General features: G+C 46.2%; 1 long non-coding RNA gene across 1 annotated transcript; it reads right to left on the bottom strand.

The window, feature by feature from the left end:
- Window positions 1-18368: 18368 nt before the first annotated feature.
- Window positions 18369-43696, bottom strand: LOC121005871. Its single transcript, XR_005779967.1, has 3 exons — window positions 43506-43696; window positions 20259-20268; window positions 18369-18379 (listed from the first exon to the last, which is right to left on the bottom strand). It is a non-coding gene; the product is annotated as an uncharacterized LOC121005871 (long non-coding RNA).
- Window positions 43697-72089: the final 28393 nt, after the last annotated feature.

The raw sequence follows: 72089 nt of genomic DNA, 5'->3' as shown, positions 1-72089 counted from the left end.
TTTTAAAAATTAAGTAAAAATATAATTAAATACAAATATGACCACATCTACTAAATGCCCATAGATATGCCCATGCCTACTAAAACTGTTGCCATAGTCGCCCCCCCCCCCCCCCTGTTCGCTCAAAACTAGAACTAATAAAGATAAAAAATCTTTTTTTTAAATTATTTTGGAATTCCAACAAATAAAAACGTTAGGGTCGTTAAACCACTAAGCGTGCTAAACCACTAAACATTGTCTGGCCATATAGGGCAGTTTTTAGGCATTTTCATTCAAGTGTTTATGCATTGTGCGAACGTCTACCTGCAGATGTTGGGGTTGCAATTTGCCTTTAAAGGGATTTATGACATGATTGATGTAAAAAATGAGAAATCATATAGTACATGACAAAACCTTCCTAACAAAGCTAGAACCAAGCCCTGTACCTCACATGGATCCAGAGATTTCCCCATTCATTGCTCCAATTGCTCTGCTAGATCATCTTTAGCCTGACAGCTCAGGGGTGTGTCCTTCCAGCTGCAGCTCTCTCTCCCTGTAAATGCCGCAACAGAACATAGGGTTGGTGATAGTTGAAGATTTAAACTGAGCACGTTCCACCAGCTGAGTGAGATGGACAAAAAAAAAAAAAAGAAGAAAAAGAACAAACAGCAGGTGGCGCTATACAGATACATTTTATTGAATAGCTCAGTGGCTATGCAAAATTTTTTATGATATGCAAATACAAAAGTATTGAGATCCAGGTGCTAGTCTGAAAATTGTAGAATATGTTTTGTGACACAACCCCTTTAAGGCCCCTCAGTGATCATATTAGATCACAATTCACTATAGTTTGCTATTGGCCCAAATCAGAGGAGCATGAAACAAGATGTAACCACACAATTTAATGTGACCCCCAAAGTGTGATAATAAAGCAACTGAGGTCTAGGTTCCTTAAAACAGAGCCATGGGCACTCTGTGTGACGTTACATGGTGCCACCACTTCTTTCGATGTCACCATGATAGTCTAAATTCATAATATGGCATGTGATGGAGCATGGCGCAATTTTTTTTTGGTCAGATACCTACAAACTTCAGAATGACTGGTATGAAGACTCATATGAAGGTACAGCGAGGTTAATAGACTACTATGGGTGCCATATTACAGGTGCCAACTGCGGTGTTATACCCATGTGTGCAGCAGGAGCCCTTAAAGAAACAAGAGTGATGTACAGTATGTACAAGTATCCATACAACCATTATATGCATATCTCAGTGCATTACATTTCACAGTCCCATCACTGATGCCCAAGCATCTCGTGACTTTCTACGGACAGACGCTTCCAAGGGAGAGGAAACGTGGCTTTGTGTCTAATGGCCGCTATCAGGGTAAGAAGGATGATCTGTAATTTTGAAGCAGGTGACGAGAGGCACCTAATTTATCATGTATACAGGGATGTTGGGTCACCTTTAAAGATTGGAAGCTGTCAGACAACATCAGGTTAATAATCTGTCGGATACACGCGACCAGATATTAACCATTTGTGGTTCAGAAAGATGTGTGTGCTCTCAGATATTATGAAGAAAAAATTGCTCAGGGAATTACCAGCCCCAAAGTGACATTGTTGTCTGGTGAAATTCATGAACGGTCTTTTATAGCGTGCCCCTTGTAATAACATTACCTGCCATGCTTAGATGCCTCCTTTGGCTACATCTGCCATGGGAACGAGCTTTTGGGATGTCAAGAAAACGCGCTTTTAATGATGACAGGTTTTAGCATATGATGTTTTTCTACATGACAATAAAATGCCTCCTTAGGGTGGGTTCACATCACGTTTTATGCCTCCGTTTGATGTATATGTTACAAAAAAAAAAAGATACAAAAACGCAGCACACCAGGTTCTTGTATCCTGCACAGTCCGTTAACAAAAACGTATACTTTTAAAAAAAATATATGGAACTCTTTGGTGAACAGATGCCACTGTATGGCATCAGTCTGAGGCATATGTTTAACGTATACATTTTCTGTAGCCTCACTACCGCAGCCAATAAACGTGCAGGTAAGTACTGCCATTCACTGTAATTCTGTAGCCATGTTGGTTACTGGCATTACAGTGATTGGCTGGCCGGAACGCGTCATCGGGTGCTATATAGCACCCAATGACACGTGTTCGCCTCAGTCTTAGGGCTGTTTCACACGAGCGAGTCCATTGCGGGAAGCACGCTCCGTGTGTGAGTATGATCCTCCGCTCTGGACTTGCAGGAGCGCACGGCATTATCGTGATTTATAATGCTATGTGCTTCTGCTTGACCTTATTTCTACAGAATCATACTGACAGCTTTATGTCACTATGATTCTGTGGAAAAAAGGCCATGCAGAGACACATAGCATTATAAATCATGATAATGCCGCGCGCTCCTGCAATCCAGAGCAGAGGATCACACTCACACACGGAGCGTGCTTCCCGCAATGGACTCGCTCATGTGAAACAGCCCTTAGTCTGGGAGAGCTAGAGAGCAGAAGGGAGAGATAGTGTAGGGAGTGAAATAGGAATATTTTAGTTTTTATACTTGTTATAGACCCAAAAGTCCTTTTAAGGACTATAGTTGTATCTGGCAGCAATATATATTTTTAGCGCAACCTGCGCTAAATAGCTTGCAATTGTTTGGCCGCTGCAGACAGCAACATTATCTGCGCTACATCTCCTGTCCAACGTGTGCGCAGCCTCAAAATATCTGTAACATCCAGTGTACTTTTTCCGTAGATGGTGTCCACTGCTGACAGTTACATTATCTGCGCTACATCTCCTGTATAACATTTGCGTATCCGAAATATCAGTGACATTCAGTCAGATTTTTTTGCTGCTGGTGGCAACGACATTACCTGCGCTACATCTCCTGTATAACGTTAGCGCATCCCAAATATCAGTGACATTCAGTGTAATTATTTTCACCGATGGTGACAACGACATTATCTGCGCTACATCTCCTGTCTAATGTGTGCGCAGCCTAAAGATATCTGTGACATCCAGCGTACTTTTTCTGTAGACGGTGTCCGCTGCGGACAGTTACATTACCTGCGCTACATCTCCTGTATAACGTTTGCGTATCTGAAATATTAGTGACATTCAGTCTAATTTTTTTGCTGCTGGTGACAGCGACATTACCAGCGTTACACCTCCTGTATAACGTTTGCCCAGCCGAAATATCAGTGACATTAATTCAGTGTAATTTTTTATTAGCCACTGGTGACAGTGACATTACTTAGGCTATGCCTCCTGTAAAATGTTTGTGCAACCTAAATATTAGTGAAATTCATTCAGTGTAATTTTTTATTAGGCGGTGGTGACAGCGACATTACTTGCGCTATACCTCCTGTTTAACGTGTGCGCATCGTAAATATAAGTGACATATATACTGTACGTGTGACATACTTGCAAGCATATATATCATTTAATATGTGCACGGCGAGCAGTAAGGGACGGGGAAAAGAAGCAGAGGCCGTGGCCCTGGGCGCTGTGAAACTGTGCCTGCTGCCAGAGCACAAGAAGCACACTCATCCACGATACCTAGCTTCATGTCCCAGTTTGCAGGGTGGCGCAGGACACCACTCTTGAAGTCAGACCAGTGCGACCAGGTGGTCGGTTGGATTGCAGCAGATAATGCTTCCACTCTGTCTTCCACAAAGTTCAGTCTCAGTAGCCAAGAGTCTAGTCAACAGAATCCTGATCCTGATACTCCTTCCACCCACCATGGAGAGTCTTGGCAAACAAGTGATCCCACACTCAGATATTCCGAGGAGCTGTTTTCATCGCCATTCCTTAATTTGGGCCTCTCGCCAAGCCCACTTGAAGAGGGACATGAGGAGATCTTGTGCCCTGATTCCCAAACTCTGGAGCATCCACAGTCAGAAGAAGAAGACAACGGTGGGGCACGGCAATTAGTGTTTCACGAGGTGGATGATGATGATGAGACACAGTTGCCAATAAGTCAACCGCAATTAGTGTCTCAAGAGGTTCATGATGAGTATGAGACACTGTTGTCAAAAACGGAGGTTCTTGTTAGGTCAACAAGTCAGGAGGATGACCCGAGTGAGAAAGTGGAAGAGGAGGTGGTGGACGACGAAGTCACTGAGCCAACCAGGGAAGGTGGCAAGCCGAGCGAGGACAGCAGTACAGAGGGGGAGGGATCCGCAGCACCGCAACAGGCTGGAAGAGGCAGTGGGGTGGCAAAAGGGATAAGGCGGGCCACACCAAACAGGCCCGCAACTGTTCCCCGGAGCACCCCCTTGCGGCAATCTCCCTTGCCAAGCGGTAGGTGTTCTGCTGTCTGGCGCTTTTTTGAGGAAAGTGCGGACGATAAAAGATTTGTCATTTGCAACCTGTGCCGTACCAAAATGAGCAGGGGCGTGAACACTAGCAACCTCACCACCACCAGCATGATCCGCCACATGGCATCAAAGCACCGTAATAGGTGGGCCGAACGCCTGAGTCCACAATCTGTGTCTGCGGGTCACACCACTGCCTCCTTTTCCCCTGTGTTACGTGCTGGCCAATCCCCTGTCCAAGACGCAAGCCTGGATGCCTCCCACCATGCACCTGGACCTTCGCAAGCACCATCAGCTAGCACATCCACTTCTGTGTCCCAGCGCAGCGTGCAGATGTCTATACCCCAGGCCTTTGAACGAAAGCACAAATACCCAGACACCCACCCACAGACCATAGCACTAAATGTGCACCTTTCCAAATTGCTGGCTCTGGAAATGTTGCCATTTAGGCTTATGGACACTGAGGCTTTCCGCAGCCTGATGATGGCGGCTGTCCCGCGTTACTCTGTCCCAAGCCGCCAATATCTTTCACGGTGTGCAGTCCCAGCCTTACACCAGCATGTGTCCTGTAACATCAACTGTGCACTGACCAACGCAGTAATTGGGAAGGTCCACTTAATGACTGACACATGGACAAGTGCTTTTGGCCAGGGACGCTACATTTCCCTGATGGCACACTGGGTGTACGTTGTGGAGGCCGGGAGCGAGTCGTACCCTGGGATGGCACAGGTGCTACCGACGACAAGAATTGCGGGCCCTACTCTGTGAGGTTTTAAGAAACTTTGAGGAATCAACACAGATGGTGAGCGGCGATAACGCTATTATCAGCATAACCATCCCACTTCTGTGTCTACTCAAATGCTCGCTGCTCACAATTAAGGACGACGCTTTGCATGTGGAAGAGGTGGAATGGGGAAGACATTACACAGGGTGATAGCCAGACCACCCTCAGTTCGTCTTCTCAGCGTGAATTGGACGATGAAGAGGAGGGGGAGAAGGAGAAGCAGGAGACGGTTGCCTCCACTACAGAGGGTAGTACCCATGGAAGTTTAATTCCATCTGTTCATCGTGGGTGGGCAAAAGAGGAAGAAGAGGATGAGGAGATTGAGAGTGATCCTCCAGATGACGACATCAAAGTCTTGCCTGTTTGTACTCTGGCACACATGGCTGACTTCATGTTAGGCTGCCTTTCCCGCAACCCGCTCGTTATACGCATTTTAGCTAACACAGATTACTGGTTGTTCACCCTTTTTGACCCTCGCTACAAAGAGAACTTCTCATCTCTCATTCCTCTGGTGGAGAGGACGAGCAAAACGGTGCAATACTAGAGATCCTTGTTGAATAATTGCTCCCAAAATTTCCATCTATCATTGCTGGCGGCAAAGTCCGTAGTTTCTTGGTCAACCGAGGAGGGGAGACAAGGGGAACACATATCAGTTGCAACAGAGGCAGGGCAACACTCTACAAAGCCTGGGACAGTTTTAATGACATCCCGCCAGCACCCTCGCCCTGATGCGCGGCCTAGTGTCACAAGGAGAAAAAAATTTTGGAAGATGGTGAAGGAGTACATAGCAGACCGTGTCAGCGTCCTCAATGATCCCTCAGTGCCTTACAACTACTGGGTGTTCAAGCTGGACACGTGGCACGAACTGGCACTCTACGCCTTGGAGGTGCTGGCCTGCCCTGCCACCAGCGTTTTGTCTGAGGGGGTATTTAGTGCTGCTGGTGGCATTATAACTGATAAGTGTATCTGCCTGTCAACTGAAAATGCTGACAGGTTGACTCTTATAAAAATGAACAAGGCCTGGTTTGACCATGATTTCTCTACTCCACCAGAGCAAAGAAGGTGAACATAAAGGCACTTTAAATGTGGCTTTTATGGTGTATTGAATACACTGTATTCCCATGCACCCCTTCCACCACAAACAAGGGTATATGGTTGAATCTTCTTTTTCTCATCCTCCTCCTGCTCTTTCATCATATCAACATGCATTGCTTATTCGTCGCATATATGCCCTTTTCATATAATGTTTTACAGGGTCAGCTCAGCTGCAGGCCCTCGCATATAATTTTTTAGAGGCTTAGCACACCAGCAGGCCTTCACCTACAATGTTTTACAGGGTTAGCTCAGCTGCAGGCCCTCACATATAATTTTTTAGAGGGTCAGCTCACCAGCAGGCCCTCACCTACAATCTTTTACAGGGTCAGCTCACTAGCAGGCCCTCGCATATAATTTATAGAGGGTCAGCTCACCAGCAGGCCCTCACCTACAATGTTTTACAGGGTCAGCTCAGCTGCAGACCCTCGCATATAATTTTTTAGAGGCTTAGCACACCAGCAGGCCCTCACCTACAATGTTTTACAGGGTTAGCTCAGCTGCAGGCCCTCACATATAATTTTTTAGAGGGTCAGCTCACCAGCAGGCCCTCACCTACAATCTTTTACAGGGTCAGCTCACTAGCAGGCCCTCGCATATAATTTATAGAGGGTCAGCTCACCAGCAGGCCCTCACCTACAATGTTTTACAGGGTCAGCTCAGCTGCAGACCCTCGCATATAATTTTTTAGAGGCTTAGCACACCAGCAGGCCCTCACCTACAATGTTTTACAGGGTTAGCTCAGCTGCAGGCCCTCACATATAATTTTTTAGAGGGTCAGCTCACCAGCAGGCCCTCACCTACAATCTTTTACAGGGTCAGCTCACTAGCAGGCCCTCGCATATAATTTATAGAGGGTCAGCTCACCAGCAGGCCCTCACCTACAATGTTTTACAGGGTCAGCTCAGCTGCAGACCCTCGCATATAATTTTTTAGAGGCTTAGCACACCAGCAGGCCCTAACCTACAATGTTTTACAGGGTTAGCTCAGCTGCAGGCCCTCACATATAATTTTTTAGAGGGTCAGCTCACCAGCAGGCCCTCACCTACAATCTTTTACAGGGTCAGCTCACTAGCAGGCCCTCGCATATAATTTATAGAGGGTCAGCTCACCAGCAGGCCCTCACCTACAATGTTTTACAGGGTCAGCTCAGCTGCAGGCCCTCGCATATAATTTTTTAGAGGCTTAGCACACCAGCAGGCCCTCACCTACAATGTTTTACAGGGTTAGCTCAGCTGCAGGCCCTCACATATAATTTTTTAGAGGGTCAGCTCACCAGCAGGCCCTCACCTACAATCTTTTACAGGGTCAGCTCACTAGCAGGCCCTCGCATATAATTTATAGAGGGTCAGCTCACCAGCAGGCCCTCACCTACAATGTTTTACAGGGTCAGCTCAGCTGCAGACCCTCGCATATAATTTTTTAGAGGGTCAGCTCACCAGCAGGCCATCACCTACAATGTTTTACAGGGTCAGCTCACCAGCAGGCTCTCGCATATAATGTTTTACAGGGTCGGGTCAGCTCACCAGCAGGCCCGCACCTAAAATCTTTTACAGGGGCAGCTCAACAGCAGGCCCTCGCATATAATTTTTTAGAGGGTCAGCTCACCAGCAGGCCTTCACCTACAATCTTTTACAGGGTCAGCTCACCTGCAGGCTCTCACCTAATTATACCTAATAGGTAATTTGTGCGCATACTGCCTTGGTTGGAGGTGGTAGCCGTTTCTCAGGCTCCCTCTCTGAATTCGAACCCTGATTCCCCGTTTCCCATGGTCACCGTGGTTCACGCTGAAAATAACATCGGAAGTTGATAGGGCAGACATCCTAATGGATCGTCACAGTCACGTGGACGTGCGATCGGGCCCAGGTTATCTAGAGTCACCAAAGCGTCAGTAGGCCCTCGCCCATAATGTTTTAGATGGTCAGATCAGCAGATACTTGCTCCAAATGTTTTTGAGGGTCACCAGCAGGCCATCAATCATAATTTTTCAAGGGTGTATGATGCCCTCTTTTATCTGTAACAGAGGGTGTATTGTAGTGCCGGTTCCTTGTAATTTTTGGCAGCCCTTTTACTTAGTGCATAGCCTTTATGAGTGTAGGAGTCCTAGTACCTGAACAATTGTACCACAATGTGAATGAGACCCTCCTTTATGTGATATACAGGTTGTATCGGAGTGCCTCTTCCTTGCAATTTTTGCCAGCACTTGCACTTTATATACAAGTCAATATACAGTAAAGAATGTTTCCCTGGTTTTATGCGTATTATTGTCAGTCTGTAAAAGTGGCGTACTACTCGGACAACATCATTCCCAGCAGCGACCTAGGAGTCCAAGATGCATCCAGACATCCTCCCCCATATTAATTATGAAAAAACTATTTTTTAAGAAAAATTATCCTATAAAACAATTGGAAGACTCATTAGATAAGATTAGAGAAATGAACAGAAAAGTCTTCTTCGAACCAAAAAGGAAAAGACACTAATCAAAATCAAAAACAAGAAGGTGAAAAAAAAATAAAATAATTCAAATTATATTACCATGTAACACACAATACTAAAAAATAGAGGGTATTATCAAAACACATCGGCACCACATATTGCAAGATAAGATAATAGGTCCATTAATGACAGATGTCCCTTGTATAACATACACAAAAGCACCAAATCTATCCAGTAAAATAGCGCCTAGAATAAAACCTATAAAAAAAATCAAAAGATTTAATTTCACATGGATGGTTTAATTTTAAATGATTCTACAGATGTGGCAGGTGCAAAAACTGTAAAATCACAACATTCCCCAGAAAAACTGTAAAAGTATGTTCCACTAATAACTCTTATGTATGGGAAATAAGAGAATTTCTATCTTGTAACTCTACAAATGTAATCTATATAATAGAATGCCCATGCAAGAAACAATATGTAGGAAGAACAAAAAGAACTTTGAAAAAAAGAGTATCAGAGCATATAACCAATATTAGAAAAGGATTTGAAAAACACGCATTATCCCTTCACTTCAAACAACATCACAATAAAGACCCAAGTGGATTGATATTTACAGCTTTTGAGAAAGTGGAAGTACAGTGGACAGGTGGAAACCATATTTCCAAAATGTCTAGACAGGAATCTAGACGAATCTATGACTTTGAAACTTTAATACCTGGAGGCCTCAACTCAAACTTTGAGATCTTCAGTTTTCTGTGAATGTGGGTTGTGGGCCTTTCACTGATGGGACATCGTGTGTCTGGCCGATTTCTTGGCACCACAATTTCCCCTCGGAGTAAGACCCACGACCCCTTTTTACTACACACGAATATCACATACGAATATTACATACGAACATATATGAACAGTACATACGAATATTACATAAGAAAAATATATATGAAAATCTCAAGAAAATGACTAATATAGTTATCAACTTTGTAATGCCTTTTACAGTAAAGAAATAAGGAAGATGAGATTAAACAAGGATGAGGACTAGAGTTGAGCGAACACCTGGATGTTCGGGTTCGAGAACTTCGGCCGAACTTCCCGGAAATGTTCGGGTTCGGGATCCGAACCCGAACCAAACTTTCTTCCCGAACCCGAACCCCATTGAAGTCAACGGGGACCCGAACTTTTCGGCACTAAAAAGGCTGTAAAACAGCCCAGGAAAGAGCTAGAGGGCTGCAAAAGGCAGCAACATGTTGGTAAATCCCCTGCAAACAAATGTGGATAGGGAAATGAATTAAAATAAAAATAAAAAAAATAAAAATGACCCAATATCAATTGGACAGAGGTCACATAGCAGAGAATCTGGCTTCACGTCAGCAGAGAATCAGTCTCTTCATGCCATAGCAAAGAATCTGGCTTCATGTCAGCAGAGAATCAGTCTCTTCATGCCATAGCAGAGAATCTGGCTTCATGTCACCCACCACTGGAAGAGGCCACTGTCACATATTAAGGCCCCGGCACCCAGACAGAGGAGAGCGGTCCCGTAACAGAGAATCTGGCCTTATGTCAGCGCAGAATCTGTCTTCATGTCATAGCAGAGAATCAGGCTTCACGTCACCCACCACTGGAACAGGCCACTGTCACACATTTAGGCCCAGGCACCCGGGCAGAGGAGAGAGGTCCCGTAACAGAGAATCTGGCCTTATGTCAGCGCAGAATCTGTCTTCATGTCATAGCAGAGAATCAGGCTTCACGTCACCCACCACTGGAACAGGCCACTGTCACACATTTAGGCCCAGGCACCCAGGCAGAGGAGAGAGGTCCCGTAACAGAGAATCTGGCCTTATGTCAGCGCAGAATCTGTCTTCATGTCATAGCAGAGAATCAGGCTTCACGTCACCCACCACTGGAACAGGCCACTGTCACACATTTAGGCCCAGGCACCCAGGCAGAGGAGAGAGGTCCTGTAACAGAGAATCTGGCCTTATGTCAGCGCAGAATCTGTCTTCATGTCATAGCAGAGAATCAGGCTTCACGTCACCCACCACTGGAACAGGCCACTGTCACATATTTAGGCCCAGGCACCCAGGCAGAGGAGAGAGGTCCCGTAACAGAGAATCTGGCCTTATGTCAGCGCAGAATCAGACTTCATGTCATAGCAGAGAATCAGGCTTCACGTCACCCACCACTGGAACAGGCCACTGTCACACATTTAGGCCCAGGCACCCAGGCATAGGAGAGAGGTCCCGTAACAGAGAATCTGGCCTTATGTCAGCGCAGAATCTGTCTTCATGTCATAGCAGAGAATCAGGCTTCACGTCACCCACCACTGGAACAGGCCACTGTCACACATTTAGGCCCAGGCACCCATGTAGAGGAAAGCGGTCCCGTAACAGAGAATCTGGCCTTATGTCAGCGCAGAATCAGTCTTCATGTCATAGCAGAGAATCAGGCTTCACGTCACCCACCACTGGAACAGGCCACTGTCACACATTTAGGCCCAGGCACCCAGGCAGAGGAGAGAGGTCCCGTAACAGAGAATCTGGCCTTATGTCAGCGCAGAATCTGTCTTCATGTCATAGCAGAGAATCAGGCTTCACGTCACCCACCACTGGAACAGGCCACTGTCACACATTTAGGCCCCGGCACCCAGGCAGAGGAGAGAGGTCCCGTAACAGAGAATCTGGCCTTATGTCAGCGCAGAATCTGTCTTCATGTCATAGCACAGAATCAGGCTTCACGTCACCCACCACTGGAACAGGCCACTGTCACATATTTAGGCCCAGGCACCCAGGCAGAGGAGAGAGGTCCCGTAACAGAGAATCTGGCCTTATGTCAGCGCAGAATCTGTCTTCATGTCATAGCAGAGAATCAGGCTTCACATCACCCACCACTGGAACAGGTCACTGTCACACATTTAGGCCCAGGCACCCAGGCAGAGGAGAGAGGTCCAGTAACAGAGAATCTGGCCTTATGTCAGCGCAGAATCAGTCTTCATGTCATAGCAGAGAATCAGGCTTCACGTCACCCACCACTGGAACAGGCCACTGTCACATATTTAGGCCCAGGCACCCAGGCAGAGGAGAGAGGTCCCGTAACAAAGAATCTGGCCTTATGTCAGCGCAGAATCAGTCTTCATGTCATAGCAGAGAATCAGGCTTCACGTCACCCACCACTGGAACAGGCCACTGTCATATATTTAGGCCCAGGCAGAGGAGAGAGGTCCCGTAACAGAGAATCTGGCCTTATGTCAGCGCAGAATCAGTCTTCATGTCATAGCAGAGAATCAGGCTTCACATCACCCACCACTGGAACAGGCCACTGTCACATATTTAGGCCCCGGCACCCAGACAAAGGAGAGAGGTCCCGTAACAGAGAATCTGGCCTTATGTCAGCACAGAATCTGTCTTCATGTCATAGCAGAGAATCAGGCTTCATGTCACCCACCACTGGAACAGGCCACTGTCACACATTTAGGCCCAGGCACCCAGGCAGAGGAAAGAGGTCCCGTAACAGAGAATCTGGCCTTATGTCAGCGCAGAATCTGTCTTCATGTCATAGCAGAGAATCAGGCTTCACGTCACCCACCACTGGAACAGGCCACTGTCACACATTTAGGCCCAGGCACCCAGGCAGAGGAGAGAGGTCCCGTAACAGAGAATCTGGCCTTATGTCAGCGCAGAATCAGTCTTCATGTCATAGCAGAGAATCAGGCTTCACGTCACCCACCACTGGAACAGGCCACTGTCACACATTTAGGCCCAGGCACCCAGGCAGAGGAGAGAGGTCCCGTAACAGAGAATTTGGCCTTATGTCAGCGCAGAATCAGTCTTCATGTCAAGGCAGAGAATCAGGCTTCACGTCACCCACCACTGGAACAGGCCACTGTCACACATTTAGGCCCAGGCACCCAGGCAGAGGAGAGAGGTCCCGTAACAGAGAATTTGGTCTTATGTCAGCGCAGAATCAGTCTTCATGTCATAGCAGAGAATCAGGCTTCACGTCACCCACCACTGGAACAGGCCACTGTCACACATTTAGGCCCCGGCACCCAGACAGAGGAGAGGTTCATTCAACTTTGGGTTGCCCCGCAATATAATGGTAAAATGAAATTAAAAATAGTATTGAGTGAGGAAGTGCCCTGGAGTAGAATAATATATTGTTAAGGGGAGGTAGTTAATATCTAATCTGCACAAGGGATGGACAGGTCCTGTGGGATCCATGCCTGGTTCATTTTTATGAACGTCAGCTTGTCCACATTGGCTGTAGACAGGCGGCTGCGTTTGTCTGTAATGACGCCCCCTGCCGTGCTGAATACACGTTCAGACAAAAGGCTGGCCGCCGGGCAGGCCAGCACCTCCAAGGCATAAAAGGCTAGCTCTGGCCACGTGGACAATTTGGAGACCCAGAAGTTGAATGGGGCCGAACCATCAGTCAGTACGTGGAGGGGTGTGCACAGGTACTGTTCCACCATGTTAGTGAAATGTTGCCTCCTGCTAACACGTTCCGTATCAGGTGGTGGTGCAGTTAGCTGTGGCGTGGTGACAAAACTTTTCCACATCTCTGCCATGCTAACCCTGCCCTCAGAGGAGCTGGCCGTGACACAGCTGCGTTGGCGACCTCTTGCTCCTCCTCTGCCTTCGCCTTGGGCTTCCACTGGTTCCCCTGTGACATTTGGGAATGCTCTCAGTAGCGCATCTACCAACGTGCGCTTGTACTCGCGCATCTTCCTATCACGCTCCAGTGTAGGAAGTAAGGTGGGCACATTGTCTTTGTGCCGGGGATCCAGCAGTGTGGCAACCCAGTAGTCCTCACACGTTAAAATGTGGGCAACTCTGCTGTCGTTGCGCAGGCACTGCAGCATGTAGTCGCTCATGTGTGCCAGGCTGCCCAGAGGTAAGGACAAGCTGTCCTCTGTGGGAGGCGTATCGTCATCGTCCTGTGTTTCCCCCCAGCCACGCACCAGTGATGGGCCCGAGCTGCTTTGGGTGCCACCCCGCTGTGAACATGCTTCATCCTCATCCTCCTCCACCTCCTCCTCATCCTCGTCCTCCTCGTCCTCCTGTAGTGGGCCCTGTCTGGCCACATTTGTACTTGGCCTCTGCTGTTGCAAAAAACCTCCCTCTGAGTCACTTCGAAGAGACTGGCCTGAAAGTGATAAAAATGACCCCTCTTCCTCCTCTTCCTCCTGGGCCACCTCCTCTTCCATTATCGCCCTAAGTGTTTTCTCAAGGAGACATAGAAGTGGTATTGTAACGCTGATAACGGCGTCATCGCCACTGGCCATGTTGGTGGAGTACTCGAAACAACGCAACAGGGCACACAGGTCTCGCATGGAGGCCCAGTCATTGGTGGTGAAGTGTGTCTGATCCGCAGTGCGACTGACCCGTGCGTGCTGCAGCTGAAACTCCACTATGGCCTGCTGCTGCTCGCACAGTCTGTCCAGCATATGCAAGGTGGAGTTCCACCTGGTGGGTACGTCGCATATGAGGCGGTGAGCGGGAAGGCCGAAGCTACGCTGTAGCGCAGACAGGCGAGCAGCGGCAGGGTGTGAACGCCGGAAGTGCGAACAGACGGCCCGCACTTTATGCAGCAGCTCTGACATGTCGGGGTAGTTGCGAATGAACTTCTGCACCACCAAATTCAGCACATGCGCCAGGCAAGGGATGTGCGTCAAACCGGCTAGTCCCAGAGCTGCAACGAGATTTCGCCCATTATCGCACACCACCAGGCCGGGCTTGAGGCTCACCGGCAGCAACCACTCGTCGGTCTGTTGTTCTATACCCCGCCACAACTCCTGTGCGGTGTGGGGCCTGTCCCCCAAACATATGAGTTTCAGAATGGCCTGCTGACGTTAACTCCGGGCTGTGCTGAAGTTGGTGGTGAAGGTGTGTGGCTGACTGGATGAGCAGGTGGAAGAAGAGGAGGAGGAAGCTGAGTAGGAGGAGGAGGAGACAGGAGGCAAAGAATGTTGCCCTGCGATCCTTGGCGGCGGAAGGACGTGCGCCAAACAGCTCTCCGCCTGGGGCCCAGCCGCCACTACATTTACCCAGTGTGCAGTTAGGGAGATATAGCGTCCCTGGCCGTGCTTACTGGTCCACGTATCTTTGGTTAGGTGGACCTTGCCACAGATGGCGTTGCGCAGTGCACACTTGATTTTATCGGACACTTGTTTGTGCAGGGAAGGCACGGCTCTCTTGGAGAAGTAGTGGCGACTGGGAACAACATACTGTGGGACAGCAAGTGACATGAGCTGTTTGAAGCTGTGTGTGTCCACCAGCCTAAATGACAGCATTTCATAGGCCAGTAGTTTAGAAATGCTGGCATTCAGGGCCAGGGATCGAGGGTGGCTAGGTGGGAATTTACGCTATCTCTCAAATTTTTGTGAGATGGAGAGCTGAACGCTGCCGTGTGACATGGTTGAGATGCTTGGTGACGCAGGTGGTGGTGTTGGTGGTACATCCCATGTTTGCTGGGCGGCAGGTGCCAATGTTCCTCCAGAGGCAGAGGAAGAGGCCGAGGCGGCGGCAGCAGCAGCAGAAGAGGCCGAGGCGGCGGCAGCAGCAGAAGAGGCCGAGGCGGCAGCAGCAGAAGAGGCAGCAGGGGGAGCCTGAGTGACTTCCTTGTTTTTAAGGTGTTTACTCCACTGCAGTTCATGCTTTGCATGCAGGTGCCTGGTCATGCAGGTTGTGCTAAGGTTCAGAACGTTAATGCCTCGCTTCAGGCTCTGATGGCACAGCGTGCAAACCACTCGGGTCTTGTCGTCAGCACATTGTTTGAAAAAGTGCCATGCCAGGGAACTCCTTGAAGCTGCCTTTGGGGTGCTCGGTCCCAGATGGCGGCGGTCAGTAGCAGGCGGAGTCTCTTGGCGGCGGGTGTTCTGATTTTGCCCACTGCTCCCTCTTTTGCTACGCTGTTGGCTCGGTCTCACCACTGCCTCTTCCTCCGAACTGTGAAAGTCATTGGCATGACCTTCATTCCATGTGGGGTCTAGGACCTCATCGTCCCCTGCATCGTCTTCCACCCAGTCTTGATCCCTGACCTCCTGTTCAGTCTGCACACTGCAGAAAGACGCAGCAGTTGGCACCTGTGTTTCGTCATCATCAGAGACGTGCTGAGGTGGTATACCCATGTCCTCATCATCAGGAAAAATAAGTGGTTGTGCGTTAGTGCATTCTATCTCTTCCACCCCTGGGGAAGGGCTAGGTGGATGCCCTTGGGAAACCCTGGCAGCAGAGTCTTCAAACAGCATAAGAGACTGCTGTATAACTTGAGGCTCAGACAGTTTCCCTGATATGCATGGGGGTGATGTGACAGACCGATGGGCTTGGTTTGCAAGCGCCATCTGTGCGCTTTCTGCAGAAGACTGGGTGGGAGATAATGTGAACGTGCTGGATCCACTGTCGGCCACCCAATTGACTAATGCCTGTACCTGGTCAGGCCTTACCATCCTTAGAACGGCATTGGGCCCCACCAAATATCGCTGTAAATTCTGCTGGCTACTGGGACCTGAGGTAGTTGGTTCACTAGGACGTGTGGCTGTGGCAGAACGGCCACGTCCTCTCCCAGCACCAGAGGGTCCACTAACACCACCACGACCATGTCCACGTCCGCGTCCGCGTCCCTTATTAGATGTTTTCCTCATTGTTCCCGTTCACCACAATTTTGAGAATGGCAAATTTGGGAATAGTTTTTCAACCCAGAAAAAAAAATTTGCTTTTACGGTCACTACAAATAACTTGACCAGCTAAAACAGTACAGATTTGGTTGAATAGAGATGTGAGGCCTGTTTTTTTTTGCGCTGTGTGACAGGTATAGGTTTAATCACAGAATCAGACTTCTATCTGCACGGTAGCGTGTGTCTTAGGTTTTTATGAATGGCACTATCAGCACCTTCAATGTAAGATATCCTTTTTGGGATAGATTTCAAGTAGGCCTCAAATACCAGAAACTAGTTATTTTGAGAATGGCAAATTTGGGAATAGTTTTTCAACCCAGAAAAGAAAAAATGTGCTTTTACGGTCACTACAAATAACTTGACCAGCTAAAACAGTACAGATTTGGTTGAATAGAAATGTGAGGCCTGGTTTTTTTTGCGCTGTGTGACAGGTATAGGTTTAATCACAGAATCAGACTTCTATCTGCACGGTAGCGTGTGTCTTAGGTTTTTCTGAATGACACTATCAGCACCTTCAATGTTAGATATCCTTTTTGGGATAGATTTCAAGTAGGCCTGAAATACCAGAAACTAGTTATTTTGAGAATGGCAAATTTGGGAATAGTTTTTCAACACAGAAAAAAAAATGTGCTTTTACGGTCACTACAAATAACTTGACCAGCTAAAACAGTACAGATTTGGTTGAATAGAGATGTGAGGCCTGTTTTTTTTTGCGCTGTGTGACAGGTATAGGTTTAATCACAGAATCAGACTTCTATCAGCACGGTAGCGTGTGTCTTAGGTTTTTCTGAATGACACTATTCAGCACCTTCAATGTAAGATATCCTTTTTGGGATAGATTTCAAGTAGGCCTCAAATACCAGAAACTAGTTATTTTGAGAATGGCAAATTTGGGAATAGTTTTTCAACCCAGAAAAAAAAAAGTGCTTTTACGGTCACTACAAATAACTTGACCAGCTAAAACAGTACAGATTTGGTTGAATAGAGATGTGAGGCCTGTTTTTTTTTTTGCACTGTGTGACAGGTATAGGTTTAATCACAGAATCAGACTTCTATCTGCACGGTAGTGTGTGTCTTAGGTTTTTCTGAATGACACTATCAGCTCCTTCAATGTAAGATATCCTTTTTGGGATAGATTTCAAGTAGGCCTCATATACCAGAAACTAGTTATTTTGAGAATGGCAAATTTGGGAATAGTTTTTCAACCCAAAACAAAAAGTGTGCTTTTACGGTCACTACAAATAACTTGACCAGCTAAAAAAGTACAGATTTGGTTGAATAGAAATGTCAGGTCTATTTTTTAGGCGCTGGGTGACAGGCTCAACTTGCCCCTGATGAAGTATATGGCCAAAAAATAACCACACTGTTGATGGTTAAATGCACTTCGGTGACACAGGCTCAGCCTGCAGCTGATGTAGTATATGGCCAAAAAATAACCAGACTGTTGATGGTTAAATGCACTTCGGTGACACAGGCTCAGCCTGCAGCTGATGTAGGATATAGCACAAAATAACCACACTATTGATGGTTAAATACACTTGGTGATAGCTTGTGCTGGCGCACCACAAGTCACAAAATGGCCGCCGATCACCCCAGAAAAAAAGTGATCTAAAAACGCTCTGGGCAGCCTCAAAAAAGTGAGCAAGTCAATATTAGCACTTCAATGATCCACAGCTGCAGATCGATCACAGAATGAAGTCTTTTGGAGGAGTTAATCTGCCTAATCTCGCCCTAACGTCGCAGCTGCAACCTCTCCCTATGCTTCAATCAGCAGAGTGACGTCCAGCGCAACGTGACCCAAGCTTATATAGAGGCTGGGTCACATGCTGCACTGGCCAATCACAGCCATGCCAATAGTAGGCAAGGCTGTGATGGCCTCTTGGGGCAAGTAGTATGACGCTTGTTGATTGGCTGCTTTGCAGCCTTTCAAAAAGCGCCAAGAAAGCGCCGAACACCGAACCCGAACCCAGACTTTTACGAAAATGTTCGGGTTCGGGTCCGTGTCACAGACACCCCAAAATTCGGTACGAACCCGAACTATACAGTTCAGGTTCGCTCATCCCTAATGAGGACCTCAATTACTAATTCTTCTCTATCCAGAATTCTTTTCTGAATGTGTAGCAAACAAAACTGAAAAAAAAGCATCACCTTAAAAAAAAATTGCATCAAAAACGCAACATAAACGCATGCGACATTTTATAATAATTTAAAGTGTCTTTTATGGTTTTCTATTTTTAAATCTATTTTTAAATGTTTTTATTACTTCTTCAATGGGAATATAAGATATTAACTACTACTCTGTAAACAATTATCTTATTTATCCATTCCACTATCCATCCCATATTTTATGGCAAATCCAGAACATGGGCATATAAAAGCAGGAAGGATTCGAGTCCTATTCAAGGCCACTGAGGAAGAGGTAGTACACCTCGAAACGCGTCTGGCGGTATTGGATGGGACCCTCTTTTGGATAATACTACATGCCCAGTTTAATTTATTTATCTTTAAAAACCGAAGACTGTGGAATCCGTATACAATTCGAATCTTCACTCTGTTGCAACCAAAATCAATATTCCGCGATTAATATGAGCTCATCTTCATCTATCTGTAAAGTCGGGGACTCTGAAACAGAAAACAATTAGAATACTCCATTGCAAATAATCGGAATCTCACAAATAAGCAAAACAAAAATTGTAATTTTACGAATAAAGAGCAACACGTGACACCTGAAATCACGTGAGACGCCGTCAGTGTAGCGAGGTCAGCTACACAAAAACCTTCAGACGGAGAAACACAGAGCCGACGCAGATACATTAGGACGGGTGAGTGGCTATGTAGCTGGTGGGACGCCCCCAACTCCAGCCGTAACCATACAAGTCTCCTGTGAGTAGAGACATTTGATATCTACTATCTTTATTATTTTACCCTCCAAGTGTGATTTCCACAGAAGTCTCCTGTGAGCAGAGACGGTCGATACTTACTATCCTTACTACCATTTTACCCTCCAAGTGTGACTTTCACAAAAAGTCTCCTGCGAGTACAAACATTTGATACTTACTATTCTAACTATTGTTACCATTTTACCCTCTAAGTGTGATTTCCATCAGGTGGATACCTTTTATTTTTTTTACCAACATTGAGTGACTACATGGTGCTACACAACCTGCACTGGAAGCCTATAGTTGTGATATTGGTTCCTAATAAACCTTTTCATTGCACAATTGCACAATTATCAATGAAATTGAGAGACATTTTTTCAATTTTTTATCATTTTTTACCATCTCAAAATTGTAATTACATAGAAACATAGAATGTGTCGGCAGATAAGAACCATTTTGCCCATCTAGTCGGACCAATATACTGAATACTATGAATAGCCCCTGGCCCTATCTTACATGAAGGATGGCCTTATGCCTATCCCATGCATGCTTAAACTCCTTCACTGTATTTGCAGCTACCACTTCTGCAGGAAGGCTATTCCATACATCCACTACTCTCTCAGTAAAGTAATACTTCCTGATATTACTTTTAAACCTTTGCCCCTCTAATTTAAAACTATGTCCTCTTGTAGCAGTTTTTCTTCTTTTAAATATTCTCTCCTCTTTTACCTTGTTGATTCCCTTTATATATTTAAAAGTTTCTATCATATCACCTCTGTCTCGTCTTTCTTCTAAGCTATACATGTTAAGGTCCTTTAATCTTTCCTGGTAAGTTTTATCCTGCAATCCATGTACTAGTTTAGTAGCTCTTCCCCGAACTCTCTCCAAAGTATCAATATCCTTCTGGAGATATGGTCTCCAGTACTGCGTACAATACTCCAAATGAGGTCTCACTAGTGCTCTGTGGAGCGGCATGAGCACCTCCCTCTTTCTACTGGTAATGCCTCTCCCTATACACCCAAGCATTTTGCTAGCATTTCCTGCTGCTCTATCACATTGTCTGCCTACCTTTAAGTCTTCTGAAATAATGACCCCTAAATCCCTTTCCTCAGATACTGAGGTTAGGACTGTCACTGATTTTATATTCTGCTCTTGGGTTTTTACGCCCCAGGTGCATTATCTTGCACTTATCAACATTAAATTTTAGTTGGCAGATTTTTGACCATTCCTCTAGCTTTCCTAAATCCTTTTCCATTTGGTGTATCCCTCCAGGAACATCAACCCTGTTACAAATTTTTTTTTCATCTAAAGATAAAGATATTAAACAATATGGGTCCCAGAACAGATCCCGGAGGTACCCCACTGGTAACAAGACCATGGTCTGAATATACTCCATTGACTACAACCCTATGTTGTCTGTCCCTCAGCCACTGCCTAATCCATTCAACAATATGAGAGTCCAAGCCCAAAGACTGCAATTTATTGATAAGCCTTCTATGTGGGACAGTATCAAAAGCCTTACTAAAGTCTAGATAAGCGATGTCTACTGCACCTCCGCCATCTATTATTTTAGTCACCCAATCAAAAAAATCGTTTGTAAAATCAGTTTTGAATACCTTGAGGGGTGAAGTTTCCAAAATGGGGTCATTTTGGGGTGGTATTCTATTATATAAGCCTCACAAAGTGACTTCAGACCTGAACTGGTCCTGAAAAAGTGGGTTTTGGAAAATTTCTGAAACATTTCAAGATTTGCTTCAAAACTTCTAAGCCTTGTAACGTCCCCAAAAAATAAAATGGCATTCCCAAAATGATCCAAACATGAAGTAGACATATGGGGAATGTAAAGTAATAACTATATTTTTAAAAATTTTTCTAAATTTGGTATTTTTTTATAAATAAAAATGATTTTTTTTTACTCCATTTTACCAGTGTCATTAAGTACAACATGTGACGAAAAACCAGTCTCAGAATGGCCTGGATAAGTAAAAGCGTTTTAAAGTTATTCTCACATATAGTGACACTGGTCAGATTTGCAAAAAATGGGCCTGGTCCTTAACCTCCCTAGCGGTAATCCCGAGTGTGGCTCGGGGTTAACTTACACTGCAAGAAGCGGTAACCCCGAACCACCCTCCGCATTACCATGGGTTAATTAGAACGGGGCAGGAATGGATGCGGACAGCACACAGTGTGCTGTCCGCATGAGCATTTCAGTAGCACGGCACAAACTTCCGGCATAGCTATAGAAGAATGTACCACTTCGGGTACGAAAATACTACAGGAATATGACCGCCAGGGAGGTTAAGGTGAAAATCAGCCCGGTCCATAAGGGGTTAAAGAAAGTAGAAGGAGAAGACCAGACTGCTGCTCTACAGATATCTTCAACAGAAACTGACGCTTTCTCAGCCCAAGATGTAGAGATAGCCCTGGTAGAGTGTGCATGGAGACCTTCAGGAGCCTCCTTCCCCGAAGATGAGTATGCCAGGGATATAGCAGAAGTAATCTTTCTCGCCAAAGTCTATTTGGAAGCTTGATGTCCTTTATTCCTCCCCTGAAAAAGAACAAACAACGAGAAGAACTTTCTCCAATCTTTAGTCTCACTTAAATACTGAATGAGACATCTTCTGACATCCAAACAGTGGAAGACCTCTTCCTTTTCTGAAGACAGATTATCATAAAAGGAGGGAAGAATAATCTCCTGGGATTTATGAAATTTAGTGGCCACTTTTGGAATGAATGCAGGGTCAGGTTTAATAATGACTATCCTGTAGAATGGAAGTGTAAGGTTGATTGATGGAGATCACCTGAAGCTCACTAATTCTACGAGCAGATGTTAAGGCCACCAGCAGACATAACTTAGGCGACAAGATTTTTATAGGGATCTGATGAATGGGCTCAAAGGGGGAAACTGTAAGAGCCTGCAGAACCAGATTTAAATCCCAAGGGGCTACCTTTGGGGAAACATTAAGAGAAGATCTGGAAAGAGCTTTGAAAAAAATAGCATAATCCAGGTATCCAGCTGAAACCTGTACTTTTAAAGTGCTAGGAGAAAGCCCCAACTCCAACCCTTTCTCAAGGAATTCCAGTACTTTATTTAAAGATGGGGGGGGGGGGGGGGGGAACGGAAGATTATTAAACTGCAGATCTGTAAAGGACAACAAATTTCCCCAGGTTCTAGCATAAAAGGACATAGTGACTACCTTCCTTCTTTTTAAAAGGGTGTTAATCAGATTAGTAGAAAATCCCCTGTTCTTTAAAAGCTGCCTTTCAAGTTCCAAGACGTCAGGTGGAGACTGTCCACATGAGGATGGAATACCGGACCCTGAAAGAGAAGACCGCGAGTTGCTGGGAGCACCCAAGGATCTGTAATCGACAACCTTCTCAGCCACGTGAACCATGACCTTCTTGGCCAAACCGGGGCGATTAATATTATTCTCGACTGATCCTCCCTGACCTTCTTTAGCACTTGAGGAATCAGAGGAAATAGAGGAAAGGCGTAGGCCAGAGGAAAATCCCACCTGTGGAGAAAGGCATCCAGCCCACAGGGGGATCCCTCCGGAGACAGGGAAAAAAAACTTTCCACTTTCCTGTTCTGTACTGTGGCAAAAGGTTCTACACAGGTAAGACCCCAGATGTCTACTATCTGATTGAAAATCCCGGGATCCAGACACCATTCCCCCTGGGAAATTAGATAACGGCTCAAAAAGTCTGCTTGAATATTTTCTTTCCCCTTGATGTGGACTGCTGAGATTGACCTGCATTTCTGTTCTACTATCTGGAAAATGGTATGAGCATTAGCATCAAATCCTTACTCTTGGTCCCCCCCTGCTTGTTTATGTACGACACTACTGTTGTATTGTCTGACATTATCCTCAAATCTTTGTCTATACACAATGGCAGAGCTCCTAGAATCGCATATTTCAGTCATTTATTCTTTCATATTGGAGGAAGCTCTCTTTAGAGTTTCCTCCAAACACCCCTGCAAGGAACAATTCTGAATGTAGGCTCCCCAGCCACAGGGACTTGCGTCTGTTGTTAAACAAACCAGATCCTTCTTTAACCACGGAAGTCCCTGATTTAGATTGTCTGCTTCCAACCACCATCTCAGGTTGAGCAAGCTCTTTTAATTTCATTCTCTTTGGAGTCAGAAGAAAGAGATGAAGCCCCCAATCCAAATCCAAGGATTGGTTATTCTCACCCTCTTCTGAATCTGAGGAAGCAATTTTTTACTCCTTTTCCTTCTTCCTTACTTTTGGTTCTTTTGAAGTACCAGCTTTTTTAGAGGACAAAGATGCATTTATTTCTCCTCTAACGAAATTTTGTAGACAGTTATAAAAGGATGGCGACTCTTCTGCAACCGTCTTATCAATACACTTGTCATGGTCTTACCTTCTTGCTGTTCTCCTTCGTTTGACATGTGCTGGCGGCCATCTTGGTTTCTGGGTTTCTTGTAGCCTTCCACCCTGCGGCTCCTCCTTCCCACTGGGAGGAGCTGGATGCCTAGCTCATATATATAGGAGGTCTGTGGCTTCAGTTCCTTGCTTGGTCCTCCTGTGTTCACATGCTTCTAAGACTGCTGCTGCTTCTGGTTCCTGATCCTGGCTTCGTCTGACTACCCTGCTGGTTCCTGATCCTGGCTTCATCTGACTACCCTGCTGGTTCCTGATCCTGGCTTCGTCTGACTACCCTTCTGGTTCCTGATCTCTGGCCTCTCAAAGACTCTGCTTCGGTTTCACCATTCGTTTGGACTTTTGCTTTACAGCTTTATTTTCAATAAAGCCTTCTTATTTTCACTTATCTCTTGTTGTACGTCTGGTTCATGGTTCCGTGACATTAGGACCAAGCCATGAGTTCTGACGGTACAGGGCCATCCTCGCTACCCATGCTGGTTGCCAGACTTGATCAGCAGGATCACCTGTTGGGTCGGTTCGCTGTGGCGTTGCAAACCCTGCTTGAACGCACGGCTCATTTCGCTCCCGTTGCCGATGGGTCGGTTGTCGCTCCTACTGCCGCTCCGGTTGTTGCGCCAGAGTCTACCCCGACACCTGTTGTTGCGCCTGCGGTGTTTCGGGGTATGACCGGTTGTGCCCCTCTTCCACAGCGCTTTGGGGGAGAGCCAACTCAGTGCCGAGGTTTCCTTAACCAGGTGGGCATTTATTTCGAGTTGCTGCCACATGCCTTTCCTACTGAGAGATCTAAGGTGGGCTTCTTGATCTCGCTGCTCTCGGACAAGGCCTTGGCCTGGGCCAGCCCTTTATGGGAGAACAACAATCCGGTGGTTGCCGAGTTTTCCGGTTTTGTTGCTTCTCTTCGGAAGGTATTCGATGTGCCGGCTCGTGCTGCCTCTGCCGCGAAGCTCCTTATGTCCATCAGACAGGGTTCACGATCCGTAGCTGAATACGCCATTGAGTTTCGTACCCTGGCAGCAGAGGTGGGCTGGAATAATGAGGCTCTGGTCGCTGCTTTCTCTCATGGTCTCTCGGATGCCTTGAAGGATGAGGTTGCAGCTAAGGACCTACCAGTGGAGCTCGAGTCTCTTATTTCTTTCCTGATTTTGATTGACACCAGACTCAGGGAGAGACCTTCCTTTAAGGAGAGCCTGCGGAGGTCTTCTAACAGATTGGCGCCTACGTTTGCTGTCCCACCCGTGCCTCCCTCTCCTCCCACGCCTCCTGGGGATGACTTGTCTGGGGGTGAACCCATGCAGCTGGGGTTTGCTCGCCTGTCCGAGGGGGAGAGGGTACTCCGGAGACGCGAGGGTCGATGCATGTACTGTGGTCTCGGTGGGCATTTTCGGTTGGCATGTCCGAACCGTCCGGGAAACGCTCGTACCTGAGATCCTGTCGGGGGCAGATCTTGGGTGGAGTCTCCTCGTCCCCGGTTTCCCGTGTTGACAAACCACTGATCACTGTTGTCCTCTCCTGGGTCGGGGGCTCGGTGACTACCCAGGCGTTGGTGGACTCTGGTGCTGGTGGTTTGTTCATTGATAGTGTGTTTGCTGCCGCCAATTCCATTCCTCTGCAGGCTCGAGGTTCCCCACTGGCTCTTGAGGCGATAGACGGCAGAACCCTTCTGTCGTCACACGTGACTCATGAGACCCTTCCAGTGGGGATAGCCATTGGTGCCGTTCACAGAGAGTCGGTCTGCCTCCAGGTTATTTCGTCTCCACACTACTCGGTGGTCTTGGGGTACCCCTGGCTCCAGAAGCATAATCCGACTTTCGATTGGAGATCGGCCGAGATCCTCTCGTGGTCACCGCAGTGTGGGGCTAGTTGCATCCATGGGTCTGTCAAGTTGCTGTGTACTTCCTCGGACTCTCTGTTGCCTCCTGAATACGAGGAGTACCGGGATATATTCGATAAGGTGCGCGCGGTTGCCCTACCTCCGCACCGCCCATACGATTGTGCCATAGAGTTACAACCTGGTGCCGTTCCTCCTCGTGGCAAAGTCTATCCACTGTCGGTAGCGGAGAATGAGGCCATGGAGGAGTACGTGAGGGAGGCGCTTTCACGCGGACACATTCGCAAATCCTCGTCCCCGGCAGGGGCTGGATTTTTCTTTGTGAAAAAGAAGGGCGGTGAGTTGAGGCCTTGCATCGATTACAGGGGTCTCAATCGCATCACGATCAAGAACGCTTACCCGATACCCTTGATTTCCGAGCTGTTCGATCGCCTTAAAGGGGCCACGGTCTTTACCAAACTCGACCTGAGGGCGGCATATAACCTGGTAAGGATCAAGGCGGGCGATGAGTGGAAGACCGCGTTTAACACCAGGACCGGTCATTATGAATCCTTGGTTATGCCCTTTGGGTTGTGCAATGCGCCCGCAGTCTTTCAGGAATTCATCAACGATGTTTTCCGTGACCTGTTGCAGCAGTGTGTGGTGGTCTATTTGGATGACATCTTGGTATATTCTGAATCCATGGAGGCCCACATTCTGGATGTCAGACGAGTGTTGCAACGGTTACGAGAGAACAAGCTGTTCGGTAAGCTTGAGAAATGCGAATTTCACCGATCCCAGGTAACCTTCTTAGGTTACATCATTTCCGCTGAGGGGTTCTCCATGGATCCTGAGAAGGTTTCGGCTGTCTTACAGTGGCCCCAGCCCAGTGGTCTTCGTTCCCTGCAGCGCTTTTTGGGCTTCGCCAATTATTATCAGAAGTTCATCAGGGACTTTTCCATGCTGGCCAAGCCTCTCACGGATCTGACCAGGAAGGGCAGTAATTCCCAGGTCTGGCCGCTCGAGGCCATCCAAGCTTTTGAGGCCCTAAAGTCCGCTTTTGTGTCGGCTCCGATTCTGTCGCATCCCAACCCTGGGTTGCCCTTTGTCCTCGAGGTGGACGCGTCTGAGACGGGAGTAGGCGCCCTTCTGTCTCAGCGTAGAACACCAGAGGGTCCTCTGCTTCCTTGTGGGTTTTACTCCCGGAAACTGTCTTCCGCGGAGTGCAACTATCAGATTGGTGACAGGGAGTTATTGGCCATCGTGCAGGCCCTTAAAGAATGGAGGCACTTGCTCGAGGGTTCGGTGGTTCCGGTTCTCATCCTGACGGACCATAAGAATCTGACCTACCTTTCTGAGGCCAAGAGATTGACACCACGTCAGGCCAGATGGGCTCTGTTCTTGTCACGTTTTAATTACGTGGTCTCCTACCTACCCGGTTCCAAGAACATCAGGGCGGATGCCCTATCACGGCAGTACTCCGAGCTGTCCAGGGAGGAGTCGATTCCGACTTCGGTCATACCTCCGAATCAGATCCTGGCCGCCATTCGCACCAGCCTGACCTCTCCCCTGGGTGAGCAGATTTTGGCGGCTCAATCTGGTGCTCCCTCTGGGAGACCCAACGGCAGATGTTTTGTGCCTGAAGAGTTGCGCACTCGGTTGTTGCGAACCTACCATAACTCCAAGACCGCGGGGCATCCTGGAAAGAATCAGCTGTCCTGGGCTGTTTCACGTCTGTTCTGGTGGCCTTCCCTACGTTCCGACATCGCCGCATATGTAGCGGCATGCTCCGTTTGTGCCCAGAGTAAGTCCCCTCGGCACCTTCCGTTGGGCCTTCTGCAACCCATAGCCACCGGGGAGCGCCCATGGTCACACCTGGGGATGGATTTCATTGTGGACCTCCCTGCATCCCGAGGCCATACGGTCATTCTCATGATTGTGGATCGGTTTTCCAAAATGTGCCACTGTGTTCCTCTCAAGAAGTTACCCTCTGCACAAGAGTTGGCCACGATTTTTGCCAGGGAGGTCTTTCGGTTGCACGGTTTGCCCAAGGAGATTGTGTCGGATCGGGGGAGTCAGTTTGTGTCCAGGTTCTGGCGCGCCTTTTGCTCCCAGTTGGGGATTCATCTCTCCTTCTCCTCGGCCTACCAGCCTCAGTCCAATGGGGCCGCAGAACGATCCAATCAGGCCTTGGAGCAATTCCTTCGTTGCTATGTCTCCGATCACCAAGACAATTGGGTTGACCTTCTGCCTTGGGCTGAGTTTGCCAGGAACACGGCGGTGAACTCTTCCTCTGGGACGTCTCCCTTCATGGCCAATTATGGGTTCCAACCTGCCGTGTTACCGGAGGTATTCTCTCCCCAGGATATTCCGGCTGTGGAGGATCACCTTTCCGTCCTACGTGCTTTTTGGGTACAGATCCAGAAGTCCCTTGAGGCCTCTGCGCAGCGGCAGAGACTCCAGGCTGATCGCAGACGAGCGCCTGCTCCTTCCTACCAGGTCGGAGACCGTGTATGGTTGTCCACCCGCAACCTCAACCTTCGAGTGCCCACTCCCAAGCTGGCGCCTCGCTTTGTTGGTCCCTTCCGAGTGCTTCGCAGGGTAAACCCGGTAGCCTATGCCCTTGCGCTTCCTCCTGGCATGCGGATCTCTAACGTGTTTCATGTCTCTCTGTTGAAGCCACTGGTGTGTAATCGTTTCACTTCCTCGGTTCCTCGGCCTCGTCCGGTCCGAGTGGGCAATCATGAGGAGTATGAGGTGAGCAATATCCTGGACTCACGCCTGGTCCGCGGTCGGGTGCAGTTTTTGGTCCATTGGCGTGGTTATGGTCCAGAGGAGCGTTCCTGGGTTTCCTCCGCAGATGTCCATGCTCCTGCCTTGCTCCGAGCCTTCCACGCACGCTTCCCTCAGAAACCGTTTTTTGCTCCGCGGAGGAGGGGCCTTTGAGGGGGAGGTACTGTCATGGTCTTACCTTCTTGCTGTTCTCCTTCGTTTGACATGTGCTGGCGGCCATCTTGGTTTCTGGGTTTCTTGTAGCCTTCCACCCTGCGGCTCCTCCTTCCCACTGGGAGGAGCTGGATGCCTAGCTCATATATATAGGAGGTCTGTGGCTTCAGTTCCTTGCTTGGTCCTCCTGTGTTCACATGCTTCTAAGACTGCTGCTGCTTCTGGTTCCTGATCCGGGCTTCGTCTGACTACCCTGCTGGTTCCTGATCCTGGCTTCGTCTGACTACCCTGCTGGTTCCTGATCCTGGCTTCGTCTGACTACCCTTCTGGTTCCTGATCTCTGGCCTCTCAAAGACTCTGCTTCGGTTTCACCATTCGTTTGGACTTTTGCTTTACAGCTTTATTTTCAATAAAGCCTTCTTATTTTCACTTATCTCTTGTTGTACGTCTGGTTCATGGTTCCGTGACAACACTGTTGACATAACCTTTTCCCATAGTCAGAGGCCAGGGCACGTCTACACAAGGCACATTCCTTATGCCATCTTTTTAGATACAGCCTTCTTAGGTTTCTCCTGCAACAACACATATAAATCCACATCAAGAAGATGGACATGAATACATGGCTTAAGAAGCCTCTCACCCCTCCTAGGTACAGAGGCCAGGTTGGACACTGGTTCTTCTGCTGTGTCCTTTCTTTCTTCATCGTGGCTACCGTGCTCACTAGACAACTCTCTGCTCTGTCCTCTGCAGCCCTACATGAGCGAATAACGCTGGCAGCTCACTTCCGGGTTCTAGTGTATTTAAAGCCACTCCCCCTCTGCACGTAATGCGCTCCTCCCATACATGCACTCCAAGCCTCACTCTCAAACCGGAAGCGGTGGTCACGTAAGCGGAGCTTACTGGTGCTTGTTATTGCACCGAAGCATCATGCCCCGAGCGCTCAGGAGAGCTTTTCCATCGTGCCTCTACTAGCCCCACTGCACACTCCCCTCAAAGACATGAAACCATACTGGAGGCAGAGAGGAGTCTCCGCCTTTTTGTACCTCAGGTTTCCTGTCTTTGGGGGCGGATCCATCCTCTCTCGTGGTGCTGTCATGGGTGAGGGGTAAAAACTGCTGAGTCATTGCCATTGAGTATCATTGAAGCCCTAATGTAAGTCTGTGACAGACGGGAATGGTAACTTTGTAACTGTTTGTGCTGAGCTTCTAAATTCCACCCCTCCAACTAGAAGGTTATAGTTCAGCCAGAAACTGTACATAAGAAGAGCAGTCAGAGCCCCTAGTGTTCTGAATTTAGGGACCAGGGCTTGGAGGGGAAGACTGTCAGTCTGCATGGGTGACCAGAAGGTGCTGATATAGGGACGCGGAGGCACAGACCATGGGTCACAAGCCTACCCGCACTACTGAGCTACAGCCTTTCTCCAGGGTACCAGCCTAAAGAGAGAGAGAGAGATACATCTTGCTCAGGCCTTTCCTCATCATCAAATCCTTCTTCTGTCAGGGAGGAGACTGGAGAAGCCATACCTATGCCTCACTTGTATTGTTTTGCACCCAAATTCCTCCAGTAAAGAAGCACACTGGTTTACTGCAGATCCTGACTCTCTGGACTTATTCCCATTGCGGTGCACCACGCCTTACCATCCCTTCCGGAGAGCAGCAAAGAGTGGTAACACCTAGACAGTGTCCGTGGGACTCAGCATAGTGTTGGGGCCACGCCAAACCCAGTGACTGCAAATGTTTAAAGCAATCACCCTAAAATGACTCTTACTTGCTACAGTCTAGTACTTGGATCTTTGGCTTTGAAGAGGCGTGTGACTCCTCATAAATTAGGCGCATCTATGGCAGCCCATGCGCCTTTAGTAAAAACTACGGCAGCCCCTGGCTGGCGTAGTTTTTAGCTAACATTTGCGCCTCTAAGAAAATATATATAATATATATATATATATATATATATATATATATATATAATAAGTAAATTTGCAGAGGCTGGGCACCACCCCTGCCATGCCCAACTTGTGGACATGGTGCAAAACCGGCCATGCGACAAAATAATGTCACAGCTAGACAGAAAAGGGGACTTGCAATACTAAAATTAAAATTGACATTTTAGAAAGTTACTCAGTACTGTGAATTGGTTTACAGAAAAATCATTTTGGGCCAGATTTACTCATGTATCTGTGCCTGTAGTCTAAAAAGTGGCGCAAATTGGTGCAATTTTGGGGCAATTTGGCAAAACTAGGGTTTCCACACTTTTTCTCCAACTTGCTTGAATGGGAGGGCATAGAAGTTACAGGGCGGTGTGGCCTACAATGCAATATTTTATTGCAAATTTGCGCCACATTTCTGGGGTAATATTCTGTCTCAAAGAAAGCCGACCAGTAGCTGGTATAAAGGTAGTAAAAAGTGTCTATCCCTGTACCACATTTATCATCCAGCCCCTGTGATAAATCTGGTGCCCATATCAAGTGCCCAGCACCAGAAAAGTGGTGCAATGTTTTGCCATTGGAATTGGCGTTTTATAACATGATGAGATATTTGCACCATTTTTTAGGGTGGTTTAAGCCATGACCTGAGACATTTGGTAAATTTGTCGCAATCAAACAGCTTCAAAACAGACGTTCAAAAACAATTTAAACAAAGGCCAAAAAGTTGCATATTGATACATTACTCTCCCTGTATAAGTTTACAGCATCTATCGTATTAGTAAATCTGGGACCTCATATCTTGTCAAATGTGGCATGGCAGTTTATGTATAAGTTAAGCCTAGCTAGAAGCTGCTCCATCCTCGATATATTGCTAGATCTCCCGGCATCATTATTAAAGGTGTCATCCCATGACTAATGTAAAAAATTAAAAGCAGACATCATATAGTACATGACTATCCCATTCTAACAAAGCTAGAACCAGCCATGTACCTCACATGGATCCAGAGATCTCCCATTCATTGCTCTGCTAGATTTTTACTGGCAGCTTAAGGGGAGTGTCTTTTCTGCTGTAGCTCAGGAGGCGTGTCCATGCTCTCCCTATCACAGCTCAGGAAGCAGTTAAAGGATGAAACTGAGCATGTGCGGCCTTCTCAGTGAACAGGTCAAAGAAATAATAAGAAAAAAAACAGCAGGTGGCGCTATACAAATACAATTTATTGAATAACTCTGACTATGCAAAATTTTTAATAACAATTACAAAAGTATTCAGATCCAGGTGCTTGTTTGAAAACTGTACAATATTTTTCATGGGACAAATCCCTTTAAATATATCCAGATATCACACTGATGCAGTAAAGAAGCAGAATGATACTTTTATGAAATTGCAATAGTTGATTAGACTAAGAATCATGTCTTATGTGCTAGCATTAAAGATTTGTATTTAATGATTTAATATTGATTCGACATAAGCCAATTCTCTCCCTCCAACAGTATAACGAGCCGGGCACTCCATCAATCTCTATAGGTTATGTGCTTATGGAAAATGCCACATACTGCGGCTAAATGTCAGAGAAGCCGCTCTGCTGACAGCAACAATATTTCTGTGGGAACCTGAAATGGAGACCCCAAAATGTCCAATGTTTCCTTGCGATTAGAATTAGTATTACAGTCTTTACATAATACTTACATCAGCGGGAGCAGTGCTGCAGTAACCAGCTCCCTCCACTGCACAATGGACGGACCTGTGTAGCTCTGGCACCAACTTCCACCACCGGAACTACTCCGATCAGCAGGGGGTCAGGAGCACCTCCGATCAGGGCCGTCTTTAACAAGGGGCAAAAGGGGCAGCTGCCCCGGGCCCAGTTGCTCCTGGGGGGCCCAAGGCAGCTGCCTCTTGAGCCCTGCTAGCCACTGCCCCGGGTGTCAGGCTGTCAGCTACACAGGGGGTGCTGCCATGCCATGCCTGCCGGCACTCCAGGCAGCGTACTGTGAGAGCTGTGATTCTCTGGGAACTTAGATGACATCATTACCATGTGACCAGTAACCTAGCAATATTACTGGTCACATGGCTATGAGGTCATCAAGGTCCTTTCTACCAGGAGTGTTGCTGTAGAAGTTTGCCTTAACTGTGGAGCTTTTTTTGTGAAGATCACATCAGAAAAAGGTGACAGGGGCTGTTATGCTAATATACTGTAAGCTACTGTATACTGTGGGGTGCTGTATACTGTGGGGGGCCTGTATACTGTATATTGTGGAGTTCTATACTGCTGTACTGTATAGTGTGGGGTGCTGTATACGGTGAGGTGCTATACTGCTCTACTGTATACTGTGAGGTGTTGTATACTGTGGGGTGCTATACTGCTCTACTATATACTGTGGGGTGCTATACTGCATACTGTGTGGTGCTGTATACTATAGGGTGCTATACTACATACTGTGGGTTGCTGTATACTATAGGGTGCTATACTGCATACTGTGGGGTGCTGGGGTGCACTGTAACGCTAGGGTGAGCCGAGCCCTGGTCTCCTTCCTGCAGAGCGGTGCCCACTTCCAGCCTGAGCCAACTGCCCAGAGCACTGATCCTGAGCCGCTGAAGTCTTCAGAACTGGAAGCATTTACATCACTGTACTCTACCAGACAGATGTGTGGATTTTTTGTGTGTGTGTTGTGGTGGAGGCCGTGATTGCATGCTAGGGTGTGGGAAGGCGGGATCCAGGGGGCCCAAGTAAATTTTTGCCCAGGGTCCAATCAATATTAAAGACGGCCCTGCCTCCGATCAGATATGAATGGCCTATCCTAAAGTAATGGGCAACCCCTTTAAGTTTAGTAATAGGCTTCTTTCACATGTCAGTTAATCACGGACAACCGCAGTCCGTGTTTTCCATGGACAGCACATATACCCATTCACTTTAACCACTTAAGGACCACAGGTTTATACCCCCCTAAAGACCAGGCCCTTTTTTACAAATCGGCACTCCACAACTTTAGCGGTTTATTGCTCGGTCATGCAACTTACCACCCAAATGAATTTTACCTCCTTTTCTTCTCACTAATAGAGCTTTCATTTGGTGGTATTTCATTGCTGCTGACATTTTTACTTTTTTTGTTATTAATCGAAATTTAACGATTTTTTTGCAAAAAAATGACATTTTTCACTTTCAGTTGTAAAATTTTGCAAAAAAAACGACATCCATATATAAATTTTGCTCTAAATTTATTGTTCTACATGTCTTTGATAAAAAAAAAATGTTTGGGTAAAAAAAAAAATGGTTTGGGTAAAAGTTATAGCGTTTACAAACTATGGTACAAAAATGTGAATTTCCGCTTTTTGAAGCAGCTCTGACTTTCTGAGCACCTGTCATGTTTCCTGAGGTTCTACAATGGCCAGACAGTACAAACACCCCACAAATGACCCCATTTCGGAAAGTAGACACCCTAAGGTATTCGCTGATGGGCATAGTGAGTTCATAGAACTTTTTATTTTTTGTCACAAGTTAGCGGAAAATGATGATTTTTTTTATTTATTTTTTTTACAAAGTCTCATATTCCACTTGTGACAAAAAATAAAAACTTCCATGAACTCACTATGCCCATCAGCGAATACCTTGGGGTGTCTTCTTTTCAAAATGGGGTCACTTGTGGGTAGTTATACTGCCCTGGCATTCTAGGGGCCCAAATGTGTGGTAAGGAGTTTGAAATCAAATTCTGTAAAAAATGACCAGTGAAATCCGAAAGGTGCTCTTTGGAATGTGGGCCCCTTTGCCCACCTAGGCTGCAAAAAAGTGTCACACATGTGGTATCTCCGTTCTCAGGAGAAGTTGGGGAATGTGTTTTGGGGTGTCATTTTACATATACCCATGCTGGGTGAGAGAAATATCTTGGCAAAAGACAACTTTTCCCATTTTTTTATACAAAGTTGTCTTTTGCCAAGATATTTCTCTCACCCAGCATGGGTATATGTAAAATGACACCCCAAAACACATTCCCCAACTTCTCCTGAGAACGGAGATACCACATGTGTGACACTTTTTTGCAGCCTAGATGCGCAAAGGGGCCCACATTCCTTTTAGGAGGGCATTTTTAGACATTTGGATCCCAGACTTCTTCTCACGGTTTACAGCCCCTAAAATGCCAGGGCAGTATAAATACCCCACATGTGACCCCATTTTGGAAAGAAGACACCCCAAGGTATTCAATGAGGGGCATGGCGAGTTCAAAGACTTTTTTTTTTTTGGGCACAAGTTAGCGGAAATAGATTTTTTTCGTTTTTTCTCACAAAGTCTCCCTTTCCGCTAACTTGGGACAAAAATTTCAATCTTTCCTGGACTCAATATGCCCCTCAGCAAATACCTTGGGGTGTCTTCTTTCCAAAATGGGGTCATTTGTGGGGTGTTTGTACTGCCCTGGCATTTGAGGGTCTCCGCAATCATTACATGTATGGCCAGCATTAGGAGTTTCTGCTATTCTCCTTAAATTGAGCATACGGGTAATGAGATTTTTTTTTCCGTTCAGCCTCTGGGCTGAAAGAAAAAATGAACGGCACAGATTTCTTCATTCGCATCGATAAATGTGGATGAAAAAATCTCTGCCAAAAAAAGAAAAAGGAGGGGAAAGGTGTCTGCCAGGACATAGGAGCTCCGCCCAACATCCATACCCACTTAGCTCGTATGCCCTGGCAAACCAGATTTATCCATTCACATCAATCGATGTGGATAAATAAATCATTGCCGGGATTTTTTAATTTTTTTTATATATACAAAGTGTTTGCCAAAGTATATGAACACCGCCACCTCCTCAGCTCATATGCCTCGGCAAACGTATCTTTTACTGCAGAGGAGAAATCTCGTCTTGCAGCGCCGCATACACCGACTTGTGTGTAATCTGACAGCAGCGCAATGCTTCTGTCAGAATGCACATCAGTGCTGCAGCTAGTCGATCGCTTGGTCCACCTAGAAGGTAAAAAAAAAAAAAAAAAAAAAAACAGGCCGCAACGCAATTAATTTATTAACATTAACTTTAGAGAACATTAACTTTTATAAACTTTTGAAACAGAACAATAACTTTTTTGCTTACCGGTGATTTTTTTTTTTTTTTACCTTTATAGGACAAACCTCTCCTTCCCCATGGGACAATGTGCAAAGCGCAAATCGCCCAGAGATGTGGCAAAGTACGTTATGCACTTTATCCCAGGTGAAAGGAGAGGTTTGTAGCAGCTCTGTGTGAAAGGGCCCTAATAGCCCTGTGTGCCTGTCCTGTGTCACGCGATCCCTACACTAATAGTGTACCTGAGTGTGGAACTTGCGGAAACACTCCCCTATGCATAGGGCAGGCTGGTCAGGACAGTCAGGACAAAAAACGGTGGTGTCACGCCTTATTCCAGCCCTGCTGCAGACACGACATCTTTTTCTTGGGGAACGTTGAGTTGGGGTACCAGGATAGACAGACGGGAAGTGTCTGCCATGTAGCCGGCTCACTACATCAGGGCCTTGGGGCACGGACCCTCCTGGATACAGAAGTTCCGAAATGATCTCTTCCTGGAATTTTAGGAAGGATCCTGTTCTCCCAGCCTTACTGTAGAGAACAAAACTATTATACATCGCCAATTGAATTAAATATACAGACACCTTTTTATACCAGCGTCTGGTGCGTCGGGAAACTAAATAGGGAGCCAACATCTGGTCATTGAAGTCCACCCCTCCCATGTGAAGGTTATAGTCATGGACAGAGAGGGGTTTCACAATGACTCCAGTTGCCCGTTCAATTTGGACAGTCGTGTCTGCGTGAATGGTGGACAGAAGGTAAACGTCCCTCTTGTCCCTCCACTTCACCGCGAGCAGTTCTTGGTCACACAAGGCAGCCCTCTCCCCCCGTGCAAGTCGGGTACTAACGAGCCGTTGGGGGAAGCCCCGGCGACTAGGTCGCGCAGTGCCACAGCATTGAATTCCGACTAGATGTAAGTGCCGAAAGAGGGCCACGCTTGAGTAAAAATTGTCCACGTATAAGTGGTACCCCTTGTGGAGTAAGGGTGACACCAAGTCCCAGACAATCTTGCCACTGCTCCCCAGGTAGTCAGGACATCCGACCGGCTCCAGTTTTGAGTCTTTTCCCTCATAGACCCTAAAACGATATGTATAGCCTGTGGCCCTTTCACAGAGCTTATACAGTTTGACCCCATAACGGGCGCGCTTGCTGGGGATGTACTGTTTTATGCCAAGGCGCCCGGTAAAATGTACTAGGGACTCGTCTATGCAGATGTTTTGATTAGGGGTATACGCATCTGCAAATCTGGATGACAAATGGTCTATGAGGGGCCGAATTTTATGAAGCCGGTCATAAGCAGGGTGGCCTCTTGGATGACAGGTGCTATTGTCCGTAAAATGCATAAAGCGCATGATGGCCTCAAAACGTGCCCTAGACATTGCAGCAGAGAACATGGGCATGTAATGTATTGGGTCTTTAGACCAATATGACCGCAATACATTTTTTTTTGTTAGACCCATGCTGAGGAGAAGGCCCAAAATTTTTTTTAACTCGGAAACGGTGACTGGTTTCCACCGGAAAGGCTGGGCATAGAAGCTTTCCGGATTGGCGGTAATAAACTGTGTGGCGTAGCGGTTGGTTTCTGCCACAACTAGGTCATAGAGATCCGCGGTGAAGAACAGCTCAAAAAACTGAAGGGCCGATCCTAAATGAGCCGTCTCCACGCGAACTCCAGACTGGGCGGTGAAAGGGGGCAATACGGGTGCGGCGGAAGCAGGGGAGTGCCAATTGGGATTTGCCAGCACCTCTGGGAGACTAAGGGTTCTACGGGCCTGTGAACGCGGTGGCTGTGCAGCGTACTCAAGTTGTGTGTAGAAATGTGTTCCTGGGTGTAGTAGTGCAATAAACACTAACCTGAGACGGCTGACTCTCTGCATAGGCAGGTGATGGTAGGAAAATGTTCGTGACGCCAGTGCCAATTAAACGGTGGCACGCCGTTTGCTGATAGCAGGAATAACTGAGGAACCATGTGATGTTAAAACAAAACTCCAACTTTAGTAGTTTCCATATAGAGACATTAACGGAAGCACAGTTCCTTTGCATACAGTTGATTTTCCAATACGGTCGATGCAGGCAATACAGATTAAGCAAGGTGACTTCAGAGTGTGAAACACAGGACTTGCAGTACAGGAGCTTGCACTCTATTCCTGACTGATCCTGGGACATAGAAAATCTTCTCCAAGGCCCAATACCTTAACTCTGGCGTATATCCTTGGTTCTCTCTTTATAAAGTACCTCCTCTGTTATCTTGAGTACCTCTTGCTTTTCTGCGCTTTGCCTCTGTCTCCCTCTCAGCTTCCTCAGGCTCTAGAAACTTCTGAGCTCCAAACTAGACACTTCTGACTTGAGGTGTTCCTGCTTCTGCATAGGTGAACTCAAGAGGGGAACCTTCTCCTTGGATCTGGAACCCGGTTACAGGGACTGCAATACCCTCTCCTGGTCCGCAGGCTTCAGGCCTGGACTTGACTCAGACATAGTCTAAACTCCAACTGCTGTAGACTGACTTTAGACTAGACTCCCTTTTGCTTCCCTGTCTGGGCCTTATATAAACTAGGGCTCCCTAGCTCCCTCTAGTGACTAAGAGCTGGAATGACACCCCTAGCAGGCCTGTACATGCAAGTTTCACAGTAACAGGGAAATACACAGCATTACATTACATGACAATTTATAAAGATGACATATACCAACTTCCCCATAATTAAGGGGGGACGACAGCACACCAAGTGACCCTTTTGTAGTGACGGGCATTACAGTCCCCGTACACTACATACCCCACTGCTTTAAGCTGAGTACGACCTCGTACTCCATCAGGGCTCGCCCAACTGGAATCTCTACCTGAAACAGAAAAAAGAGACATGCAGGCATACATACATGTAATTCATCTGCATTTACATTCATATCAGGTCCAATTGGCAAAGATGAAGGGTGGTGACAAGGGGCGTCGTTCTCTTCTCCTCAGGATAGTGAATGGAACTGGGGCGCTGACCTGGCACAGCGTAACATTATAACCAGGATAGTCCATAACAACGAATAAGTCCATAATAGAACAGCAAAATAGATAAAACAGTATAAAAGTTCTTGGAGGCTCAAAGAACAAACATGAGTCCGTACCCAGGTTATTTTCCTAATAAATCACAGAGGCTCTCGTGCGGTGGAGTCCATCTCTGGGCACATTTCCGTTTAAAAGAGCAAAAATCTCAGAGGCTCAGGTTCTTTTGAGTCTGTCTCCGGGCACGGTTCCTTAGTATCAAGTTGCACAATAAAATGACAGCAAAGACAAGTGCTGTAATACCCCTGATCAACCTGAAAAGGGGGTTAAGGGTAAAAGGTGCAACTCAGGAACAGGCACAACTTGGCGTGGGATAGCAAAAGCAGGCAGGAGGTCCTGGAAACAAACTTGGCTTTGTTGACTTTAATACTTCAGTGGTCAACACCCACCACTGAGCCGTGGATAAACTGGCAGCAGCAACAAACAACCAGGGAACATAGGACTCCTGTCCTGGAAGGGTTAACAGCATTTTTCATTGGTGAAATAAATCAAAGGCCTAGCAGGCTGGTTCACAGGGTTATGTCATCATTACCCGGCTCTGCTGGCAAGTACGGCCTGTAGTAGTCCTCTACAGGAGGATGTGCCCACATAACAGTGTTAGGGGGAAGCTGCAACGTGAAGGGACCCCTAATAGGTATTGGCCCCATAGGCCTAGGGGTAAACCCTTGGGTGGACCGTACCGGTCCCGGCATGATAATTGTGGGATGAAGTGGAGTGGATACCGCCGCCGCAAGCGGTCCGGTGGGCTCTGTGCAGCAATTCACAACAACAGGGGGTCTTCTTTGGGGCACTGGCGGAGCGGTGGCAGCAGAAGGTACTCTACGGGTGGTGACAGGCACCCTTACCTCGTCCTCCTTTGGCGGCGTCTGGATCCTGGCGTTCGCGATCTTGCGCAGCTCCCGCAACTTCTCCTCCAGCCGGACAATCTGCTCACCGATGCTCTCCGTGTCAGAGTCGCGGTCATCTGCTGGCGCCGCCGGCGCAGGTACAGTCACCGATGGCGCGGACTCGGCCTCTGCAGGTTCTGGTGATGCATCGGGTCTCCGACCCCTCCGGATGTTCTCAAAGGTATTTCGAAGTCCCTTTAGATTTTCCATCTCTTGCATGGTCTTCTCCCGACGAGGCAGCTCGGGGGAAGGGTAAGGGCTCACCCATTTTTCCAACATGGTTGGCTGCCAGAAGACGTTAGGCCCAATAAAGGAGCTCCGCTCCTGGAAGGCGTGATGGGCCGGCTCTGGAGAGCGTTCCGGTTCCTGCTCGCAGCCAGAGTAGTCTTCTTCTTCTGCCTCCCAGTCCTCAGGTTCTCGCTTGGGACGGGTCACGGCAGTGGCATAAGGGCCTCTCAGGCTCTCGGCAGGGGTGAACTCCACTTCCTCTCCCTCGCGGAGGCTGTGCTGATAGGAAGGGAGGTAGTCTCTCTTGACAGACCTTCTATTAACATATAAGTCTCTGCCAGTCAAGTAATCTTGTATGAACCCGTAGCCCCGGGTTTTGTCAAAGGACACCACCACTCCCTTTCTCCTTTCCAGGCGGGGTTGGGTGTTGGTGTGTCTTTCATGGATTGTCTTGGTCAACTCTTCATAATAGATCTTGGTCTTTGTATTCCGCTTTATAGCGGCCTCCCGGATCTCTGCCATAAGTGATGACCACTTGAAAGAGGGTTGAAAGAAGTCTCTCCAGGAGCCATAGCAGGGCTCCGGTTCTTTCTCCCGTGGCGGGCAGGCGGGTTTCTCCGGTCCCGGAGAGTAGGCCGGTGGAGCCTCCTCTGGCTCTACACCAATAGCACTCATTTTTGAAATCTCAGGTGCGGACGTTGCAGCAACGCTCCGTTCACTTTCCAACATGCTCGATCCTTCTCCGGAGAGCGATAGGGTCGCGTCAATTAAATCAGCCAGCTCCTCCCATTGCACTGGGAGGCCGCCCCCCAGGTATTCCAGTATATGGAAGGCGGAGTCCATGCTAGCCGACATGCAAATGTCCAGATAAGCAGTCGCGCCTGACCTTGAACTCCTTCCCGCTATTTCCTCAGAAAGGCGCCAATTTTTCCCGCCTTTTCGGGACGAAGATGACGCAGCAGTAAATTCAGCAAGCTCAGCGGCCATCTTTAGCAAGGAACGCTGTCTATTCACTGACAGCAAGCAGGGTGATGAAAAGTCCACAAAACCACACTCCGATGTGGCGATTTCCTTCCTCTTGATAGCGCAAAACTGCACAGCGCTTTTTAGAGGTTTTAGGAACACTTTTGGTATGATTTTCAGTCCACAAAGTCCATTTTAAATAAACAGGCAATTTGTCACTTTGGTCACAGGGCAACTGTATAAGGCACAAAGTTCACGCTTCTTGCACTGGAAAGCGTGCGTATCCTGTTCGTGACGCCAAAAGAGAGGTGCAGCGTACTCAAGTTGTGTGTAGAAATGTGTTCCTGGGTGTAGTAGTGCAATAAACACTAACCTGAGACGGCTGACTCTCTGCATAGGCAGGTGATGGTAGGAAAATGTTCGTGACGCCAGTGCCAATTAAACGGTGGCACGCCGTTTGCTGATAGCAGGAATAACTGAGGAACCACGTGATGTTAAAACAAAACTCCAACTTTAGTAGTTTCCATATAGAGACATTAACGGAAGCACAGTTCCTTTGCATACAGTTGATTTTCCAATACGGTCGATGCAGGCAATACAGATTAAGCAAGGTGACTTCAGAGTGTGAAACACAGGACTTGCAGTACAGGAGCTTGCACTCTATTCCTGACTGATCCTGGGACATAGAAAATCTTCTCCAAGGCCCAATACCTTAACTCTGGCGTATATCCTTGGTTCTCTCTTTATAAAGTACCTCCTCTGTTATCTTGAGTACCTCTTGCTTTTCTGCGCTTTGCCTCTGTCTCCCTCTCAGCTTCCTCAGGCTCTAGAAACTTCTGAGCTCCAAACTAGACACTTCTGACTTGAGGTGTTCCTGCTTCTGCATAGGTGAACTCAGGAGGGGAACCTTCTCCTTGGATCTGGAACCCGGTTACAGGGACTGCAATACCCTCTCCTGGTCCGCAGGCTTCAGGCCTGGACTTGACTCAGACATAGTCTAAACTCCAACTGCTGTAGACTGACTTTAGACTAGACTCCCTTTTGCTTCCCTGTCTGGGCCTTATATAAACTAGGGCTCCCTAGCTCCCTCTAGTGACTAAGAGCTGGAATGACACCCCTAGCAGGCCTGTACATGCAAGTTTCACAGTAACAGGGAAATACACAGCATTACATTACATGACAATTTATAAAGATGACATATACCAACTTCCCCATAATTAAGGGGGGACGACAGCACACCAAGTGACCCTTTTGTAGTGACGGGCATTACAGTCCCCGTACACTACAGCTGCGACAGGGGAGTTACTGCACGTGCCACCGTACCAGCTTGAACTGCCCTTCTGGTGCTCGCCACTTCACCAGGGAATACGGCAGTGCTGGTAGAAGGTCCAGGATGTTCTGCACTGCTGGTGTATGCCGCACCATAAACAAGATCAGCGCTAGCACCACTCTGCTGCAAATGAGGGTCATCATGCAGGGTAGGCAGAACCCTGACATGGGATCGGGTACGTCTGGCCGTAGCAGGGACCCCTACCTCGTCATCCTCACTAGCGGTTAGAGTGCCACTGCTGTCTACAGGTTCATATTCTGAACCACTGGATTCAGCGGGTGAGTCGTCCCCATCGCTTTCATCCATCAGGGCCAGAATCCTGTAGGCCTCTTCAGCGGAATACCCCTTGTTTGACATTTTGGGTTCACTAAATTTAGGGGGTATTCCTCTGAGACTACCCAGGAAAAAGAGCAAACCTACCTAGCAAAAAGGAGTGCTTGCGAAGTAAAGCTGCGACCGCTAATAAAGATCCAAAAAGCTCAAAAGTGATCTTTATAGCGGCGCAGCGATTTTACGGTGTTTTTGCAGTGATCAGAAAAAAAAAATTCTGTCACTGCGGTGGGGCGGACTGAACGCAAGTGTGCGCACAAGATCAGGCCTGATCGGGCGAACACTGCGTTTTTTGTAGAACCTAAGGTGACCCTAATGTACTGATATAGATCTGATTGCGATCAGTATTGATCACTTACAGATACTATATAGTACTAGTGCTGATTAGCGACAGCGATGACGCTAATCAGCGACTAATCGGTGACTGCGGTGCAGTGCGGTGGGCGCTAAACTACCTAACAAGTGGCTAACTAACTGGCGGTGATAAGGGACCCTTACAGGGGGGGTGATCAGTGACAGGGGGTGGACAAGGGGGTGATCAGGGTGATCAGGGAGTCTAATATGGGCGATCAGGTGCTAAATAAGGGGTTAAATAAATGACAGGGTAATGTCTAATGTGTAGTGTGGTGATTTGGTGCTACTTACTGAGCTGCCTGTGTCCTCTGGTGGTCGATCCAAGCGAAGGGGACCACCAGAGGACCAGGCAGCACTTATATCAGACGCTATTTTCAAAATAGCGTCTGATATAAGCATTTCATTTGTCCATTCAAAAATCTACAGCCTGCCAGCCAATGATCGCGGCCGGCAGGCTGCAGAAGAACTTGTGCACTATGCGTTCCTGTGAACGCGCGCTCCTGTGTGCGCGCGTTCACAGGAAATCTCGGCTCACGCGAGATGACGCCAATCGGCGTTAGCGTAGCCTGGGGGAGCCGCAGAGATGACGCCTTTCGGCGTTACAGTAGCGGTAAGTGGTTAAGGGGGTTGTGTCACTTCAGCAAATGGCATTGATCATGTAGAGAAAGTTAATACAAGGCACTTATTAATGTATTGTGATTGTCCATATTGCCTCCTTTGCTGACTGGATTCATTTTTCCATCACATTATAGACTGCTTGTTTCCATGGTTATGACCACCCTGCAATCCATCAGTGGTGGTCGTGCTTGCACATTATGTGAAAAAGCATCGGCCTCTCTTGTGGCCAGGACCGTGGGAGCGCACAGGGGCTACTGCTTTTCCCTATAGTGTGCAGGCATGGCCACCACTGATGGAGTGCAGGGTGGTCTGTAACCATGGAAACAAGCAGTGTATTGTAATGGTGCAGAACCCCAAACAACCAGACAGAGTTTAAACAATGGTGGATTTATTAACTGACGGCAGTAAAGTCCAGACCAGAAATCATATGCAGGTAATCAATCCAAATAATAACTTGTGCAGGAAAACTCACAAGGGACAGCCAGACCAGGCCAAAGTTCATATGCACAGAAATAGTCCGTGTAACGTAGTACCTAGGGACGAGACATTTCCAGGGTCTGATCCAAGGTCCAACACGAGACAAACTGTTCCGCATAGAGGTTTCCCACAGGCAGTCTCTAGAGATGGATTGAGGAAGTCAGAGGTCATGCACAGGTAGTCTGGAAGAATGTGACCAGCACCATACACCTGGGTTGTCAAAACAACAGTGGGCACTGACCAGCCAGGGAGATCACCTCTTAAACACCTGCTAGCCAATCACAGCGTACCATGTGTCTATTCCTCATAGGCTATATGATTATCCTAATCCCTGACACTTGTGCGGCCTTGGCTGGTCATTGATCACTTAACCCATGCCCACCCTCTAATCTACTAGAGTTTATGTACAGGTATATTCCCCATCAGCGGCCGGCGTAGCGAATAAGATGCGCGTACGTTCGGTCGCGTAACCCTTTGCGAACCTCTTCTCAAGCGGCCCAGCATGGATACACAATCGCGTCGGCACAGACGCCGGAACCGTTTCCGCCCGCAAAGGAGTCGGAACCGAAGATTCCGCAGGCACATGCGTGACCTGTCCCGCTACTCCAATGGGGTCCCGAGCCCCACGAGAATTCCTGGGGGGCCCCAGTGGACCGCGAAACAGGAGAGTGTCTTACATGTATAATGTGATGGAAAAATGAACCTAGCCAGCAAAGAAAGCAATATGGACAATCACAATACATTAGTAAGTGCCTTGTATTAACTCTATCTACATAATAAATGAAGATAAAAGAGAGATAGGAGGCAGCCCCTCATATGTGGTGTAGTATAATAATTGGTACAAGGGGTAAGTAAAAACTCTTACCAGACGATGTTGTGAAGAGTCACAACACCTATTTGAAGCTTGTGCTGATTTTCCCGATCAGCGTGCAGGATGCCTGCGCTGCTGCCTAGGTTCCAGCCCCGTGCCTTGGAAGCATTCGTCGGGGAGAAGTTTGTTGCAGAAGAAAAAAGAAAATGAACCTTTTGGATGGCGCTGTCAGCAGGAGTCAGAAGCAGGTAAGTATTGATAACACAATACTTTTTATTTTCAGTCAACGCGTTTCAGGGGCGGAGAGCCCCCTTCATCAGGACAATATACAACAGCTGTATATTGTCCTGATGAAGGGGGCTCTCCGCCCCTGAAACGCGTTGACTGAAAATAAAAAGTATTGTGTTATCAATACTTACCTGCTTCTGACTCCTGCTGACAGCGCCATCCAAAATGTTCATTTTCTTTCTTCCTCTACATAATAAATGCCTCTGGGTGAAGTGAGACCACCCTTTAATGTATTTATTTACCCATCAGTGATTTTCCACTTATCGTGCACTATTTTGTCCATGATGCGGACCACACACAACCACTGACACAATACAGATGAAATTCGTGTTCTGTCAGTGATTTTCACAGGGACCAAACAGGGATTCTTCACGGATGAACCACTGACCATCTTGTGACGGATGTCATCCTGGACGTATGAAAGAGGTCTTAGCCTACTGCTACAGGCATAAGATCTGCCCCAGGGTTTGTCCAGCTGAATGTAATGATACCTTTCACTCAGTGATTCATTGTTTCATTTTGGAGAAAATGTACTATTAATCCATATGCACATGAGCAGTTAAGTGCACAGAGGGCAGGCACAAACCGCTCTGTGCACCCTAGCTCCTCCTGCTTCCTCTGCCAGCACCTTCCTTTCCTTTATAACTGACAGGGTGAGGCTATGGCTTCTGAAATACGTAGATAAAAAAAATGAACACATTTGATGTATCCTGAAGTCCAAAATACAGTCAGCTTCCAAAGAGATGTCCCTTCCCTTCTGATGCTGCAATCCTTAATGACTGTGGAATCACAAGGGTTAAATGGCTGGGATTAGAGTTTTCACGGATCATGCGATCACAGAGGGGTAACCCTCCTCCCCCCATTGGGTGGATCACACAGGCAAACCTGCTTGGGAGGCCCATGGCAATTTGGGTAATAATGCTCTATGTTTGTCAGGACAAGGGTGGAGCAGACATGGGCCCCGTGTTGTCACCAACCAACCCTCAAGCCTGCCCAGGCTACTCAGAAGATAATCCCCTTATTCCAGCGGAACTATTAAAATGGATAGTGGTCGTCCAAAGTGATATTTACAGGCTGCATAATATAATCTACAGGTAGAATTAACAACGTATAGCATAGCTTGCGTAGAAGTCTTCTACAAATTTAAAGGGGTTATCTATGAATAATGTAAAAAATGAAAATCAGACTTCATATAGCACATGACAATCTCTAGAACCAGCCCTGTACCTCACATGGATCCAGAGATCTCCCCATTCATTGCTCCAATTGCTCTTCTAGATTTATTTGAAGCTGACAGCTCAGGGGGTGTGTCCTTTCTCAGAGGGTGTGTCTTGTCTGCTGTAACTAGTGGCAGTTGAAGGATGGAGCTGAGCATGTGCTTCCACCTCAGTGAGGTGGACAGAAAAATTAGAAAAAGGGCAAACAGCAGGTGGCGCTGTACAGATAGATTTCACAGAATAACTCAGTGACTATACAAAGTTTTTAATCACATGCAATTACAAAAGTATTCAGATCCAGGTGCTGGTTGGGAAAATGTAGAATATTTTTTGTGGGACAAGCCCTTTAATTATTTTTGTTTGTCCAACCTCATTTCTTCCTAAAATTCCCTTGCCTTGTACCCAGCTGATGATAGCTACCGTTGACAATGGAGAGAATGCTGCATAACATTTGTACAGAGCTTCTAATACCATAAAGGAGGGGGGTTCATATTTTCCAGCACTGAAAGTCTTTGATTTCCCCCCAGAAATAATGATGTCATGAAAATTGCAGTGCGCGGTGAATTGACAGTGGCATCTGTTGTGTTAGGAAGAAATATTGTAGCTTGGCTTTCTCTGCAGGTCAATATGAAACGCTGACACACAGGGGAGGCGATCTATAGCTATTACATTGTAGATGAAGCACTTTAATTTAAGACGAGAATTGTTCAAATCGGAGGAGAAAACTCAACCGTTTCTCCATGGGAAATTATTAATGTAGATCCCCATATCTGAAATCATTTAACAAGTCCAGGTGTTTGTGCTGCCATGGGATATTTAACCATTTCTGCATCGTAATGGACACAAGTAATGGGTAATAACAATTGATATTTCCACACTGGCACTCACACATTCCTCTCATACTTTCTTCCATGTACTGTGTGTATTCATAAGGGGATGCCATGTAACCCAGTAGGCTGTGCCAAAGTAAGCGGCTGGCAAAGGTGGTGAATAATTTCACTATAGATTTATTTATTTTTAAATTGGTGTTTTCAAGCTCGGAATACAGTACTATCAAATAGTTCATACATTTTTGAGCCAAATTTTTTCTACAACACATCCACCTCCAATAATGTTGTGCCCCAAGTGAACACGTACTTGTTTATTTGTTCATTAGGATATATATATATGTAGAAGGAAACGGACAGCACTTCCAATAGAAAAAATCGTGGCACAGTGAGCTGAATAAATCACAATTTTTTCTATTGGAAGTGCTGTCCGTTTCCTTCTACATTCTCTGGGTAAGCAGTGACACCCTGGGACATAGCACCCGTGACTATCTTTGTGAATTGGTGCTGCTATACAGTTTCCTTTTATTTATATATGTATATATAACAGGGGCGGGCACAGACAGCAGAGGGCCCCTGTGCAAGGAATGTAGCCCCCCCCCCCCCCCCCACACACACACACAAACCACACATACAAATATAAACATATACAGGCAAATAAAAAAACATCTTGTTAATATGGGTCAATATGTTTACAGTATGTATATATATTTATTTCATACTAGGTCACTCCTCTAACTCTGACCAAAGCATAACTATACACAACCAGTCCCCTTAATGCCCCCGCATAGTAATTATTCCCCCTTTGTACCTGCACATAGTATTAATGCCCACACTGTGCCCGCTTCACAGAAGCTATGCCTAGATGTGTGTGCCCCTTCACAGTAGTTATGCCCAGAGATTCCCACTTCCCAGCAGTTATGCCCAGATCTGTGCCCCCTTCACAGTTGCTATACCCAAATATGTGCCTCCTTCACAGTAGTCATGCCCAGATATGTGCCCCATTCACAGTAGCTATGCCAGATATGTGCCCCCATTCACAGTAGCTATGCCAGATATGTACCCCCCAACAGTAGTTATGCCCAAATATATGCCCCTTTACAATAGTTATGTCCAGATATGTGCCCCCTTCACAGTAGTTATGCCCAGATATATGCCCCTCACAGTAGTTATGTCCAGATATATGCCCCTCACAGTAGTTATGCCCAAATATGTGCCCCTCACAGTAGTTATGCTCAGATATGTACCCCCTTCACAGTAGTTATGTCCAGATATGTGCCCCGTCACAGTAGTTATGTCCAGATATGTGCCCCCTTCACAGTAGTTATGTCCAGATATGTGCCCCTTTCACAATAGTTATGTCCAGATATGTGCCCCTCACAGTAGTTATGCCCAAATATGTGCCCCTCACAGTAGTTATGTCCAGATATATGCCCCTTACAGTAGTTATGCCCAAATATGTGCCCCTCACAGTAGTTATGCTCAGATATGTACCCCCTTCACAGTAGTTATGTCCAGATATGTGCCCCGTCACAGTAGTTATGTCCAGATATGTGCCCCCTTCACAGTAGTTATGTCCAGATATGTGCCCCCTTCACAATAGTTATGTCCAGATATGTGCCCCTCACAGTAGCTATGCCCAGATATTGTCCCCCCTTCACAGTAGCAGTGTGATGTCTGACACTACATTGTGCTGCTGCTGTGGAGCCAGGGCCATATTTAGATTTTATGTTGGCTTCCTCCCTCCACTGAAGTCCATATTTTTTAGAGAGCTGATGGTAAAATGCTCCATAGGCCTTCAGCTATCCCTCAGGACTCCCTCATACTGTTGCACATTTAAAGGGCTGACCTGTTTCATTTGTGCTTGGCAGCTGAAGACGTCTGTGTTGGTCCCATGTTCATACTGTATGTGCCTGCATTGCTGAGAAAAATTATGTTTTTTTTATATGCAAATGGGGGCGCTACGATTACTCCTAGAGGCTCCGCTCTCTCTGTAACTGCCACACCCTCTGCACTTTGACATGGCCAGTTGTGATGACATTTTCACTGCCAGGCCCTGTCAAAGTAGACAGGGAGCGGCAGTTGCAAAGAAACCGGAGCCTCTAGGTGTAAAGGCAACGCCCCCGTTGCTCCTAGAGGCTCATTTGCATAAATTAAAACATTTTTCTAAGAAATGCGGGTACATATGGACATAGGACCAACACAGACGCCTTCAGCTGCTAAGTGCACATGTAATAGGTCAGCCAGTGTCATAGGTACAAATCTGCTGACAGATGTCCTTTAAAGCAGTTGTCCGGGTTCAGAGCTGAACCCGGACATATCCCCTTCTCCCCCCACTCAGCCCCTCTGACATTTCATGCTCTGATGCTCTCCCTTGGCCTGTGCTGTGTTATGTTAACAGCCCTAGCAGTGCTCCCAGTGATGTCACCGACACTGATAGGTGGCTTTACAGGCTACTGCAGTGCTAAAGCCCGTCCATTAATGCCGGTGATGTCACCGGGCTCACTGCTAGACGGAAGCCCCCCCCCCCCCCCATAGTACCCCTACAGTGCCCTCAGTACTAATAAGGACCCCCTAATAGAAATTAGGCCAATATATAAGGCACTCCTAATGCCCGCCACTACTGTCCACAGTATTTATAATGTTCCCTGCAATGCCCCCTGTAATTATAATATCTTCTGCCATACCCCCTGGAGTTATAATCTTCTCTGTAGTGCCCATAAATTATAATGCCTGTCCTCTCCCTCCAGTCTTCTATACCATGCAGTCCCATGTAAATAACACCAGTCCTCTCCCACCAGTCTTCTATAACATACAGTCCCATGTAAATAACTTAAATCCCCTCCTTAAGCCCCCTCCAACACATAGTCCCATGTAAATAACTTCATCCCGTCCAACACATAGTCCCATGTAAATAACATTACTCCTTACCCTCCAGTGCTCTATAATATCCAATCCCATGTAAATAACACCAGTCATCTCCCCCCAATCTTCTGTAACATACAGTCCCATGTAAATGCAGTATACGTCAGGCCCACTACTTGGGGTTTATTAAAGTACATATTTGTCGTGACGCCAGTTGCAATGAAGAAACAAGGGCACAGGGCTCCTTTAAGTGATATGGTAGTGATGGTACCCAGGTGTAAGAATGCCAAAGTGGTGTAGGAAGGCCTAAATGTCCTTTAATGGTGTTGCGCGTGTAACGGTGCTCCTACCTGGATATGCGGGAACACCAGGCGTGACCCTCCGATAGGCAGAAAGAGGGATGTTGATGAAGAGAATAATGAAATAAATTGAGTCCAGGCCTTGCATATAGTTGAACAGCAGCTTTACTTTGCATGAACGTTTCTCCAAACAGTTTACAGGCTTTATCTTGGTTTCCAGCAGGCTTTGGCATTAACTGTGGCAGGCAAACTCCTTTCTGCTACATCAGTCATTATCTGGCTCTGCTGTGCTAACAGGCTGGCTATAGAACTCAGCTTCCTCTTTAGGCTGTACTTCACTTTCTGTGGTCTGGTCTGTCTCTAGCTTTATTCAGGGAACTTTACTCCTGGTCTCTGAGGCTTTCAGCAGTGGCCTCTAGATAAAGCTGAGCAGAAGGTGCTCTAGCTGGCCTAAGCAAGGCTCGTCCAACAGGGACGGGCTCCTGCTGCCTTCCCCTATTAGGGGGTTCTCTGAACTCACTCCTAACTAACACTCCTCCCTTCTGGCAGCCAGTGGAACACGCCCACCACACCACAGAGGGGGGTGCTAGAATGGAAGGAAAAGCTCTATTCTATGTACCTGTAGCTCTGCCATTTATGCTGCCATCTGCTGGTGAACCAGGCACATTACACTTGAACAGTTAGTTACATAACAAGTTTATGAATGCACATTGTACAGGACCTGGAAATAAATACATAAATGACATGACACTAGCCCATTAGAGATAGTAGCAGGGTGCAGAAGTGGTAATGCACCTCTGGGGCGTTACATAACTAACAACCAAACCTCCCCCAACACCCATCCCCCCAGCCCCTCTAACATACAGCCCCAGTTAAAAAAACATATTTCCCTCCCACTAAGCAGGGAGGAGGTATAATATGGAGAGCCATATCTCCCAGCATTTCTCACTTACATTTATACCATGGCATCACAGGTCTCCACTGCTGAGCGCTGCCTTTTCCTGCACTGGTCACATGATGGTGACCTCATCACAGGTCCTACCACCACTGCCAGTGTTGAAAAGTTTGCATGACTATGATGTAATCGCAGGTCCTTCAGCTATATTTTTGGCTCTATACACCACCACAATGGATTTGAAATGAAACAAACTAGATGTGCTTTAGGCCTCTTTCACACTGGCGTGTGTGGCCCGTGGTCGTGCTGCGGGCCGCAAAATGCGGGCCGCAATGCACGAGAACAATCCGGGGGCAGCCGCAGCGGATCGCGGACCCATTCACTTGAATGGGTCCGCGATCCGGCCGTTGCGCAAAAAGATAGGACATGTTCTATCTTTTTGCGGAACGGAAGTACGGGACGAAGCCCCACGAAAGCACTCCGTAGTGACAGCTCTTTGGATCTCATCTTGAGAGTTGACAGCAACAGATTCCAAATGCAAATAGCACACTTAAAATGAACTCTGGACCTTTTATCTGCTCATTGTAATTGGGATAATGAGGGAATAACACACACCTGGCCATGGAACAGCTGAGAAGCCAATTGTCCCATTACTTTTGGCCCCTTAACAAGTGAGAGGCACATATGCAAACTGTTGTAATTCCTACACCGTTCACCTGATTTGGATGTAAATACCCTCAAATTAAAGCTGACAGTCTGCAGTTAAAGCACATCTTGTTCGTTTCATTTCCAATCCATTGTGGTGGTGTATAGAGCCAAAACCCTTAGAATTGTGTCGATGTCCCAATATTTATGGACCTGACTGTATATATATTTGTATGTATCATAAGCTGTAACCAAAGTCCTGGGATGGAGCAAAACACTTGTCTGAGCTGTTCTTAACAGCATTTAGAAAGCATTAAGAAAATTGCTTTACGGCAGCCCCATGGCCCATAGACACAATGGTCTGGAGAAGACCTCATTGACTTCTATGGGAGAGTTTTCTAGGCATGTTCTGTGACCTGTGCAGAGGAAATTGTACAAGGAAAGAATAGAAAAGCTTTCACAATCACCTATTGAGAATGGTGGATCATGTCTTATCTGTACACAGAGATATAGATAAGCAGCGTATGTGGAATACAGATGAAACACAAAGGGCAAAAAACACACAAAGCCCAAACGGTATTCTTCACTGACAACCGACCATCTTATCTCGGATGTCATCATGGGCATGTGTGAAAGACACCTAAGAGTCCTTTTTGTGAGTCCAGCTCTTGCTCCTTGTAATATCAGCAGGAGAACTTTCATCTAAGATTATACAGCCATTCCAGTGGCATGCTTAGGGTGTTTGGCACCCGGGGTGGGTCCTTTCTCTGACCCCCCCCCCTCCCCAGAACTACAACCTTCACAGTAGTTATGTTGAGATATGTGCGCCCTAATAATATCCACATTGTGCTCCCTCGTGGTAATTATGCCCATACTGTGCCCCCTTGAAGTACTTGTACTTTCGTTGTGCCCCTTTCACAGTAGTAATGCCCTATCTGTGCCCCTTTCCTAGTGGTAATATCTTCTTTGTGCCTCCTCATAGTAGTTATGCCCTCTCTGTGCCCCCTTCACAGTATTGATGGAAGCACGCGATGCTTCTGGCACCCGGGACGGACCACCCAACCCTCCCCCCCCCCACCTAAGCACCACCACCACTACTGAGCCATTCTGAAATGCATTTAAAAAGCAAGTACACCTGCCCCATCAGGTCTAAGATATCTATTTAATAATGTATTTCAGATCTTCTTTAAGTGGAGGAAAATTTGTTCAGTTTGCAATGCCTTCTCACACGAACACTTTATTGAGAGATTTTTTTCTTTGGTCTTCGTCACCTACTTTGTTGCTGCACTAAATGTCCCCAGTGATACAATGCAAAGAGTAGCAGTAGAGGCAGTTTTAATTTGGTATTATTCAGCTCCTCCTTTATGCCCTTAATCCTCCACATGCAGCACATGTACCCAGTTCACTTTAGCAGTAGCTTTATTGACCTGCCATTAGTTAAAATGCCTGAGCTGGAGTGCAAGGTCAGAGTCAGTTGGCCCGGCTATAAATCAAGTAATACTGGAGCACTGCAGGGAGGGGGAGAGGTAGCAAAGGTGACAAAGACAAGGCCAAACTAGCATTGTTAAGATGTTAGCGGCTGATGCATTTATATTCTCTTAAACAAAAGACGAACAGTTCACCCCCCGATAATCCCTTCAAGGATGGGAGATTGACTTTGACATATTCTGGCAGGTTATTTCCGGACATAAAAATTTCCATTTGTACTGATCAGAATGTGGAATAGCGCTGCCAGGCTGACACATCTCAAGTGGGTGACAGCTTCTGCAGATTTTTCACGCCTTTGTTTCAAGACGATAAGTCTGAGACAGCAAGTGAAGAAGACGCAACATGCAAATTACAGCCGGCATGAACTCCGTGTAATAGAGCTAAGAATTTCCTTATGTGAGGGTGAGACAAGAGGAACATTGTCTAAGTGGCTGCACAAATGATGGGATTTTGGAATATATAAGATACTAAAACTGAAATATCTGAGTTTTAGACGCCGGTCTTAATAAAGCCCTAAACTCAGCTAAGGCCTCTACTTAACTTCGGCGCATCCAGCGCCAGTTCTAAATGTAAGACAGCTTCCTAGCTGTCTTATATTTAGACCATTTTCTATGCCTAAAATAGGCGAAGAACATGGTGAATGTGACGGACCTGCCGACCCATCCCCTTGCCCTTCAATGCCACGCTCACTTATTTAGACCTGGCGTGAGCGGGGCGAAGTCGCAGATAGCGGCATATTTAGGCATATTTCAGTATAGTAAATGACCCTCATTGTTCTTTCAAGTTCAAAAAGATCCCCACCTCCTGATGGCCTGACTTTGGGAACAGGAACATATATTAGATGTATGATACATGTATGGCTCTTATACTGTATATGTTCTACAAGTATCCATTGGTGATTCCATCAAAGTTTTGATCACAAAACTACAGAAACTCAAGAAACCCTGATGTATCCCATTATAAGTCAACAGGGTCCGTTGGGTGCCATTTGGATCTTCTGTCTGATGGGTCTGGCAATGTGTCATGGCTTTCCTTAGGAAAGGAAGCCATAGTGCAAATGTGAGTAGAGTCCAATATTGATGTAGGCTGGAGACTGAGTGGGTAACATAGTAATGTAGTCTATAAGGCTGAAAAAAGACATCTGTCCATCCAGTTCAGCCTGTTATCCTGCGAGGTGATCCAGAGGAAGGCAAAAAGACCCCTGACTTTTCCTCACTTTAGGGGGAAAAAATTCCTTCCCGACTCCAATAAGGCAATCAGAATAACTCCCTGGATCAACGACCCCTCTCTAGTAGCTATAGCCTGTAATATTATTACACTCCAGAAATACATCCAGGCCCCTCTTCAATTCCTTTATTGTACTCACCATTGCCACCTCCTCAGGCAGAGAGTTCCATAGTCTCACTGCTCTTACCGAAAAGAATCATCTTCTATGTTTGTGTACAAACCTTCTTTCCTCCAGACGCAGAGGATGTCCCCTCGTCACAGTCACAGTCCTGGGGATAAATAGATGATGGGAGAGATCTCTGTACTGACCCCTGATATATTTATACATGGTTATTAGATCTCCCCTCAGTTGTCTTTTTTATAAATTGAATAACCCTAATTTTGATAATCTTTCAGGGTGCTGTAGTCCCCCCATTATTACTTTAGTTGCCCTCCTCTGGACCCTCTCCAGCTCTGCTATCTCTGCCTTGTTCACAGGAGCCCAGAACTGTACACAGTACTCCATGTGTGGTCTGACTAGTGATTTGTAAAGTGGCAGGACTATGTTCTCATCACTGGCATATATGCCCCTTTTGATGCAACCCATTATCTTATAGGCCTTGGCAGCAGCTGCCTGACACTGGTTTCTACAGCTTAGTTTGCTGTTTATTAAAATTCCTAAGTCCTTTTCCAGTGATAAGCCTTCATGAACAGCACACGTCCCCATTCATTTTAATGTGTGTATTCACACATCAGTGTTTTAGCATGGTCCGTGGGTCTGTGTTTTTAGCACAGATGCATGCCCTATTTTGTCCGTCCGGATCCATTCATGTCCTTTATAGTCTGTGGGTCCGTAAAAAAAGCCATCCGTGTTGCATCCATGTTTCACAGATCATTAAGAGATGCTTTGAAAAAAAAATTTCAGCTGTTCAGTGTCAGTGAAACACGGATGCAACACGGACAGCAAAAAACGGACACACGGATCCTTTACGGACAGCTTCACAGATGCATCACTGACCACCTGCTCACGGATTTGAGCACGAACATGGACGTCAGGGGAGGGCTGGCAGCCTTAGTCCTGGGGGGCAAATCCAGTCAAGTGGCCCATTTTTAGCCCCCCCCCCATTATTAAAAGCCCCTCCTACATATAATAGGCCACTCCCAACACACACTGTACAGCTGACATTCTATAGTTGAGGCCTGTCTACACATCATACGAAGAGGGGAGGCCTGTCCTGGCTGCACTGCCTGCTTATACAACAAGCTACAGCCAGGAAGCTCCTCCGCTCTCCTCCCTCCCCAGATCCTGCTGAAGGCTTGTGGTTCCCCCCACCATCTGCCACCCGCCCGTGGCCTGCTGCCCCCTTTCGTCGTCCTCACCCAGCTCTGAATCCTCCTTCTGCAAATGGCAGGGGGAGGAGCCAGAGCATCTCCTCTCCTACATAGCGCCCCATACCTCTTACATCCAGTGATGTCACCTTTGTTGTAGACGTTCTTTTTCCTCATCTTCTCCATTCAGACCAGACCGCCATGATGATTTTTCAGCCATCTCCCATCTCTGCAGAGATTGAGAAACAGACATTAGTTTCCTGCCACCCCCAATACTATACTGCAGAAACAGTACCCCTGGGAATACTACTACCACACAGATAGTGCCCCCAATACTGTGCCCGCTATGCCCCCAATACTATACTGCAGAAACAGTACCCCTGGGAATACTACTACCACACAGATAGTGCCCCCTTAAACAATTATTGGCACACAGTGCTCTAAAAAAATAACTGCGCCCAGACACTAATAGTATAAAGATAATGTCCCCCAAAAATAATTGTGCTAAGCTGATACTGTGCTAGGGTGCCCCCAAAGTAACAGTGCCCCCCAAAATCCCACCAATAGAAATAATTCTCTGCCAGAGCACACTTAGTAGTAATAATGCCCCTAATAGTGCCCTAGTAATCATGTTCCTCATAGCCCCCCAGTAGTAGTAAAGCTACTAATTTTCCCTATAATATGACAGTACATGAAATACCCCCGCTTAGTGTCCGCAGTTGAGCTAATGTCCCCATAATGTATGCCAGTATAAAATACCCCTATATAGTGCCCCAGTAAATGCACTCATACTGCTCCTCTCCCCCTTCCCCATAGTGTCCCCCATAATATGCCAGTAGAAAAATGCCCCTGAGTACCCCCAGCAGATGCCCCTATAGTGCTCCTCTCCCCCACAATGTGCCAGTAAAAAAATTCCCCTTCTTAGTGCCACCATATGCCCCAATAGTGCTCCACTCCCCCATAGTGCCCCCAAATAATGCCCCATAGTGCCGCTCTCCCCTATAGTGCCTGCCATAATGTGCCAGTAAAAAATGCCCCCTTAGTGCTACCAAATGCCATAGTGCCCCCCATAATGTTCCAATACAAAAGGCCCCTTTAGAGCCCCCACTTCCCCATAGTGCCCCCAAATAATGCCCCTATAGTAACCCCAGATGCCCCATAGTGCTGCTCTCCCCTATAGTGCTCCCCAGAATGTGCCAATAATAAAAAAAAAGCCCCTTTAGAGCCCCCAGATACCCCCATAGTGCTCCTCTCCCCCATGGTGCCCCCCCATAATGTGCCAGCAAGAAATGCCCCCATAGTGCCAGCTCCCCCCCATAGTACAAGCCCCCCATAGTGGCAGCCCCCCCATAGTGCCACTTTGCCCATTGTGCCAGCCCCCTTATAGTGCCAGCTCCCCCATAGTGCCAGCCCCCCCCCGTAGTGCCAGCCCCCCCATAGTGCCAGCTCCCCCTATAGTGCAAGCCCCCCCATAGTGTCAGCTCCTACCCCATAGTGCCAGCCCCCCCCCATAGTGCCAGCTCCTACCCCATAGTGCCAGCTCCTACCCCATAGTGCCAGCCCCCTTATAGTGCCAGCCCCCCCATAGTGTCAGCCCCCCCATAGTGTCAGCCCCCCCCATAGTGTCAGCCCCCCCATAGTGCCAGCCCCCCCATAGTGCCAGCACCCCCATAGTTCCAGCCCCCTCTATACTAGTGCCAGCTCCCCCTATAGTGCCCCCCCCCCCCATAGTGCTGGCTCCCCCAAAGTGCCAGATTCCCCCCCATAGTGCCAAATCCCCCCATAGTGCCAAATCCCCCCATAGTGCCAGATCCCCCCTATAGTGCCAGCTCCCACATAGTGCCAGCTCCTCCCCCATAGTGCCAGCCCCCTTATAGTGACAGCCCCCCATAGTGTCAGCTCCCCCTATAGTGCCAGCCCCCCATAGTGCCAGCCCCCCCATAGTGCCAGCCCCCCCATAGTTCCAGCTCCCCCATAGTTCCAGCTCCCCCTATAGTGCCCCCCCATAGTGCTAGCTCCCCCAAAGTGCCAGATCCCCCCCCCATAGTGCCAGATCCCCCCCCATAGTGCCAGCCCCCCTTATAGTGCCAGATATCCCCCCATAGTGCCAGATCCCCCCCCCCAATAGTGCCAGCCCCCCGCAAAGAAGAAAAAAAACCAACACTAATACTTACCTCCATCAGCAGCGATGCAAGCCTCTTCTGGCCTGTGTCCCTGCTGTGTGCTGCCCGGCTCAGGCGTCGCAATGATAATGACGTCATTGCTCTGCCTGAGCCGGCCTCTGATAGGCTGCAGGCATTAGTGCCTGCGGCCTATCAGAAGAACAGGGGAGGGACACGCCTCTCCCTCCCCTGCCCCACAGCACACAGCACGACCGCAATGATATCCAGGGCCGCGCCGCCTGTGGTGATGATCGGCGGTGCGGCCCTGAAGAATAAAAAAAAAAAAACATTTTTTTTTTTTTAAGACGTGCGGCCCAGTGGCCGTTTATTTCGGGCGTCCTGGGGGGCAATTGCCTCCCTGCCCCCCGGCCCAGCCCGCCCCTGATGGACGTGTAAATGAGGCTTTACCCAGTGTTTTACCTTTTAGTATGTATGAGTGACTTGAATTATTCTTTCCCATGTGCATAACCTTACATTTGTCAATGTTAAACGTCATCTGCCAATTCTCTGCCCAAGCCTCTAATCTATCCAGATCCCTCTGTAGTAGTATACTGTCCTCTGTAGTATATATATATATACACAATATACTGACCTCTGTAGTATATATACAGTATACTATCCTCTTCTGTGTTAATTACTTTACAGTTTAGTGTCATCTGCAAAAATTGATATTTTACTGTGCAAGCCTTCTATCATTAATAAATATATTGAATAGAATATGACCCAATATTGACCCCTGTGGTACCACACTGGTGTCAGTGACCCAATCTGAGTGTGGACTGTTAATAACCACCCTCTGTTTTCTATCACTGAGCCAGTTACTTACCCACATACAGACATTTACTCCCAGTCCAAGCATTCTCATTCTATATACTAACCTTTTATGTGGTACAGTGTCAAATGCTTTGGAGAAGTCCAGATATACGACATCCATTGATTCGCCGCTGTCAAGTCTAGAACTTACCTCCTCATAGAAACTGATTAAATTAGTTTGACATGACCGATCCCTCATAAAGCCACGCTGATATGGCGTTATTTGCTTATTTTCATTGAGGTACTCCAAGATAGCATCTCTTAGAAAACCTTCAAACAGTTTACCCACGACAGATGTTAGACTTACCGGCCTATAGTTTCCGGGCTCTGTTTTTTACCCCCCTTTTTGAATATTGACACCACATTGGTATGAGCCAATCCTGTCGAACACTCCCTGTCAGTATAGAGTCCTTAAATATCAGAAATAATTGCATTACAATGGCATCACTTAATTCTCTCTGTATGCCATCTGGTGCCAGCGATTTGTCTATTTTAACCTTTTTAAGACGCCGCTGCACTTCACCCTTGGTCAGACAGGGCACTCTTAATGGGAAACTTACTTTTACACACTGCATTTCATCAGTTTATTTTCCTGGAGAAAAAAATATTTAATAGCTTTGCTTTCTCCTCATCGCTGTCTGCAACTCCCTCTTCATCACTCTGTAGAGGGCCGACACCTTCAGATTTATACTTTTTACCATTTATTAATTCTCGTCTTGACTACTGCAATGCATTACTAATCGGTCTCCCTCTCACTAAACTCTCCCCCCTTCAGTCTATACTAAATGCTGCAGCCAGGCTCATCTATCCATCCAACCGCTACACTGATGCTACTAGTCTGTGGCAGTCACTTCACTGGTTGCCCATCCACCACAGAATACAGTTCAAACTTCTCACCCTCACCCATAAAGCTCTCCACAGTGCTGCACCTCCATACATCTCCTCCCTCATCTCCATCTATCACCCTACTTGTGCTCTGCGTTCAGTTAGCAACCTAAGATTAATAACCTCCATAATTCGTACCTCTCACTCCCGTCTTCAATTTTTTTCTCGAGCTGCACCTACTCTCTGGAATACTCTGCCCAGAAATACTAGGTCAATTCACAACTTCTCCACCTTCAAATGTGCCTTAAAAACATATCTTTTCAGGCAGGCTTATCAAGCTACCTAAAATGACTTTTCCCAGACTAAACATTTCCCCCACCAACTCCTCTGGCCTAAACTCGATCCTCTAGTAGTCCCAAACCCGAAGCAGATCGGCCAGCACCACTCCTCTCAGTTCAATAATGGCTCAAATCCTACTTATCACAATCAACTACCTTATGTGTCACCCCCAATTCCTCATAGTTTGTAAGCTCTTGCGAGCAGGGCCCTGACTCCTAGTGTTTCAGTTGTATATTAGCCAGTTAGTTTTGTTTCGTAAATGAACCCTATGAATTTGTAAAGCGCTGCCGAATATAGTGGTGCTATACAAATAAATTTTATTATTTAATATTATTATTATTTATATAATTGAGGAACATTTTAGGGTTAGTTTTATTCTCTTTGGCAATTAATCTCTTGGCCTCTAGTTTGGCTGCTTCTATTTGTCTTTTACATATTCTATTTTTTTTAAAGCTTCCTCGCTACCCTCCTCTCTTAGTGATTTAAATACTTTCTTTTTGTCATTTATTGCTTTCTTTACATTCCTATGTATCCCCGTTTTTTTCTTGTTCCTTACCCTTTTATTCCCATAAGGTATGTACCTCTCACAATTAGATTTTAGGATGCTTTTTAAAATATCCCATTTTGTGGCTGTATTTTTATTTTTGAGGACTTTATCCCAGTTAGTTAGGCCTATGGCCTCTCTTAGTTGGCTAAATTTTGCTCTTTTGAAGTTTGGTATTTGTGTTCCTCCCTGAAGAAACACTCTTTTGAATGACAATTGAAAGGTTATTTTTTTATGGTCACTATTTCCCAGGTGTCCCCCAACCTGCACATCTGTTGTTCAGTCAGGTCTAATGGTTAATACTAAGTCCAGTGTGGCCAGCCCTTTCGTCGGGTCCTGAACCAGTTGGGAAAGGTAATTGTCTTTGGTTATTGCCAAGAACCTGTTTCCTTTATGAGATATACAAGTTTCAGTTTCCCAGTCTATATCTGGGTAGTTGAAGTCCCCAACAACATCATGATTTGCTGCCTTGTCTATCTCCTTTAATAGTAGATTTTCTGTGGACTCTGGTATATTAGGAGGCTTCTATTAGTATTTTATAATTGCTTTTGCCTTCATGTATTTCTACCCACAGTGACTCCACATGTTCATGCCCCTCACTTATATCTTCCCGGAGAGTGGGCATAGGCATAAGCATAGGTATTACCACTGCTATAGGGCCCTTAGGCTATAGGGAATCTTTCAAGTACAGAACCATTCTGCTGTGGTGCAGTGTGTCTTATATATGACCAGTGGCGTAACGATCGTGGTCGCAGAGGGTGGGAGGAGGCCCACTGTACTCACATGTAATGGGACCCGGCACTGTCATTGTAGTTAATGCTGGGCCCCGTCAGAGCTCTCAACTCAGCTCCATCACATGCAGTACAGCATCTATCAGGCCCCAGCACTGCCCTACTTATTCATAAATTAAATGGATGGGCGGAGCCTGACTAACATCTGCGACCAATGTCCCGCAACATTTATTTTACTGATAGTCTATGGTGTAACGCTATGACGTGCGACACGCTGCAACTCCAACACGACAGTGGCAGTGAAATCTATCCAAGCATGTCGCAGTGCGACACCGTAAACTATGAATGTCGTGCGATACATGTCACAATGTAGTTGTACACCTTTTGGCATGCGACAATAAGTCGCCGTGTAGCCCTAGCCTTAAAGGGCATTTTTCAAAACACAGTTTCTAAAAGTCCTCCTCCACAGATATTTTTCCCTAATTGAGGGTTTGCCATTTTCATTGCCTTGTGTTTATATTCTAGCATAAAGCCTTAAGTTTATTAATGAATAATTCAATACATTGAAGTAACATACAACCTACCGTATGTTGCAGGTAAGTTGGCTACAGGATCGTAAAGGGTTTCCATGTGACTAACAGCGCAATAAATGTGACCCGATGCTCCTGGGAGTGCTGAACCCCTTTTATTATTTATACAGCCACTGAGTATTGTCCTCACATGGACTGTACCTGGTGCTGTAGCTTATCCTATTTAACTGCACGCTGCAACCATTTGATTGATTACCGTGGCCCCTTTATTGTGCTGGTTGGGAGAGTCCTTGAAGTTAGACCTCCACCAAACCCCCAGAGTACCATTGTGAATCTCATGCAGGGCCGTCTTTAACAAGGGGCAAAAGGGGCAGCTGCCCTGGGCCCAGTTGCTCCTGGGGGGCCCAAGGCAGCTGTCTTGAGCCCTGCTGGCCATTGCCCCGGGTGTCAGGCTGTCAGCTACACAGGCGGGTGCTGCCATGCCATGCCTGCCTGCCTGCCGGCACTCCAGGCAGCGTACTGTGAGAGCTGTGATTCTCTAGGACGTTAGATGACATCATCACCATGTGACCAGTAACCTAGAAATATTACTGGTCACATGGCTATGAGGTCATCAAAGGTCCTTTCCCTCTATCAGGAGTGTTGCAGGAGAAGTTTGCCATAATTGTGGAGCTTTTTTTTGTGAAGATCACATCAGGAAAAGGTGACAGGGGCTGTTATGCTAATATACTGTAAGCTACTGTATACTGTGGGGTGCTATACTGCTCTACTGTATACTATGGGGGTGCTGTATACTGTGGGGTACTGTATACTGTGAGGTTCTATACTGCTCTACTGTATACTATGGGGTGCTGTATACTGTGGGGGGCTGTATATTTTGGGGTGCTGTATACTGTGGGGTGCTGTATACTGTATATTGTGGGGTGCTTTATACTGTGGGGGGCTGTATATTTTGGGGTGCTGTATACTGTGGGGTACTGTATACTGTGAGGTGCGGTATTCTGTATAGTTTGGGGTGCTGTATACTGTGGAGTGCTATACTGCTGTACTGTATAGTGTGGAGACTGTATAGTGTAAAATTTGGGGTGCTGTATACTGTGAGGTGCTGTATATTGTGGGGTGCTATACTGCTCTACTGTATACTGTGAGGTGTTGTATACTGTGGCATGCTATACTGTTCTACTATATACTGTGGTGTACTGTATACTGTATAGTGTGGGGTGATGTATAGTGTGGGGTGCTGTATAGTGTGGGGTGTTATACTGCATACTGTGGGGTGCTGTATACTATAGGGTGCTATACTGCATACTGTGGGTTGCTGTATACTATAGGGTGCTATACTGCATACTCTGGGGTGCACTGTAACGCTAGGGTGAACCGAGCCCCGGTCTCCTTCCTGCAGAACGGTGCCCACTTCCAGTCTGAGCCCAGCTGCCCAGAGCACTGATCCTGAGCCGCTGGAGTCTTCAGAATTGGAAGTATTTACAGTCATTCACTGTACTCTGTACTCTACCAGGTGTGTGGATGGATCCAGGGGGCCCAAGTAAATTTTTGCCCAAGGTCCAATCAATATTAAAGACAGCCCTGATCTCATGCTGGTGTAAAGACTGCTCTCTGAAAGCAGCAAGTCCAGAGGATGTGGTATCAGTAACATGATCCAGGGTCAGAGGTGAAAGATAAGAGTATGGGTTGGCTGGGACTCTAGAATGCCAACCCTGTGGGGGGTGCTTGTACTATCTCTGCAAGAGTGGCAAACCAGAATTGCAAACTTCCTCCAAATTGAATGATCTTGATTACTGCTGGACCTGTTACTGTTGATTAGATAGCAAGGATCTGATTGCTGTAGTTATATAAATGCTATAAAAGATATGGTGATTTAAAGTGGTAACGCCATGATTGATTTAAAAAATGAAAATCAGACATCATATATCTTTCTAACAAAGCTAGAACCAGCCCTGTAGCTCAGATGGATCCAGAATTGCTCTGCTGGATTCTCTTCATGTTGGCAGCTCAGGGGGCTTGTCATTTCTGCTGAGCATGGGCGTCCACCTCAAAATGTTTTTAGTGTTAATTTCAGGTTTTATGGGTTGATCAATTGTATTGTAGCATGATGTATTCAAAAGTCACACACGCACAAATATCACTTTTGAAATCTTACGTGACTGCTGCTATACCTTTAATCCTTTCAGCCACAGAGGTTTTTTCATTGTTGTGTTTTCATTTTTCACTCCCTTTTTTACTTTTCTGTTCACATAGTCATTTGAGGGCTTGTTTTTTGCGAGAGAAGTTGCACGTTATAATGCTGAAATTGGAAGAAAAAAAACACAGTTGCTCAACAGTTTTATGTGGTAAAACTGACCTGTTGATTTCATTCTCCAAGTCAGTACAAGTACGGTGATATCACATATGGTTGGTTTCTTGAATATTCGCTTGAATATTCGTCTCATATTCGTCGAAATCGAATATTCGTCATTATTCTAGTTATCGCGATTAATATGCGATTTAAATAATCGCGTATTGCGATTTTAACTTAAGGTAACTTTCCTATTGGTTTGATATCTAGAATTAGCGAAGATGACGAATATGACGAATGTATTCGTCATATTCCTTAAAAATGAAGATAACGAAGTATTCTCCATCTTCGTTTTAGCTCCATATTTGTCAACTTCGCTAATTCTAGCAATCAAATAGGAAAGTTGACTAGAGACAGCTAAGTTTTTAATTCGCTATGCGATAATATTACTGTGCTTTTTTTTTTTAAATAAATAAAATAATTATAATACTTGATAATTATTATAATTATTCCATTTATTTAAAAAAAAAGGTAAGTAATATAATCGCATAGCGAATTAAACACAGCTGTCTCTATAGTCAACTTTCCTATTTGATTGCTAGAATTAGCGAAGTTGAAGAATATGGAGTTAAAACGAAGATGGAGAACATCTTCGCTAATTCTACCAAGCCAACCATAGTAAACCAGGTCTAAGTTGAAATCTTAAAGCGATTACTTCAAGTTATATTAATCGAATTGCGATTTCAACTTAGAGCTGTGTTTCTAATGGGTCAGCTTGCTAGAATTAACGAAGTTAACGAATATGAAATATAGCAGTGCTAAAGTTGAAATCGCAATTTGATTAATATAACTTGAAGTAATCGCATTGCGATTTCAACTTAAATCTCACATCCGACAGTACATTCTAGTATGGAGGCGTTCCCATGGTGATGGGGATGCTCCATGAGCACGGAAGTCGGCAGAAGCGGCAACGGGCACTGACTGGAGCAGCCAGGAATCCTCAGGACAGGTAAGAACTACTTTTGGGAAGTGGGAAAGAAAGAAATATAAGAATAAAAAAAAATAAAAAAACCGAATATTTGAAATAGCGCATTTATAGTGCTATATTCGAAATATTCGCGAAGTGGCGATAAAAAAATTTGCTATTCGAATAGTCGCGCTCAACACTAATTATATACAGTGACACAGCTGCCAGGTCTTGTCTGAGAGAGCTATCTTGACTAGCCATAGGAGTGGGGGTTGCAAGGAGGGGTTGTGAAGAAGTTGCTGAGTGGGGGGGCCTGTTCAAAAATTTGCTGTGGGGCCCAGTCATTTCTAGCTACTCCACTGCAAGCAATCATCAGATTGTTTCTCTCATATACACGAATGCAATAGCATTTGTGTCTATGAGGATTTCACTATGTTCCTATGGAGCCCTGCCACAGACATGGGCTCCATAGGAATGAATGTGCTGGAGCTGAATGATGTGTGCGGCAGACTCTGTATTTCTGAATGATGCAAGGCTGCCGCACACATCATCCAGCTCCCTTGATGCTCACTAGGGGGAGCCAGTACACACCCGGAAGTGTGTGCTTCTGTATCTTTGCATTCCCAGATACCGTGGTCACATTTGACCAAGGCATCTGAGGAGTAAAATGTATGCGATTGACGATATCGTCTATCGCATACATTAATCTGGAGAGTCTGCTGTTTAAAAGTCCTGCATACATTAGTCCCGGGTGTCTGCTCTTTAAAGTCTTGCCAAGTGCCGTACATGTCGTAAGGAAGGGGTTAAGTGACTGTTATTTACATTACATTATATCTCCCTGCTATGCACCTGTAATAATGTTAATAAGCCATGTTATGTAATTTGATATGTTTCATATGTGCTGTGTGGGTTTTATACTACTGTGGAAGTTAGATTGGGTCCCAAAAGGGAAGATACTGCGCTAGAAAGGTAAAACATCCTTTGTGCACAAATATAGTGGGAAATGTCATAGGCGGTCTCTGATGACATAGTGCCTCTCTGAAGGCATCATATACCCTGTATAGGATGCAATGGACATTTGCAGATGAGCCACACTGGTGTAATTGGAAGAACTGGAATAAGTATTCAGACCCTTTGCTATGACACTTGAAATTTAGATCAGGGGACCTCCCATTTCTCTTAATCATCATTGAGATGTTTCTACAACTTGATTGGAGTTCACCTGTGGTAAATTCGATTGATTGTACATGATTTGGAAAGATACATCCCTGTCTATATAAGGTCTCCCAGCTGACAATGCATATCAGAGCAAAAACCAAGCCATGAGGAAGAAAGAACTGCCTGTAGAAAACAAAAACAGGATTTGTGGAGGCACAGATCTGGAGAAGCGTAAAAAAAATGCTGCTGCACTGAAACAGCACAGTGGCCTCTATAATTCTTAAATGGACGAAGTTTGGAACAACCAGGACCCTTCCTAGAGCTGACTGTCAACCAAACTAAGTAATTGAGGAACAAGGGGCCCCAGTAAGAGAGTTGACCAAGAACCCAATGGTCACTCTGGCTGAGCACCAAAGATCCAATGTGCAGATGGGAGAAACTTCCAGTAGGTCAACTGTCATTGCAGCGCTCCATCAATCTGTCACGGGGTTCCGAAGGTGCACTCAGTCCCCCATCGCCCGCAGACCTGTTGCTTAGCTTTGGGAATGAGGATCTGTGTTTGACCTCATTCCCAGGGCGGCTTTACTAGCTGGGTGGCTCCCTGCTCCTAAGTCTGCCTTGAGCGCCGAGCTGATCACTCGGTGCTCGACTGGTTGGTCTGTCGGTCATGTGACGCTGGCCATGTCACATGACCCTCACTCCCCACTATAAATACAGGCAGCCTGCTGGCTACAGGTTGCCTGTTAATTTCTAGGTTTCTGGCTATTTGTTGGACTGCTGAATACTTACCTGATCCTGTTCCTTGACCATCCTTTTGCCTGCTCCTCCTGTACTGCGCATCCGTCCTGGTATTGTGACCTCGGCTCCCACCTGACTACTCTCTTAGGACTCCTCTTGTACTTCTCTGCTCTCCTGGTATTTGACCCCGGCTTCTCCTGACCATTCTTTGCTTAATCCTTTGTACTTTGTAGCTTTCCTGGTATTGACTCGGTCCGTTCACGTCCTGTTGTTTGTCTGTCTGTCATCCCTGCACTTATTCCAAGTTAGGGATTGCCGTCCAGTTGTCCCCTGTCATTAGGACTCGCGAGGCAAGTAGGCAGGGCCAGGGGTAAGGGTGGAGCGCAGTGGTCACTTCCCTCCCCCCCTGTGTGTGTGTGTACGCGACCGTTACACAATCGGAGCTTTCTGGCAGAGTGGCCAAAAAGAAGCCTCTCCTCAGTAAAAGATACATGAAAGTCCATCAGGAGTTTGCAAAAAAAACATCTAAAGAACATGAGAAATAAAATTCTGTGGTCTGATGACACCAAAATTAAACTTTTTGACCTTGTTTCTAAATGTTATGTCTGGAGGAAACGAGGCACTGCCCCATACCATCCCTACAGTGAAGCATGGTGGTACCAGCCTCATGCTGTGGGGGTGTTTTTCAGTGACTGGAACAGGGAGACTAGTCAGGATTTGCCCTTCCTATTCAATCCAATAGAGCGCCTTGATTAGGTGGTACATATAGGTGTGCTTGCTCCTCCTCCCATTGGTTGCTTGATGCACATGGAGGTGACTAGGAGCAGCGCACCATATGTGCGGCGTCTGCGCTCCTGAACATAGAAGCCCAATGGCTTAGGTAGGTTTAGCGTAGGACCCGCCTGACCTGAGACCACCTTGGCGCTTGGTAGGTGGGCTCAGATGTGTTTTGATCAAAATATATTGGCTAAGAGTCTCAGATTTTATCATATCAGAATGAGGACTTTGTCCATATATAATGTTTGCATCTACTTTACTAAGTGCATTATTATCTTAACAAACAATCAAAGGAAACCCGCGCTGCCTTATTGAATAGAACAGGGTATAGTGTTGAATGCACTGAATAACACTCAGAGGAGTGTGTCGCTGCTGGTCTATGGCAGGGAATAAATTGCCTAAACCCTAAACACAATGAATCAAAGAAACCAACGCAATAGATAGACCGCGCTGACTAAACAGTGTCAAATGATAGATGTCATAATAGGTAGCACATCAAATGATGTCCCCCACCGTTATTGATTAAAATAGTGTCCGGTGTCAGTCCAAATTGATCAACCTGATGAGTGATCAACTTACATAGATAATTTGCAAGAGATGGTCACTTGCCTGTAATGGACTGAACTGCGAAGTCCTCACTAATCTTCCTGGTACTCGTACTGGAGAATAACTGTGATGTCTGTGTCTTCAGGTTTCCTCTGCAAGCGTGCGCGGTCCCGGCCGGTGACTCGTGCGCGCGAGGGAAACCCTAGCTGGTGATCCACGAGGACGTTCCTTCCATGTGACGTCACACTAAGGATGGATGCCTCCTCAGACCAAAAAACCTCCAACGCGTTTTGAAATTAACTAATTTCTTCCTCAGGGATGGTTGTTGGTTGTTCTCTCTGCAAATAAATAGGCGTCCGTCCCCATGGTCACCAGTTAACCAGTCATTTTCCAAATTGCGGATTACCAGCGTGTACAATGTCCTCTGTTTTTATTGTTAGACTGGATTATAGGCTTCTATTAATCGATGTTATAGATATAGGACAAAGGGAATGTTTTACAATACATGAAATAGTGGAGTATATTATGAATGGAAATGCATATTAAACATTATAAATGATATTATCCTAATAAGTGTTATATTGGATTATTAAATGCATTTTGTGTGATTATTTTAATGATAGTGGATTCTAGGGGAAAGCAAATAATTTCCTCCATGCGCAAAATTATATGTAGGCAGAACAAAAAGAACTTTACAAACCAGGATAAAGGAACATATGGCCAATATAAAGAAAAGATTTGACGGTCATCCATTATCTCGACATTTTGTGGAAAAACATGGAGGAATTTTTAGGGGGTCTATGTTCGGAGCGTTAGAACATATTAGACCTGACCAAAGAGGTGGAGATTATATTAGAGTAATGTCCAGGAATGAAACTAAGTGGATTTTTAATCTGAACACCCTTGCACCAGGGGGACTGAATCAAGAAATTGAATTATTTGCTTTCCCCTAGAATCCACTATCATAAAATCACACAAAATGCATATAATAATCCAATATAACACTTATTAGGATAATATAATTTATAATTTTTAATATGCATTCCCATTCATAATATACTCCACTATTTCATGTATTGTAAAACATTCCCTTTGTCCTATATCTATAACATCGGTTAATAGAAGCCTATAATCCAGTCTAACAATAAAAACAGAGGACATTGTACACGCTGGTAATCTGCAATTTGGAGAATGACTGGTTAACTGGTGACCATGGGGACGGACGCCTATTTATTTGCAGAGAGAACAACCAACAACCATCCCTGAGGAAGAAATTAGTTAATTTCGAAACGCGTTGGAGGTTTTTTGGTCTGAGGAGGCATCCATCCTTAGTGCGACGTCCCACGGAAGGAACGTCCTCGTGGATCACCAGCTAGGGTTTCCCTCGCGCGCACGAGTCACCGGCCGGGACCGCGCTCGCCTGCAGAGGAAACCTGAAGACACAGACATCACAGTTATTCTCCAGTACGAGTACCAGGAAGATTAGTGAGGACTTCGTAGGTCAGTCCGTTACAGGCAGGTGACCATCTCTTGCAAATTATCTATGTAAGTTGATCACTCATCAGGTTGATCAATTTGGACTGACACCGGACACTATTTTAATCAATAACGGTGGACATATAGTAGCGTCCATTATTATCTGTTTTCTGTGATTTTAGTCAGGATTGAGGAAAAGCTGAATTCTCACTTTCTGATTACTGGGTACTGAGTGCAGAATGATGTGGAAAAACCTGAATATTTTTTATTTTAGCATAAGGCTGCAACATAACAAAATATGAAAAAAGTTAAAGGGTCTGAAGACTTTCTGAATGCATTGTATGTTTGTTGTGGGTAACACTAAGGTTGTGCTGACATATACTGACCAACTGCTATATTACTGTTCGATAATATGTGGTTGCAAAGACATTTTGATGATGTGACATACTTGAGTATGTATTACAAGCACACGCAGAAAAAATTACTAGTAGTGCTCTGCAGACCTCTTGGTCAGTAGTAGACAGGAGATGGAAGGGTAAGCTGGTAACCTGATACTGGAAAGAAAGCCAGCAAATAATCCTGCAAGTAGTTCGCTAGATAGTGGAGTTGATTGATACTAGTAATAACAGTACAACACCCCAGGGACTAACCAGGGATCCCGAAGCCAAATATTGCAGAGAGGATTAGGCCAGAGCTGAGAGATAAAAAGAAGTAACCTAGTCCATGCATACTATTATATGCCAAGGTCTCTAGAAGAGACAACCCTGTGACCAAGACCAGCCAGCCTGCAGCCTGTGTGCAATACTATGTGTTATGAAGAATGGCATACCGCAATGGAGAAGTGTGCCCAGTGGTCATGAGGACAAAGTTATCTCAACCTGGGAGCACCTGTTACAGATGGTGCAAATTGTGTAGTACAGTGCAGCATGGAGAGAAAGCTGTGGTAATAACTAGAGGTACAACCATCTTTATTACTGTCACTTTGAGTAGAAAAGAGCCAGAGAGTTGATACCTAAGGATCTGGTTGCAATGCATCCAGAGGGAAGAGTAAGTTGTTGCTTCTTAAAGGGACAATGTTATATTTACGTATTGACACTTAACCACTTCAGCCCCCAGTGCTTAAACACCCTGAAAGACCAGGCCACTTTTTACACTTCTGACCTACACTACTTTCACCGTTTATTGCTCGGTCATGCAACTTACCACCCAAATTAATTTTACCTCCTTTTCTTCTCACTAATAGAGCTTTCATTTGGTGGTATTTCTTTGCTGCTGACATTTTTACTTTTTTTGTTATTAATCGAAATTTAACGATTTTTTTGCAAAAAAATGACATTTTTCACTTTCAGTTGTCAAATTTTGCAAAAAAAACTACATCCATATATAAATTTTGCTCTAAATTTATTGTTCTACATGTCTTTAATAAAAAAAAAATGTTTGGGTAAAAAAAAAATGGTTTGGGTAAAAGTTATAGCGTTTACAAACTATGGTACAAAAATGTGAATTTCCGCTTTTTGAAGCAGCTCTGACTTTCTGAGCACCTGTCATGTTTCCTGAGGTTCTACAATGCCCAGACAGTACAAACACCCCACAAATGACCCCATTTCGGAAAGTACACACCCTAAGGTATTCGCTGATGGGCATAGTGAGTTCATAGAACTTTTTATTTTTTGTCACAAGTTAGCGGAAAATGATGTTTTTTTTTTTTTCTTACAAAGTCTCATATTCCACTAACTTGTGACAAAAAATAAAAAGTTCTATGAACTCACTATGCCCATCAGCGAATACATTGGGGTCTCTTCTTTCCAAAATGGGGTCACTTGTGGGGTAGTTATACTGCCCTGGCATTCTAGGGGCCCAAATGTGTGGTAAGGAGTTTGAAATCAAATTCTGTAAAAAATGACCTGTGAAATCCGAAAGGTGCTCTTTTGAATATGGGCCCCTTTGCCCACCTAGGCTGCAAAAAAGTGTCACACATCTGGTATCTCCGTACTCAGGAGAAGGTGGGGAATGTGTTTTGGGGTGTTATTTTACATATACCCATGCTGGGTGAGAGAAATATCTTGGCAAAAGACAACTTTTCCCATTTTTTTTATACAAAGTTGGCATTTGACCAAGATATTTATCTCACCCAGCATGGGTATATGTAAAAAGACACCCCAAAACACATTCCCCAACTTCTCCTGAGTACGGAGATACCAGATGTGTGACACTTTTTTGCAGCCTAGGTGGGCAAAGGGGCCCATATTCCAAAGAGCACCTTTCGGATTTCACAGGTCATTTTTTACAGAATTTGATTTCAAACTCCTTACCACACATTTGGGCCCCTAGAATGCCAGGGCAGTATAACTACCCCACAAGTGACCCCATTTTGGAAAGAAGACACCCCAAGGTATTCCGTGAGGGGCATGGCGAGTTCCTAGAATTTTTTTATTTTTTGTCACAAGTTAGTGGAAAATGATGATTTTTTTTTTTTTCCATACAAAGTCTCATATTCCACTAACTTGTGACAAAAAATAAAAACTTCCATGAACTCACTATGCCCATCAGCGAATACCTTGGGGTCTCTTCTTTCCAAAATGGGGTCACTTGTGGGGTAGTTATACTGCCCTGGCATTCTAGGGGCCCAAATGTGTGGTAAGGAGTTTGAAATCAAATTCTGTAAAAAATGACCTGTGAAATCCGAAAGGTGCTCTTTGGAATGTGGGCCCCTTTGCCCACCTAGGCTGCAAAAAAGTGTCACACATCTGGTATCTCCGTACTCAGGAGAAGTTGAGGAATGTGTTTTGGGG

The sequence above is a fragment of the Bufo bufo genome, chromosome 6, assembly GCF_905171765.1.
Source record: "Bufo bufo chromosome 6, aBufBuf1.1, whole genome shotgun sequence".
NCBI classification, from domain to species: domain Eukaryota; kingdom Metazoa; phylum Chordata; class Amphibia; order Anura; family Bufonidae; genus Bufo; species Bufo bufo.
Note: the sequence above shows the minus strand (reverse complement) of the source record. Positions and strands in the feature narration are given on the sequence as shown.